The sequence below is a fragment of the Pteropus medius genome, unplaced genomic scaffold, assembly GCF_902729225.1.
Source record: "Pteropus medius unplaced genomic scaffold, Ma_sr-lr_union100, whole genome shotgun sequence".
NCBI lineage: Eukaryota > Metazoa > Chordata > Mammalia > Chiroptera > Pteropodidae > Pteropus > Pteropus medius.
Window position 1 is genome coordinate 6218377 of NW_024349224.1, and position 70873 is coordinate 6289249.

Sequence of the window (70873 nt, forward strand, 5' to 3'; positions counted from 1 at the left end):
AAACGGGGGGCTGCCCTTTAAATGCCTGCATGTAATACTGAAAATTGAACTCAGCTCTTTCAGGAGGAAAAGAGAAAACAGTGAGCCCCTTAGGTGTTTCTCCCGCATTAATCAGCTATTGACCTGGCCGCGTGGGACTGCAGGAGGCGGGAAGTCAAGGGAAGGGACGAGGCTGCTCCCAGGGAACCAGCCACATCGGCCCAAGGATGCCCAGAGCCCAGAGGGTGAACCTCCAGCTCCCTCCCCACGCCGACCCAAGAATCTCCATTAATTAGATCCCACCAGTCGCCCCAGGTCCCAAGCGGAAGCAGCCCCTCCACTACCCTCGTCTCCAGCTGAGGTCAGCCCTGCCCTGGCCTGAGGTGATCGGCACCCCACGATGGGGACTCGGAGTCCTCTGTAGCCGAGCCCCGACGTGGCACTGGCTCCCCAACTCCACCCGGCCGGTGGAGCCTGGTTTCAGACTAAACTCAAATCTGAGGACAGCTGAACTTTTCCCAGGGATTTTTAATCCAAGAGATGGGGTCAAAGTGACACACTCGCACAGGGAGAAAAAGCAGGTGCACGGGGAGTCGATTTGGGAAAAGCATGCAGGCGCAAAACCGCGCCGCACGCAAAAGCTTCATCACTTAGCCTTCCTTCAATGTTCCCAGCGTACACAGCGCTCCGGAGGCTTGCGGCACACGCCCTCTCCACGCGGCCCAGGGCGAGGGGAGTGCAGGGAGAGGGTGCCCAGAACACACGCTGGGCGCGCACATTAGCGCTGAGCAGACGCGCACCAGGAGCCACGGCCCGACGTAAGCCCAGGGCCCGTGGGGCAGCATTGCACAAGAGCCGCGAGCCGCAAGTCACCAGACCTCTACCTGCCCCTTCCTCCCCCAGCCCCACGGTGTGCGCTCGCCTCCTCCGGGGCGGGGTGGGGTTGGGGGTGGGGATGGGACGCCACTGCCGCCTCTGATCTTCCCCGCCGAGGCCCATCTCTACCTATCCCTCCCAGGCCTGAAGTCCCCGGGCTGAGGGCGGCCCTGCGATCCCTCAGCTTCTTGCAGACGCCGCGGCGCACGCTTCCACCGCTCCCTCCCCCCCGCGCTCGGGTTACAGGTTAATGAAATGCTCGTTTTCCTCAGTCATTTGTTTTGTTTTCCTGCAAAGTTCTGATAAGTAGCTAACCAACGAAGCTTGTAATTACAATCTTACAGAAACCGGGCCGATCTGTATATAAATCTCACCATCCAATTACAAGATGTAATAATTTTGCACTCAAGCTGGTAATGAGGTCTAATACTCGTGCATGCGATAATCCCCTCTGGATGCTGGCTTGATCAGATGTTGGCTTTGTAATTAGACGGGCAGAAAATCATTATTTCATGTTCAAATAGAAAATGAGGTTGGTGGGAAGTTAATTTCTCTCCGCTCTGTGAAGCGTAGACAAGAATTTAATGATTTAATTACAGTTGTAAGCCCTTTCCATGAGACTTAAATTGAGCTGAGAATATTTTTTTTCCCCTTCTCTCTCTCTCCCTCTCTCTCTCTTCTGCATTCTCTCTCTCCGCTATTAGCAGCCATGGATGCCCGAGTGCGTGGCCTGGCGTCCCGCACCGGGAGGGATTTGCGTCTGGTCAGGAATCCGGACCCCAAGTATCCCAGGAGACGCCGGCTGGCGGCCTCCAGAGCCGCCCTGGAACTGGCTGCTGTTCCCCACCATCTGCCAGGGCCTTGGAGTCCCCCCGTGGGTCCCGAGGAGCAACGGGGAATCTGGGACAAACTTTGTCAACTTTGCTGTCGGCGAAGGAGGGGCCGGGGGAATGGCCGCTCCGCGACGCACAAGGCCGGTCCTCACCCAGGCCCCCGTACCACGAGCCAGCCTGGCCACCGGAGGAGGGGTGCGAGGCCGCGGCGGGCCGCCGGGTCCCCCGCTCCGCCCCTGCGCCGCCCCCACCTGGCCCGCGGCCCTGCGTCCCTGAGCAGCCCGAGGAGCGAAGCGCCCAGAACGGGCAGGATGGAAGCGCGCCCCTCAGCGCGAGTGATCTCCTTTTTCTTTACCTTTCCAGGATCGTCGCTTTCCCACCTGAGCGGTTTCGCTCCCCCCGCCCCCCACTGTCTTCCTCTGCGCGCCAGTCTGTCTCCCCCGCTTTCTCTGTATCCGATTCTGGGGCATTCATTTTTCCTTTTTCTTCTACTCCCTTCTTTGTTTTATTTGATTTTTCCTCTGGACCACTTTTCAGCTCATCTGTCTCCCTTTCGCTCCCTCCTTGTCCGCTTATTTTATGTCTCTTTCTCCCCTCTTCCCGCCTCTGGGACCGTGTCCCCTCTCCCCGCATCCGCATTTCTCGTCCTTTCTTTCCTCTCTCATCCCATCCTCTCCCGGTTCCGTCTGCCCCGCCTTGGCCTCGTCCCTCCGGTTCTTGCTGGCTGGACTTTGTCCCTTCGCTTCCTCTCGGGGACCTGCCCCTCTCCCCCGTGGATCTGCCTCCCCCACGGCAACCCCTCCTCATCCCTCTTGGCAGATGAATATTTCGCCTTATTGGACTCTCGGAGGCCAGAGCCGGGTGACCGGCTCGGCCAGCCTAGCACAGTTTCTTCATGCATATTGAGGAGATGGTAATGAGCGCGTTTGCATTGTTGCACGGAAATACTGCATTTCCTGCCGCAGTTCGGTGCTGGAGAGGGTGGCAGGGGGCCCAGGAGAGCTCCGTAATGGGCACCAGGCCTCGTGGCCGCAGCTGGCCCCCAAGGGGTTCCGTGGTGCTGGAGGCCAGGGGAGGAAGTGACCTTGTCGAGCTCAGGGTCTGGCCTCCGCCTCCTCAGGCTTCTCCACAAAGGCCGGCCTGGCTCCAGTCATTAAAGCCTCGTTATGGGATCCCCGCCTCGCTCGCCACCGCGCCTTGGCTCCCCCATCCCATGGGCCTCTGAGCCCCCTCCGCTTGTGTTCCCGGGCCTGTGATGGAGCGCCACCAGGAAATTAGTGCCTGACACCGTCGTCTAACGGCAATAAATTGTTTGTGATACTGAGTGACACGGTCGCGGGATCAAACGCAGCTGCGCCGTATACCCTGCTCCCCTCCCTCCTCCTTAATCTTCTAAGGTACGTTGGCATCGCCTGGTCAGGGAAGCTGGCTCGCAGGCCCCCGGCTGTGAGAACCCCCTTGAGCTTGAGATCAGCCAGACAGAGCCGACCGGCAGGACTTCATCATTCAAGAGGAGCCCATTCCTCCCTGAGAAGTCCCCAGAGCTCAGGAGACAGGACCCAGGCACATCTCTCAAAGGGGTGACAGTTTATGGAGTCAGGAGCTTCCGGGGCCAAACAGTTAGGCTCAGAGGGAACCAGTGTGCTCCTTGCTGGAAAGTCGGTAGGGCATGGAACCCGGCTGGAGACGCAGCCGAGGGGAAGCCTCTGGATGTTGGACATTTGCACCGTTCGCCGTGTTCATCCCCCGAGTTCTCTTCCGGCTGCACGCTAGGAGCTGAGAGCTCTTGGTTCAAGACCGGAAACGTCAGGATCTGGCCTGGTCGGGCCCCGTGTCCTGTCGAGTCTCCCAAACTTGAAGCCCTCTGTTACCCCCTCAAATATTGTTTGCTTAACGTTTTCCCTTAAACTGACTCATTTTTAAGTATTCGAATATATGGTTTTGGAACGAACACTTGATACGACTACTGTAAATTGAAAAGTAGTTATTACTCACCATAAAAGGAAATTGTAAAAGATAAAAACAACTAAAACCAAGCGATGTTAATACATTTTAGGCATGTTGCTTGCTTGGGAATAACTTCTAGCGGTCTGTGTGTGTGTGTGTGTGTGTGTGTGTGTAAGTGTGTCTAGACTAGCAGGTGTTGGAAGTGTTAAACACTGAATTTTTCTCAGAAGAAATGGGAGAATTGAAAAGGGAATGTTTCTTCTTATTCAATAACGTTAATCAACTGTCTCCGCACCACCTACAATCACATCGAGGATGCTAAAAGCTGCACTGGTTTACGGATTACTAATGTCGTGCTCTGTTGAAGAGTATGTTAAAACTTTAAGCTAAAACATAACGTGTTGCATTGTTCTTACTTACCAAATAATTGTGTTAAGCAGTTAAAAGAACATCGCGTTTAATTCTCACAATAGACCTACGAGGGAGATGCCCCGGGGTAGCCAGGTATGGCTGTACAGGATGCTCACAGAGCACGGGCCTCCAGCTGAGGGGCGAAGAGGGTTTGAAATCCACTCTTCTGTGTGCATCGAGTTGTGTGCCTTGGCCTAGGGCTGTGCTGGAGGAAAAGTACCTTTCTCTAATTTGTTTAAAGTTGGGGTATGACCTAGCTCTGATCTTAGAGATGGGGAAAACGAGGCTTAGAGAGCGTGGCAAAGCCCAGACTGGACCCCCATCTGATATATTCTTAACTCTGACTTCTTTGGGGGGAAGATCAGGGTCTTTGGGGGTTTGAAGAGGTGTTGCTGGGGGTTTGGGAGGGGGATACCGGAAGACGAGCCCCTGGTTTGAGTGAAGAAAAAGGCCAACCAGGCTGCTGGGCTTTCCCTTCCCCCTTAATCTTCACACTTCACGCAAATATTGGGAGAGGACTTGAGCAAAACTACAGCTGAGGCCAAGGGCCAGCGATGCCTGCTAAGGGCCAGGTCGGGGGCTGGGGGAGAAGGGAATCCAGCGCGCTTCAGCCTCATTGTGCGTGCTGGACCTGTTTCTTGTCTTTTTTGGTTCATTCTGCCTATGTGAGTTTATAGATCAGAGCTCTGCCTTCTTCCCATCAACGCTCTTTGGAAAGTTCAGATTCTTAGAGTCAAAATGAACGGATTGCATTGCACCAGGGGTTGCAAATCAGGGGTCAACTCTAGCCACAGGCACTTTGAGGTGGGGGGGAGTGGGTAGGAGCCAAAAGACTAAGCTCAGAGCGGGTCATGATAGGGCCAAAATGCGCCTTGGGTAAGTGTTTGAGTACTGACTAGATTTTTATGCATACAGACAGGGCCGGTTGCATGGGCGTGTCACCTGTGCACAGCGTCCCGTGCTTAGAAGCACCCCGCACTTGATTTGATGCTCGGCAGTTGCCAATTCTTGACATTCTTGAATAACTTTTGAACAAGGGGCCCACATTTTCATTTTGCCCGGAGCCCTGAAGATTATGTAACTGAGCTTCACACACAGGGGTGGATGAGGCCTAAGACTGTCCCCGGGAGCCTTGCAGGCCTGCTGGGCGGCCGATGGGCCCACCGTAACTACATTACAGAGCTTTACGCATTCTGGGACAGCGTTGGGCCTTTGTACACGCTCTCCTGCATCTCGGTTGGGTCCAAGCCCCCATGAAGACGTGCTCGAAGCTGCAAAGGAAACCAGCAAAAGCCATGGAAACCCAGAGAGGAAAACCAGCTGGGAAACCAGGTCCCATGATGCATCTGTTAAGGGAATGATACTCGGATTCATTTTCTACAAGAAGAATAAGGTCTTGGATTCTGAAATATTTTTGAAACCTTTGGAAAATCCCACTTTAATCACTGATGACAGTTTGACATTTTTCCAGCTGCCTGGAAGCAGTAGACAAGTCGAGCCGCTCGGCAGGGCACAGGCTGGCATGCTGGGATGTGTGTGGGTTCTAACCTCTCTCCCCCTCCCTAGCTCCTTGCGGCTTTGAGGAAAAAGGGAGGAAAATAAAAAAGCACAAACCAGGCTCTTGCAGTATTCGTACCAGCCTGTGCCAGCCACATTCGGACTTTACTCCTGAAAGTGAAATCTTAATTGGGTAACTCATCTTTTTCGTCTCCTCAGATCTATGGACTACCTACTTCTGTCTGGCATATGACTCTAGTAGGTTTGCTGTGCTTCCTTTTTTAGAGCCACCTCTTGGTCAGAAGGACTGTTTTACTGGTGCATGGGGTGCTGGGGACAACCTTTTGTTTCCTTACATGTGTCTTTCATGTGCAATCAAGACATGGGTGTGGATGATGATCCAGGTTCCATGTTCACCCGGCTTATTGGTTAAGGGTATGTGCTCAAACCCCAGCTTTGTCTCTTGCTCGCTGGGGGACCCTGGAAAAGTTACGTGTCCTCTCTGTGCCTCAGGTCCCCCATCTGTAAAATGGCTGTGAAAATTAAATGACTTAATACATGTAACTGCTTAGAACAGATAATTAAGTGCTTACGTGTATAATTATGTATTTAATGTATTTTAAAAATACATATTTCCCATTTTTTATTCTGTATAGATAAACTGCTACCTCCTTTAGCATATTCCTATCCATAAAAGGTAACACATATGTAACACCCACTACCACCAGGTGCGTGTTTAAGCCCTTCACATGCCCAAAGTCACACAGCTGGTTAGTGGCAGAGTCAAGATTCACATTCAGGCCTCTCGATCCTGAGTTACACCCTGCTCTCCGCACTGTGATCTGCTAACATACACGACTCACGTGCTGCTGGGTATTTCAGGTTTCTCCTTTCCAGTAAAAATTTTAACTTCTTTTTGAAGAAGAATATACATACACCAAATGCATGGCTCATAAGTGTAGAACTCATTTATTTTCACACAGTAAAGACACCCACGTGACCAGCATCCACATCCAGAAACAGCAGGTGACAGTCCCTCGGGATCCCCTGAGTCCCTTTCCAGTCACTCCATCACCCCCAGATGCACCCACTAGCCCGACTTCCAAAAGCGTAGATTAGTTTTGCCTGTTTTTGTACTTTTTATGAAAACAGAATTATGCACTGTGTATTCTTTAATTTCTGGCACCTTTTGTTCAATGTTACTTTTGTAAGGTCTGTGTCGCGGCTTGTGGTTGTAGATTGTTCATTTTCATAACTACATCGCGTTCCACGTGCAGTTTATCTGCCAACTCTACCGCTGTCGGGCACTTGCATAGTTGTCATGAATGATGCTGCTAGGAACATTCTCGCAGATGCCTTTCGGTGGACATAGGGATGCCCTTCTGTTGGATGTGTATGTAGGCCTGGGGACCTGGCCATACATATGTTCAGCTTAGTAGATGCTGCCAGTTTGCCAAAGTGTTTTCAGGACACTGCGTGGTGGTGTTGGAGGTGTATGAAAGTGGGGGTTGGACATTTTTTAAGCGATTTCCTTTTCTGACCATTGACTGGAAATAAAACATGACATCTGGACCTAGCGGCAGGCAGAGTCATCAAGACACGCCAAGGGGCTTATTTACGGGGTTTTGTTAAACATCCCACCTTTCTTAAATTTCTGCAGGATATCCTCTTCCTGTAAAATGGGCCAAAAGGGCAAACCATGCTGGTTTCGCGATGTCACTGACGGAGCTGACAGGCAAAGGAGCCAGAGGGGCCGATGCCGGAACCGGTCCCAGGGAGGGCACGAGCCTGGCCCTGCGTCGCTCACGCCCCTCTGGATCTGCTGTGTGTGATTGGATGGTTTAGCTGCTCATCATCAAACACTGAGCGCTCCCAGCATGTGTGGCCAGCCACATGCTGGACACCAGGGACACAGTGGCATTCAGAGCTGGCTGGATGCCTGCCCTCTCTGAGCTTACATTCTCCTGAGGGTCTCAGATAGAAACACGAACATGAACAATTTTAAGCAAGTATTTTCAGAGCAGGGTAAGAACATGGAAAGAATAAAACAGGGAGATGGGAAAGCAAGTCGCTGGGGAGGGACATGGCCCTGGAGACAGCCCAGGAAAAGCCGGTTTGAGGACCGTCATTCACTGGATTAGAAATATCTGCTGAGCAGGGGCAGCCTGATGGGTGTGAGACCAGTGCGCTTGCTTTGAATCTTAACAATTTTTGAACAAGGGGTCCTGTTTTTATTTTGCCCTGGGCCTCGCGCTTCGTGTAATCAGTCCTGTCAGCTTGCTGAAGTCGCCATTTCTCCAGGGTGGAGAGCAAAGACACTTCATGCACAGCGCCCCCAAGAGCTAACCCCGAGGGTGTCCTCGGTTTCTTCCCTGCACCCTCATTTCTCGGCATCGTACAGACTCTGAACCTGACTCTGAAGCTTCGGTGAGCGCAGCTCGGGGGCCAAATGGAGTAGCCGCTTTTGATGTGGGCTTCTCCTGGCTTAGAAACCCCGAGTTCCTGCCCCTAGAGGCCCCTGGGTGATTAATGACAATGGGGGCTTTCTCCATTGTGCGAGCCAGAAGGAAGGAAGGAAGAACATTTTAAAAGCAGAGGGTGTCCAAGTGCTGGGCCCTTGGACTTCGGGCCCCTGGGAGGGAAGTTTAACCCTTTGGCAGAAGGCCTGCTGGAACAGCTTCGGAGAGCCGGATGGGCCGGTGACCTGGGTCGGGCCGTCGGGCTCTGACCCAGGGTCATCTCCATCGCACTTCGATGATCCAGCCACGGCATCAAGTCCAGCCGAGTCCCCGAGAGCTGCTGAGGACTTGAGACTCTGGCAGATCCCAAATCCTGTATTTGTCCACCAGTATGTTTCCAACATCCTAGCAAACCCAGTGTCCCCACAGGGCCCGGGGCAATGGCAGACGGGGCCCCTCCGGGTCTGAGAGGGACCCTATTTCTATCGTCATGAGCTCCTCAATCATTCCAGAGAGTGAGGAAGCGCCAAATAAGGTTTCAAAAGATTGCGGTTCCGTTAGACATTTGCCACCAACAAATGAATGCATGTAACAAACACACACAGAATATCATACTCTGTGTGTGCGTGCACACGTGTGTGTGTACACATGCCCCCGGAAAGTCCTCATGAATGAGTTCGTTGATGTAAATTGTTGTAGGAAGCTGAGGGTCACCCTGGGTACCCCAGGGAGCGCTGTCCCCCTGAGAAGCATGACAAGCACGGGGCACCCCTTGTTGTTCGCAGCAGCATGGACATGGCACCCCGGCCGTCAGATCGCTCGTAGGGAAGGATGCGTTTCTGGGGCCATCGAAGTCATTTGCTTATGACCTGAAATGGCAAGAATGCCATCGGAGTGGGTTGCTCAGAGAGGTTTCTAGATTCCTGCGAGGGAGAAAGCAACGCCCCATCATGACCTGTCTGCCTGTCTCCCGCGTCGTTCCCCGAGACTTGCTTTTTGCCTCCCAAGGGGGCCAGGGCTGACGGAAGGCGAAGGCGCAGTTAGCATCGGGCACTGGCTTTTCTTCCTGTTGGCACGAGGCCTGGAGGAAGAGGTGCTCCGTGGGCGAGGATGAGGGAGAGTATTTCATAATTCATCTATGACTGGTCGCCCGGAGTGGGTGTTGTTCCCACGGGCAGAAGGCATGTGCCTAATTGCTCTTCTGAGGAACAGCCCTCCCAGGCGAGCCACACCTACTCTGTGCCAGAGAAAGAACGTGGTGCCCAATGGTCGGAACCCCAGAGGGACAGGAAGAGGACCGGGGAGTGGTGACGTTTAGAGTGAGGGCTTTGGATTCAGACAGACCTGGGTCCTCACTCTGTCCCTCACTCGCTGGGTGACATTCAAATATGTTGTCACAAATGGCAATATTTCATCTTTTTATGGATGAGTAGTATTCCACTGCATATATGTACCATAGCTTCTCTCTCCAGTCATCCATCGAAGGACACTTGGGTTGGTTCTATGTCTTGGCTGTTGTGGATAATGCTACAGTGAACATCGGGGTACATATATCTTCACGAATACGCATTTTCAAATTTTTGGGGTAGATGACCTGAAGAAGCAGTTAATGATGATGATGATGATGATGATGATGATGATGAAAGAGTCCAACATAATATTCCCAACTCTGTTCGTCACCTCCGGCCTACGTCGCCTTTCCTCTTCCTCCTTTCCACATGTCACATGTCACGGCCTCTCTACCAGATGTCCCTGGAATTCCTGCTCTGGCCAAAGAACAAGCTAGAGGTTTGGAGAACACGTGAGCTCCGCGCTCCAAGTCCTTCCTCATTCTTTGCAGTGGGACACACGTGGAGACCGATGATGAAATCAACAGGTGGAAGACTGGGCCAACAAAGGGATCTGGATTCAGGTCCCGGATCCTCTTTCTGTTCGCACATGACTTTGTATAAACTGAAACTCTTTGAAAATTCAGTTTCCTTGTAGGCAAAACAGGGAAGTAAGGTGCTTACTTCAAAGAGAGGTTAGGGTCAAACGAGTGATTTACAGGCTCTCCCAGGGCCTGACACGGAGTAAAGTCACGAGTGTTTGCTTCATCGTCACCATCCTGAAATGTTTTTCACCGACATGAAAAAAATATGTTGCCTTTCTTCTGCCCAAGGAAAGAGGTGACAAGACTCAGTTTCTCTGGAGTCCCTTTGTCGCTAATCTGGGGACCGTGATTGGCCCAGTTAGAACTCCATCTCTCCCTTACATCCTGAACTTGTGGCGTGGTGGCATTGGCAGTCACCAACGACACTGGGCCACGGACCTCCTGCTGGGAGTGGCCATGCATAGCCAAGACCTGTCCTCCCTCCATCCTCCGGAGCCAGTGGAAGGGCTGGGCACAGCCAGTGGCTCTTTAAAATTGATTAACTTTAAAGTCTGGGAGAAAAGTCCCATTTGATTATTGTCTATGTGTTGTTGGGGAAAAGAAGAAATCTCGTGTGTTTTGGCCGCTGCCCCATTGGTTTGCGTGTGTGTTGCTGGAGAGACCCGACTCTTTCCTTCTTTGCCACAAAGCACCCACATTCTCTTTAGGGTCCTAACGATGAGCAAAACCATTGTGTCAGATGGAGCACACGGTGATGACTTATGGATAGGGTTTTGTTTTTTTTTTTCTCTTTTTCTAGTTGAAGTGCTGGGATTATTTTGCCTAAAGTTGTGAGATCGTCTCGTAGGCCAGGAGGTGGGGAGACCGAGCACCGGCAGAAATCCCTTCCTCTGCAGTAGGCTTGATTGGAATTCTGAGAAGTAAAGACAATTTGGAACTCAGAGGGAAGCGGTGGGCTAACCGGCAAATTAAGTTTTTTTTTCCTCCCTCTCTTTCTCTCACTCTTTTGGCTTAATTTTTCTCCCTGTCTTTCTGAGATTCCTTGTCCCATTTCTCTCTGCCAAGCTATTTCTAGTTTCTGCCCCCAAACCCAGGTGAAACCTCTAACTCTTCAGGAAACTCTGATTATTTCTGATTAACACCTTGTCTTAGTCTGGACTCCCCCAAAAGCAGATCCTAGGGCAAAGGCCAATGTGTAGGTAGTTGACTTGGGACAACCCTGTGGAGCAGGAGCACAGGATGGCGTGGGGTGTAGGGGGTGGCAGGCGAAGCAGGAAGGGCAATGGAGCCGACACAGGGCTGCGTTATAAAACCCATATCAGCACCATCGCCCCGCCCCCGCCCCGGGGGGAGTGAAAGGGGGATTTTCTCTCATCCGTTTCCACTTCTGCTGGTCAAGGGCGGCCCCTGGTATTTTGGGGGTGTACATGCCTGGTGAATGCTGTGTAAGTTCCCACAGACCCAAGAAACCCCACAGTATCAAAGATGCCCCAGGGCAGGAAGCGAAGAGAATATGGCAGAGTCTTGACCTTGCAAGGGGCTATCTGCCTGTCACTGCCAGAACCTGCTTGAGGCCCAGGTGGAGCTGACCTCCACAGCAGTGGCTAGACCAGGAGGAGCCAAGATGTGCCCCACACCGACCTTGGAGGCTCAAAGGTCGGACGGACACCCAGGAATGTAATTCGGCATGTAAATAGCGCTTAAAGCTTAAGAGAATTCGACAAGGGCCTGAGTTCAAATACCTGCTTCAATGATTGCTGAAGTGACATCTATCGGGTGCCTTAATTCTGTTCTCTAATTTTGCTCCTGCCCTGCTCGTACCCTAAACACAGGCTCAGCCTGTTGGGTACAAGCGACAGGCCAGATCACTGTCAAGACCATGACAGATAGCATGCACCTTACAGATGGGCTACGGGGGTTAGATCAGATCAGGTGTGTAAGGCACCTGGTACATAATAATTGCTACCCAAACAGGGTCACTGGCTTTCTCAGCTATATTATTATTGCTGTTGTTTTGGAGTTCTGGGTATTGTGGAGCAGTGATAGAAAGGGTTAAAGACAAGTGGAAATGTCTTTCTATTTTATCAGGAGGATATATGTTTAGTTGGATGTGCCATGTGTTTTCTGGGTCCCTAGCATGAGCTCCGCACCGCGTGGGACACAGTAGAATGCAGGAGAGGGACGCTGTAGCGGAGGCTGTTGGTATCCCACCCACGTCCCCACCGTCTGCCCCAGGGGCCACCTGTGGCCCGTGTGGACCATTTCGTGGACAATGGCTTCCTGCCTGGAGCACTAGCCTCTGCTGCCTGAGGGCTCTGTTTGGTTGAAGGAGAATGCTCAGTCTCTGGGTGGAATGTGCTGGAATATCGCTAACACCTCGAGGAGCAGCAGCCACCCACCTGAGGCAGGAAGTGGTGGAGACATGCCCGGCTCCCTTACCCCCTCCCCCCCCCGCCCCCCGCCCCGGGGAGCAGCTCTCAGGTGTGCCCTGCACACTCTCAGCTCATCCCAGGTGACACTGAGCCCTGATCACCCAGCTTTTCTGGGCTTCCGTCCCTCTCTGTCTTACTCTCCTCTCTCACTGTGCTTCCTGGGGTCATGACCTCACCCAGAATACTTAAAACATCATTTTAAGATTTTGTTCTGATTGGAGAAGTAATTCTTGCTCGTCATGAAAAATCCTGACGTCACAAAAATGCGCGGCATAGAAAACCATAGTTCTTGCAGGTGCCAGGCCCCTGCCCCTGCAGCTGTAACTATTCTTGACGTGTTCGTGAACACTTATCTGTGCTTCAACAAAGATGGCTATTCGTATGATAAAAAAAAATGGAATCATGTTCTGTAACTTTTCCTCATGTAATATATATTTCCCAAAGCGGTCCCTATAAAACTACCCCAATCTTTTTGGTAGCCGCCTTATCCATCAGTAAGAGAGTAGCCAGTACTTTACATACCTAAGACCCTATTGATGAACTCTGGGTTATATCTGGTATTTCGCTTCTATAAACAATGTGCAGTAAACCTGTTTACAACGATTCTGTGCGTCCGGGTACCAGCATTCTCACGGGCTGAGTTCTTAGAAGTAGGATTGCTGGTTCAGGGAGAACATAAATTTAAAACACTAATAGACACTGTCCAGTTGTGCTCCAAAGCGATTTTACCGATTTATGCTCACGAGGTTTTCTGTCCCTGGCTGGGAGGTTGGTGTGGTCTTAGGGCTGACGTGAGCCAGAGAGAGGAAGGGGTCGGGGGTCAGGCTCGGCCACCCCAAATAAGTACCTGCCACCCCTTCCTTACTATCAGGCTCACAGACTCCTACCCTCCTGAAGCTGGACTAGAATCTCATCTCTTTCCTCTTTTGGGGGGACCCTGGAGAGTGGGGAGTAGAGCATTTCAACGTCTGGAAAAGCATAGGGAGGCTTGGAATATTTTTGTGTTTCTGGTCTATGTGTTTCTGTCTAATCAGCAGGGAAAACAGTGCCTGGAGGCAGACCCGAATCCCACACCTGCCATGTCCAGAGTGTACAACTTTGGGTCAGTCACTGAAGCCTCCAGATTGGTTTTTCTCACTTGAAGAATGGAGACCAGAAGACTTTGCTGACGCGGTTGCGAGATCGGATTAAGCTTAACCTAACTGCTGGAATAGGAAGCCTCGGTCTCAATGGCTTAACACGATGGACATTTACTTCTCATGGGATGCTCCGAATGAGTGTTTCTGGTTGGTGGACGGTCTTCTTCAAGTGGTGGGTCAGGCACCTTCCATCTTCGGCTCTTCACACAGCTTCCAGGTTCCCGCACTTGTGCGTATCCAGTAGACGAGGAGAAATGAGCATAGAGGGTTGCCCGTGGGACAGGGTATAGGCCAGGCCTGGAAAGGGTGCACGCCAGGCCTGCCTGTGTTCCACTGGTTGGAACTCTGGCAGCCACGAAGAGGCACCTTCTGGATCTCTGGGCGTGGGGAGCATAAATGATGGACAGCGCAGCCGCCATCCTTCATGTTTACCATGACATTCACGTGGAGGGAGGTATGCTAAGCAGAGCAGAGGTCTTCAGCCAGGCCCGTTCTGGCAAGACCAGGACTCGTCCAACGGGTAACTCTAGCTGGAGACTCCCCCCTTGGCCTGGCAGAAGCTTTCTTGGAAGTGCGATGTAGTCTGAGACTCTTCCTACTCAATCTTCCTTTCTCCCCCACTTTATTCCCATAAGAGTCAGTTCCTCATGTGGCCTGAAGGCTCTCCCTGCTTTCTTTATCTCTTCCCTCCAATAAAACCCTTGCAGGCGTAATCCCATCTTGGAAGCTACTCCTGAGCCAACCTGAGCAATTTAATGCACATGGCTACACTTAACTGCAAGGGAGTCTGGGAAATGTAGTTTATCCATGTGTCCAGGAGAAAAAAGAAGTGCATCTGGGGAACAGTGAGCTAATCTCTGGTACAGATATTATGGGGATTAAGGTCATATGTAAAGCCTTCGGCTCTGTGCCTGACACACGGCAATGCAGTCAGTGGCTTTTCTTGTCACTATTGCCATTCGTATGGATGCGGTGTGTCTCCTTCTCGTCACCACTGGCTTGGCCCAGCAAGTGGTCTGGGACTGGGTGGGGTTCCTTCAAATCAGAGCAGAGAAAGTCATAGGCACGTGTCCCAAGATGGAGGTGATCAGCCGGAGAGGAGCCACCTCTGGGGACATCTGGCAACAGCCAACTCACCCTCGAAAGTCACTCACACGGCAGATGAGAGTGGGTACCATGGTGTGACAGGACCGGCTTAGCCAACTCGGGCCCTGGGGAGATGCCCGCACATCCCGCGGGAGCATCCTCGGCCATCCCCAGCATCGCCCCTCCCGCCTGCTTCCCGGGGCCGCCCCTGCCTTAAAGAGTTCCCTAAATGCTGATAATTGCTGCATTACACTTCAGTTTACTATTTTCTCTGGGTGCAGGTATGCGGAGGATATGAGGCCTCGCTGCATTTACATACAAATTGAAGATTTTTATTAATCAGTCCAGTACCAGGGAATCCAACGGCAACAGTCCATCAGGCCCTTAAATACATTTGGCGACATTTTTACCATGCATTAGCATGATAGGGCAAGGCGAATATAATGTACCAATGATTGCTTTTCTATTGAAAGCACAAACGGTTTCATTTTTCCTGTCATCTCAAATAAGTGTTAAAGAGGGTTTGGAGGCTGTTGTGTCCGTGCCTTATGCTCGGGACTTACAAACACTGATGAGCGCATTAAATAACCATTAGCGTCTCGGCCTGGGCCGCGGTACCGTCCCTCCTCTTCAGAATTTATTCTTTGATTTAAAGTGAAGGCAATCTGTAGCTGCTTTCATAAAGTCCTGCGGCCCCTCCATGCTCCCTCCAACAAAATGCATTACAACAGTAATTTTATGACTGTTAAAATAACTGTCGTTAACAAGCACTTAATTAAAATGTACAATAAATAGCCGAGTGCAGCCTTATCTGCTCTCCGAAGCGGCCGCGGCCCGAGACCGCAATGCCCAGGCCTGCTGTTGCCCAGCTTGTTTGCAGATTAATTGCTTTTCAAGCTGGCAGGAGCTGCCTCTTCAGCAGCCAGATCGTAAATGACCAGATAGGGACTTTATCAATCAAGCGAGTGCGTCTGTGACTGCTGGTGGACGAGCAAGAAGGCCGGGAGCAGGCGGAGGGCATGCCTTGGGTAGGTGGCATTACTGACTGGTGGGGCGGGGGACGGTGCGGAGTGGGCAACCACGGAGGTGGCAGAATCTGGGTGATGGAGAAAACCTGGATGGGGAGCCCCCGGTGCACTGGGTCACTGCAGGACGCCTCTGAACAGCTCTGGCATGATGACGATAATAATGATAATAATGATGATGATAATAATAATAATAATAATAATAATGATAGTTTTGATAATAATAGTAATAACTAGCACTTCTCGTGTTACCAGGACTTTATTTTTATCAACTTATTCAATTCTCACCACGACTTTTATTAAGTAGTCGTTTTCAGGCTTCTCATTTGTAGAGGAGGAAACGGAATCTCGAGAGGTCAAGTGACTGTCCCAAGGTCACACTGTGTTCGTTCCTAAGTGCCTCGGCTGGATTCCATGCCCAGGCAGGATTGCTTTGTGGGTGACACACCAGACTTCTAGAGTCACTGGGGTCATCACGAGCCTATCGAGTGCCTGGAGCTGTGCTAAGCTGTTCACATTTATTACTTCCTGTGAGTGTGCATTGCGGTAATAAGGACACGTTTGTAAGTTGCCTACTGTGTGTCAGGCCTGTGCCAGACGCTCGAGGGACAGTGGTGAGCCTCAGGGACCTGTCCCTGCCCTTATTCAGCTGACAGCCTGTGGGAAAGACAGCTGTTGAGCAGGTAATGGAACCGCAGAGGACAGTTCCTTAAAAACGGGGTGTGCGTGTACGTGTGTGTGTGTACACGCGCGTGTGTGTGTGCATGCGTGTGTGTGCGTGTGTGTGACTGGAGTCAAGGCAAGCTTCCAGGAGGAAGTGACTTTTAAGCTGAGGCAGAAATGGAGCGGGGACCAACCAGGGGAAAGGCAGGGGACTAAGTGTTCCGGGCAAGGGGACAGCGTTCGTGAGGGTCCACAAGAGAGTGGGCACACGGAAGAGCACCGTGCTGTTCTGAGCAACCAACGGAAGTTCGGGGTGGCTGGCCTTCAGAGTGGCATGTGTGAGTGGCAAGGGGTGAAGCTCAGGAAGCCACAGGTGCTGGGAAAGGGGGTCCTTTGACCCCAGGGGGGTAAGCGGGGCACCGATTTTTATTTTCGAAGGGGCCTTATCTGGAGAAGCGTCTTGTCAGCAACTTCGTAGGCATCATTATTCTCTTTTTCGCAGCTAAAGAGACAGAGGCATATAGAGGGAGGGTTAATGGACTTGCCCGAGGTCCCTGGGCCAGAGGCACCTGAGGGCAGATCACGTGGGTCGGAGGCCAGCTTCCCACACAGACTCCCAGAGCTCAGCCACCTCTGCCCGGTTCCCTCCACATGGCTCTTGTCACAGCCCAGGCTGGAGAGCACTTTGGGTTTTGGGTGGTGAAAATGATTATCTTAAAAATGTAAATTATCTTCTTCCGGAAGTCCATTTGGCTATGGATCCTCCCCATTCCCCAGGCAGGGGGGTGAATGTGGGAGGTAAATCTGGGAATGATGGGTAGAGATGCTTTATGTCTCAGGATAAAACATAAGAGCCAACCAATTGGCTGAAGCAACACAACCATTTAATCGTATTCCGCAGTGAGAGGCCTGGAGAGGGGCAGCTTCCGTGCTGGCGAGGAATTCGGCCCCGCGCAGAGGACTGGGCTCTTTATGTCCCTTTCTGCTCTTCTCCATACCTGGCCTTGCATTCTGAGACCTTCGTAAAATGGTCATGAAGGTGGGAAAGGGAGGGGCTTTTCTGAAAACAGGCAGCATCCTTCCCCTTATGTGTCATTGGTCAAGTCTAAGTCACATGACCATCTCTAGCTGCAAAGTATGCTGGGAGAGCACCTGTCTAGCAGCCTGCCCGTCGTGAGTGCTGGGCACATGGCCACCATGAACAAGCAAAGTCTCCCGGCAAGCCAGAAAGGGCAGACATCGCTGTCTGCCATGGTGCCTGGAAATTACTGTATGTCAGGAATTGGGCTAAGGCGCTTTGCATGGATTCCCTCAAGGGGCCCGAGAAAGGAGTGGGGGACTCTGGCTTGGACTGAGGTCTGTCTGACTCCGGAGCTCCTGATGTCAACCTCCAGGCCATGATTATGTGGCTACCAGGGGATAAAGGAGGCTCCTTCAGATCCCCAGACACCTATGGGCAGAGAGCCTCACGCCGCGTCTGTGGCCAGGCCCACTAGACCTTCAGACATCAACCCGCCTCTTGGTTCTTTCTCCCGTGGGCCAGTTCATCCATCCCATTGTCCTCGACCACCTGGCAGGGAGCACCTGTCTCTCAACGCCTCACAGGGACCTGATTTGGGGTGAAATATAGATCTTAGAGTCATTTCAAAGAGTCAGTTGCATTACAGTAAGGAAAGCTCCTCTCACCCCCCAAAAGGATGAATAGAAGGCAATGGTAGATTTTTAACATAAGAAAGCGATCAAACTCTTTTTGAGATGTTTGTGCGTGTGTGGTCTCTGTGGCCGGCGTACAGCATCCCTCTCACACTGCGGAGGGCCCTGGTAATAAAGCGAACACAGGCAGCTGAAGGGTACCTGGCTGCGTCCGCAGCCTGCAAATGCACGGGGCTCCTACTAATTTGCAAGCTTTATTCATGTGGCTCCTTCCCAGCCTCACAAATGAGTGGAGACCAGCCAAAGGACTGATCTGGAAACCAGTGCAGACACAGATGCCGCTGTCGGGGGCGGGGGAGGAGAAGGAGACGCTTGGCTTGGCATCTCAGAAGATATTTAATGGAGGTCTCTACCTGGCTGTTATTTAAACAAACACAAAAAGATGAAGGTGAAGAGTCCAGGGAAAATGCTGGGAACCATCGCAAACAGGGGAGCTCAGCTGGGAGGGAGGTGCTCTGTGTTTGTGTCAAATCTATTTGCATCAGAATCCTGCAGAGACAGAAAGGCCCAAATGCAGAGTGAGTATGCACAGCCATTTGCCGGTGCAAAAGCCTGGGGAGGAGCAGGGTGGGCCACCAAGGGGCGTGAGAGGGGCGCAGCCCCCGGTGGCCAGCATCTCCTGTGTGCATTCATTAAAGGACCAGCTTGGTGGCCCGGTGGAGGAGAGGACGCGTTACTTATGCACCAGGCAGAGCCTTCCCCAGGCACGCACCGTCAGATTGATTATGATTCCCCTGTTTGGAGTCCTGTGGCTGAGCGTGTGTTGTGTGTACTGGAGCAGCCGCTCTGCTGACGGTCCCCGTCACTTTTCACCTCCTCTGGCTTGGTGTCTCCCGAGAAGGCTCGCCCATGGACATCAGCATGGCGGGGCGGGAACGGCAGAGGTTTATAGTTGGATCGAAAAGTCCCACTGTGGACCTTGTATCGCTCTGGGCAGGTTGCTGTCTTGATGACCTGCAGTTTCTTCTTTGGGAAAATGGGTATCATTTTTCACGGCACTGTTAGAAGCGTTAAGGACGTCATGGGGCAGTGACCGTCCTCTCCCCTTTGCTCTCTCGCGTGTTAGACTCAGATTTTGTTGTGTTTTTCGCCAAAAAGCCACAGATCTGAAAGAGAAACCTAGGGCTCCCTGACGCAGCGTTTGCAACATGTGGGGTGAAGGCCAAGGGTCAAGGCCATGGGCAGAGAGGCACTGAGTGGCATTCCGAGTAGAATTTCATGGAGGGAAATGTGCTGCCTTTTCGACCCTCTCCCAATCATAATTAAATCAGGAAGAAAAAAAAAAAAGAGTCTCAGTTTGGTCTTGATATGCCCTCACCATCGCCCGACTTTTTTCGATCTCCTCTTAAAACGAAGGGAGACCACAGAGAAAATAGAATGGTGGTTGCCAGAGGCTAGGAGAAGTGGGGGGCGGGAAGTCATTGGAGGGGTTTGGAGTTTCAGCGAGGGAAGACGAAGGAAGTCCTGGGGACGGATGGTGGTGACAGCGCCACCAAACACACGAGTACACGTCATGCCGCGGAGCTGCGCGCGTAAAAATGGCTAACGTGGTGAATTTCTTGTTATGTGTATTTTATGACAATAAAGACAACAGGAAACAAAAACAAGGGGCAGGCTTCCGGAAGAGGTCGTGGTAGGCAACAGCGTCCAAGTAGACTTTCATCACGGTATTTCATTTTATTTCATTTCATTTCATTTTATTTCATTTTTTTTTTAAATTAAGTCTATTGGGGTAACATCGGTTAATGCAATTATATAATTTTCAGGTGTACATTATAATTTGACATCTGTATATTCTATCGTGTGTTTACCACCCAAAGTCCATTTTCCTTCAGCTACCATATATTTGACCCCTTTTACCCACTTCACCCTCCCCCTTTCCCCTATGTTTGACCCCCATTTACACTCCACCTTCCCCTCCTCCCCCCACCCCCCTACCTCTGGTAACCACTAGTCTATAGTCCGTGCCCATGAATCTCCGTTTGTTCGTCCTGATCATTTGTTGCTTTTAGGTTTATATCCCACATATAAATGATATCATGTGATTTTAATCACATTATTTTAAAAAGTCAGATTGACTCTTCAGGTCATCTTTTATGAGGACAAAGAATGCTACATTTCCATTTCTAAATATCCACTTGGTAACCAAGTTTCCTCTTGCAAGTCATTGAACCAGGCAAGGAAAAACAGTAGGGAAATAATAATACGTGGATGGGGAACATCGTGAAGCCAGACTCGGAATGTCTAAAGTTGGGGAGTCGGTTTCTGGGGGTACCTAAAGCCTGGAGAACCAGTGCTGGGCTGCCGCACACAGGGGCTCTCTGCAACCACCCCGCCATCTCCTATTTCCCTCACCCCCCACCTTCTTTGCCGTAGACTGCCTTCACTTTCCACTGCTCCAGCCAGAAATTCTTTGTCATGACTGATGAGATGGCTGAGTAAACTCCTATCTGGCCCAGTCCGAGGCCTCTGGGGCAGTTGCTTTGTCCTGAGGTCACCCCATGGTGGCTCTCGGCTTTGGGGACAGATCCCAAGCATCCTGGTAGCAAAACGACAGGCTTCTTGGGTGACAAATGGACGGTGTCTTCCAGGGTTCTGATTGTAACTAAGGACTACCTGGAACAGGGGTTCTCAAACCTGGGCTGCCATTCAGAACCCTCCAGGCCCCACTCCCAGGCCAATCAAATCAGAACCCCTGGAGGGGAAAGCCCAGACACCCCAGGTTTTCAAAGTTTCTCAGGTGGTTCTAATGTGTGACAGGTCGCACACCGCAGATTAGAGCCAAAGTCCCATTGCCTGTTAAGTGCTTCCTACCTTTCTGCCTGGAATGGCCTTTTCTCTCTCTCAACAAATTCCAGAACGTGTTTTAAGACTCGGCCGAAGTGTCGCCATTTCCGGGAAGGCCTCCCTGATCTTTCAGGCTGAGCTATCCCGAGAGCGACACTTACCACACTGCTTTATAATCCCCCAAATTTCGGACAGTCCCCTCCTCGAGGTGAGGCGCTGCTCAGAGGCGGGGGCTCTGCCTTCTTCGCTGTCACCTCTCACGGCCTGGCCCGTGAGTAGTCAGTACGTGTCCCATCAGGAACAAATGGAAGGCACGAGCACAGGGAACACGTCAGCCCTAAGAAACATATTCACTCGGGCAGCCAGGCAGGCTTCCTTCGAGGTCACGGAGGGGTTCTCAGGCCTGCCCCGCTTTGGGCTGTGATGGCTGCAGCCCAGACTCGTATTCGATATGTGACTTCTGCCTGTTGGGGCCCCTGGTTTGGCCACGGTAGCCTTCTCTCCCCTGTTTTAAGGCTGCCTCCCAAATGTCACTTCCTCAGCAGAGTGATGTTCCTGGAGTCCCTCTCCCCACCCCTCGCCACAGAGCTACGTCTCATTTTTTATTCTTAATTGTAGCATGTTCTTTGTTACTTCACAGTGCTACCTTGGTTTTGAATGATATATTTATCTCCCTTGTAGGATCCTTCGAGTCACATCAGCCACCCCGACGCCTAGTTGGGGACCATGCCCGTTTGGCTGTTTCTAGCAGCTCTCAGCACATAGCAAGTCCTCAATAAGTATTGATTAAATGAAGACGTAGGTGTTGCATTATCCTCATAGACAACTTTGCCTCAGAAAGCAGGCCAGCTCCCATGGGGAAGCCATGTCTGCCTCATCAGCATCTTTTGGGTTTTGTCCTCGCCTCTCCCCACCCCCAACCTCTCTCTCAGTGTCATTCACTCTCTGGATGGAGGGAGCCGGACCTCCAATGTCACGCCCAGGGGGTGCTCTGGGGCTGGGGAAACAGCGGTCAGTCGAGGCCAGTGGGGCAGCCTGCCTGTGAGCCAAGGACGCCCATGTGAGAACTAAGACAGCGGCTGTGCCTGCCGCCTCCACCAGGCACCGCCCCGCGCCGTGACCGGTGGTGTGTGGATTCTTGAAGGTGTCCCGAGCCCACTGTGTGCAGGTTACTGCTGGGCTCACACTAGCCACAGTCTCTTGATGCGCAGACTTTCCTTAGGCAAGCGCTTCCCTGGCCACACAAATAAGGAATGAGTGTGGGAGCCCAAACCCTGGGGAGGCCGCCTGTATCTTCAGAGGACACAAGGGACACTAGCCTTCTCTCTGTTATCCCCATCTGAGGCAGAGCTGAGCTCCTCAGTGGGTCAAAAGTGACCCAGGGGAAGAGCCGGGTTCCTGCCCCCTGCCCCCAGAAGCTGAGGAGGACTTGGGGCGGAGAGGGAGGTGGATGATGGGGCACCCACGTCTTTGTGTGCCAATTTTCCATAGATGGCAGTTTTTAGGAGATTGCCACCTCCCCCTGCCTCTGGATTTGCAGCCTTTTGAAGCAGTTACTGGTCCATTGATGCTTGGCTAGTCGGGACCAAATTAAAAAGGCTAATGGTCTGGCACTGACCAGACTGTCATATCAGACATGACTTCCTTCTGGCTTCCACAAGCTTCCAGGCTTTTTTTCTCATGTAGGGAAGGGGTTCTGCAATGTGGCTCTTCTTTGGCACCAGCTGTCATGGCCCGTGACTGTCATGGCAGGAAGGAGGGGTCTTGGGGTCTAGCCTGGCTGATGGCAGGATGCCAGGGGACCTTGAGAGAATGGATATGGGGAGAGAAGACTTATGGCCTCCCTCCCCATTACGAAGGCTGAAAAAAGCATCGAAACTGACTTGCAAACTGTCTGTCATTAGCAAATCTCTGGGAATTCGTTACATTTTGAAAGGTAGAACTTGAAATTTATTTGTGGAACAGACTTAGTGGGTGAAGGAGACCAGATGGTGGTGAGACAGTGGGTCCGTCTGCCACAGACAGGCTGGCAGTGGAGTTTATCCCGGCCCTGTCTGTCCCCACCCCAATTCGTTACCACAGAAGCAACGGGGCATTTCAACTTCAACCCGGTCTAATGAAGGATCCTATTTGGGTGTTTTTCTCTGCAGCTACGTTTTGTCTCTAATTTTAACATTCGGATCCGGTTCCAGTCAGATTGGGAAGCTCTGGCAGCTCACCTGCAGAAAGAACATGCTATTCCTGTTGAAATCGAGTAACAGGACTCTGCGGTTTCCGAGAACCCGCCCCCCTCCTCCTCACGCGCTCCCGCATGCAACCCTGAAAGACGGCCAGGGTGTTGGGGACCCAAGTGTGCCTTCTTTCTCACGTGACCGGTCCACTTATAAAAGTCAGGAGGGGCTAGGTTATCATGGGATAAGAAATAGTCCCCAAGGTCATAGGTCACCATCTTCTGGGATTCATAGCTCGTGTCAACATGGCTTGGTGTGGATGATAGTGGCGAGGGGACACGGGGCCACCGCTCCCTGTGGTTTGTCACTCAGACTCACGCTGAGGGAGGCGCCCCTCTTAGGCCACGGGCGTCTCCACACAAAGTCTCCGTGTGCTTCACGCCTAAGGAAGAGACGGCCGGATGGCGGAGCCTGCTCACGCCTCACTGGCCATGACCAGTCCTAGAGGAATTTCAATCTCTCTCTACGTCCCCATGTCTGGAGGTGGAGGAGAAGTGGACCTTGGTGGCAGGAATGATGTCTGCAGCCCCACTGAAGTCCCCTGGCATTTTGCTCTTATCTGTGTGGTTGTCTTGCAAGCCCAGATGCTTTTAACCTGCTTGGGACACCCTCCTCCCAAAACGGGCTTCTTAAAGGGCCCTCTTTGAAGAGCTGGAGGATCTGGTCTTGGATCTTCCATAGACACAGGGCTGTACAGTGGTTCAGAGCCACCTCCTTGGTTTGAATCCGGCCTGAGCAAATGCTCTAACGTTTCTGATCGTCGGTTTCTCATCTGTAGAATGAAGACAATGACAGTATCTATCTCCAAGGCTTATCGTCAGTAATAAATTGTCCATATACGTAATATGCTTAAGATAGTTGCCTGGCACACAGTCAGCTTTCTATAAGCCTTGTTTTAATTAATTCTGTCACCTGTGGCATTGAACACCTGTTATGAATCAGGCTGCAAGGTGAAGAGAGAATTATGTCACAAGCCAGCTTCGGCTCTGGGATGGGGCGTTGGGGACAGCGAGATGCTGCATTTCGGCTAGGCTGCTGCTGTTCTTTGTGGTTCTTTCCTATCTGCTGGCTCCCCTGAACCTTACGGAATGGAACTCCATGGCCTAATGAGGATGTGTCCTCACCCTCATGTGCCTTCTCGAGTGAGGCCTAGGGGGGCCTGGGCCCGAGGCCAAAGGCAGAGCAGAAAGGACGCTCACCTCAAGACTTCCTATCTTCCCCGGTGATGCTTCCCAGAGCAGCCAGGCTCACAGAGGCAGGAAGGCAGAGCTGGGCTGGGGTGGGAATCCTTTCTCTGCTGCTAGCTGGGTGACCCGGGCAAGTAAAACCTCAGTTTCCTAATCTGCAAAATAGAGGTTACAGTATCTGTCATTTGAGGTGGTGACAGGATCTATCGTGAAGGTTCGATGACAGGATGCTAGGAGCATACTTCACATCAGGCTCGGGGAAGGTGCTCGATACACTCTTACTATTCCCGGTGACAAGTGTGGAGAAGAAATAGGCCCCAATGAATTAACCAGGGGCTGGTTCCTGCAGGCCCTGTGATGATCAAGGGGGAGTCGAAGCCACCCCAAGGACCGAGGCGCCCCTCAAAGGTTTTCATCACAGTGTGACACCGTGAGGTCTGTGCTTTGGAAAAATCCCTCAGGCTTCATTCTATATGGGAGAAAGGTGATGGTGGAAAACCGTTCCGAAAATGTCCTGGATTAGGGTGATATCAGTGGGTGACAGAGAAAAATGGATTCATCACATATTTAGCAAACAGTATAAAATTGATGACAAATACGTGTATAGCATTAACTATGTACCAGGTGTCGCTCTAAACATCATACGCTATTTATTCATTTAACCCTTACAGCTCTATGCGGCGTGTTCTACCACCGACCCCACTCGAAAAAGTTAATTGATTGTTTATTTTTCAGTTTTATTGGGATATAACTGACACACATCACTGTATAAGTTTAAGGCGTACGGCATGGTGGTTTGATGAACATATATTGTGAAATGGTTGCTGCAAAAAGATTAGGTAGCATTCCTCATAGATACAATAGAAAAAGATAGCAAAAAAAGATAGCAATAAAAAAAGAAAGCAAAAAAAAAAAAAAGAGGAAAATGTTTTCCTCATGATGAGAACTCTCCAGGCTTGACACCGTACGTCAGTGGTAACCGCAGTCCCCATTACGTCCTGTACATCACGTCCCTAGTTCTTATTTATCTTGTGACCAGAAGTTTGCTTCTTTACCTTTCTCCAATTTTCCTGTCCACCGCCCCGCCCCCCAATCTGATCCCTTTTTCTATGAGTTTGGGCGTATTGTTTGTTTGTTTTTGTTTTCAGATTCCATGTGTAAGTAAGATCATGTATTTGTCCTTGACTTATTTCACTTAGCATAATGCCCTCAAGGTCCATCCATCTTGTTGCAAAATGGCAGGATTTCCTTTTTTTTTTTTTATGGCTGAATAATATTTCATTACACACACACACACACCACGGCTTCTTTTTCCACTCCTCCATCAATGGACACTCACGTCAACCCTGTTTTTCGATGAAGAAACTGAGGCACCAAAAGGTTAAACAACTTGCCCAAGGTCACACACCTAGGTCAGAGTAGGAAATAGGATCTAAAGCCAGGAGGTCTGGTTTCAATGTCCTCTTAACAACGGGGCTTTGATTTGGTGGTCGATTGGGTGTGAGGAGTATATCAGTTAACCTTGAAATAATGGCCACTGAACCCCCAGTGGGATGCACCATGAAACATTCGTTCATGCTCATGAGTTTCTGGGTTGGCTGTGCAGTTCTGCTGCTCCGAGCTCCTTGGTGGGGCTCACTCACTGGTCTGGTGGGGCGCGCTCACTGGTCTGGGGTTAGCCGTGCCCGCAGGTGGCTTTGCTTCGATGGGGTCTCTCACACTCAGAGGTGTCAGGTAGGCTTGGTGCTGTTCTCCCACGTCCCACCCTCCAGGAGGTCAGCCCAGGCGTGTTCTTGTACAAGTGCAAGGGGGCGAGTGGCCAAAGCCGGCCCTAAGGCCAGCCCAGGGTCAAGGGCTGGGGAAATGGATTCCACTTCTTGACGAATCAAGGGCATGGTCCAGGAAAAGTGAGAAATTGGGGCCATTTTGGTTATCAGTTTACAGTGGGGAGCGAGTCATAGCTCCCAGAATTTTCGCTTGGGTGGCTAAGTGAATGCTTTTACAAGTCGCTGAGAGGGTGAAGCGGAGGAAGATGGGAGAAGATGAGGGAGCCGAGGCTTGGGGAGACCAGACTTCTCGCCGCAGGTTGCACAGCTAGTGCGTCCGGGTCCAGACTCCAGCTGCTCAGAACCGAAAATGATCCTGGTGGCCAGAGAGGCGCGGTGGTGTGGGCTACCCGTGACCTCGCTGTGTGCAGTTATTTGGAAATGCTATTCACAGTTTTGTTCTGAGAATCTGGGTTTTCTGCCAGCTCTGTTCTGGGAAGCCTGGGTTTCCTTTTGTATTTGAAGAGAACTTTCCATGTTGATAATGTCCCCCAAATGGCTTCCTTCATCACACGATAGGAATGGAACAGCCTGTTTTTACCCCCTGGGAATAATTCCGTATTGTTTCTCCAGGTGCTGGCCTCCGGGGCTTCGAGCACAGTCTTTCTCTAGGACTCCCAGCTGCCACCATCTGTCCCCACCCAGCCCATCCCTCCGACATGGAACTGGGTCAGGCTGAAGTTGTACCCTCTTTTAGTACAACATTGAATGATACTCACCCCGCCACCCCCGCTCCACACCACTGAAGGGTGCTTGAATGGGGGTGTCTAAGTGGAGGCCCTCATAGAGCCTGGCTTTTCTGAAGTCACCAGCACCTGAGTCCTCAGGGCCCGTTCCTGACACCTGCCAGGCTGCCATATTAATCCCTCCCAGTCCCGGGAACCGGCTCCCCTTCTGAAGCGGTGCTCACCCACCTGCCAGACTCACCGCCTTCCTGTTTTAGCATCCTTGGCCTCAGCAGGCATTAGCACAGCCCGGGTCCAAACCCGAGCTTCACACCCCTTCCCCACTGTTGCCTTGTCCCCCGACCCCCAGACTCTGACTCCTCCCTCACTGTGCCATCCTGGGGGGCTGGAGGGCTGTGCGTGTTCCTGTGGCGTAGTCATTCTCCTGGGAATGTCACTGCTGCAGGCCAGGGGAGACCCCAGACGACCGCGGCTCAGTCTGAATTCTAACCGGTATAGATTAGCACGTCAGTTCTCATAGTGGAAATAGCCCGTGCTCAGTGAGAGCGTGTGCGTGAAGCCTTATGCGGATGCACTTGCCGCCCTGCCCGTGTTCATTTTTCCCTTCCTCCTCTGCAGGGGGAGGCTGTGGTTACCAATGAGGGACTTGGGAGCTAGGCCAGAATTTGGGGCAAGTGACGGCTTCATCTCTTTTAAGCCTTGGTTTTCCCCTCTATAAAATGGGGCTAATGTGTACCCCTCGTAGGGTGGTTGAAGGGGTTAGAGGCGATATATGTAAAAGGCCTGGTGGCGGGGGCCTCTCGTACGTGGTGGCTGAGCTTTTCAGTGTTGCTGCTGTTCGTGAGCCCAGGTCTCTGCGGCTGCCCTGGGCCCTGCCGCCTTCACCCCCAGCCCGACTTCTTCTGTCCAAGGACCCTGCGGGAAGCTATGTACCCCACTGATATAGGGAAGAGGGACACAAGCCTCGTGACTCACTCTGACGAGTGGGCCTGAGAGCTGGGGATGGGCATTGATGAGTTTCCGCCCTCTCTGTAGAAATGGTTTATCAGCTGGCAATGGGGCAATTGTGGCCGGACATGGAACCCCTGTGTCTGGGGACTAGCAACACCGAGGAGAACTGGCCGTGTCACAGGGTTGCTCGTTGGCATCATCCAGGCCTCTTCTGGCCAGGAAGCTGGCGGTGGGCCAGGTGGTTCCCCCCGACACCCGTACCCCTTCTTTTTTCCTTCCCACCCTTTGCCTGGGGGAGCTTATTGGTCCCGTTGACTTAGATCACCATTTCCTCATAAAACCCCAAGTTTACCTCCATCGAGCTATATTGCCTATTAAATTGTGGTCCCGAGGTGAGATCCAATTCTGCAAAAAACATGTAGCCACAAGCCTTTTGCTGCCAGTTTATTATCTGTGCCGGGTTCCCTGGGGCCAGCGCGGGTGTGGGTTGGGGTGATGCCTGGCTCCGCACATTCGGAAGCAGGGGGAATTTTCCATTCTCTGCCCACTTTGCCCCGCCCGCCTGAGCTCCTTCTCCTTGGGGAGACGGGTCTGCTAATTCATCTTGAAATGTTTAGGCTTCGGATGCTTAACGGGTCTGCTTTTTGACTTTCTAAACAGATGAGTGAGTGTGAAAAACAAGTCAACAAATAAACTCAAACCTCCACCAGAAGACGGTGATACAAAGCAAACGGCTGCCAGCCTTACTGAAGCGAGAACATCCCCAGTGTCACCTAGTATGAGGCAAATTCCACACACTGCCTTGCAGCTAGACAACTCAGAACTGGGGCTGGTGTCAGACCGAAATGAGATCATGGTTCCTCCGCTTCTGGCTGTGCAGCCTGGGGGAAGTGACTGACTGTGTCACGATGACCTCATCTGTAAAATGGGGGTTACTAATGGTGCCTGTCCCATAGGGTCACATTGCAGATAACGTCGGATAATACACACAAAGCATTTAGAATAATGCCTCACATATCGTGTGCCTAATAAATGTCAACCGTGACAGTTATAATATAATAGTTACAGTTTTAATACAGTTATGAATAGAGCTTGAAGGGCTCTGTGGCCTCGGACGGGCTATCTAAAATCGTCATGCCTCAGTTTCCTCGCCTGTAAACAAGGGAACGATCAAATCCATCCCATGGGGGTAGTTATAAAAATTATAATTAAAAATTATAAAAATTTATAAAAATAACTAGCCAGTGGTTAGCACTTAGCAGGGTCTCAATAAAATCAGTTTCTTTCCTTCCACTTAGGCAGAATCCAAGCAACTGATAAATTAAAAGAACAAGGTTAGTTCTTTAAGAAAAAAAAGTCATAGCATAACGGATATAGAGCACACATCTCTTAAAGGTAAAGCTCAACGAAATTCTACAACTATAGCCATGAGCCAGACCAGACGGAGGACATTTCCAACACGACCGACTCTTCCTCATGCCCCTTCCCCGTAAACCCTATCCTTTCCGTGAAGGTAACTATCATCCTGATTTCTAATGCTACAGTTTAGTTTTGCCTGTTCGTGAACTTCATATAAATGGAATAATAGAGTATATCCCCTTTCGCGTCTGACATCTTCAGTTCAATACAGTGTCTTCGGGTCCATCCTCGTTATGGTACATTTCCATTAATAAGCCTTGGTTCATATCCAATTTTAAGCTATTCATGAAGAAAGCTTCTCTGAGCATTCTCAGTTTGCCTCTGTGAGTGACTTGCTAATGTTCGGCAAAGTGGAAGACACTCGTATACTATGGCATTGACGTTCCCTTTCGAGATCTATACTTTGGAGAAACGCGTGCACAGTCCGCAGAGAGATGGGTGCAAGAATGTTCACTGCAGCCCCATTTGTAAAGTGAAAAGTTAGAAAGAACCCAGATATTTCTTAATAGGAGAATGGGTAAATAAATTGTGGTATAATGACATGACAAAATGTGATACGGTCTTAAAAAATGAACAAAATAGTGTTACAATGTAATGACATGGGAATCCGGAAAACAATGTAAAGATGAAAAGTAAGTCTGGAAGGCCGCATATACTATGATACAATTCCTATAAAGAGTAACATTAAGTAAAACAACATTACATATTGTTTGTGGATACAAGTACATGTAGTGGAACAATAAAAAATATAGAAATGATAATTTCTGGGCAAAGGTTACCTTTGGGGATGGAGGGAGGAACTAATACAAGGAAGACAGATAGGAACTTTCAATTTTGTCTGTAATATATTATTTCCTAAGCTGGATGGTGCATTCTTTAACATGTAGTACATTAATCTCTGCAATACTTATTATCTAAAAGTAAGATTTATCCATCTATCCATCTGGAAGGCTCTATATAAAAATGTTGATGGTGGTTCTTTCTGAGGAGCAAGATTATTGGGGAGAGTGGATTTTATTTTCTATGGTGTGTATTTCTGTATCGTTTGAATTTTTAATAACACATATTGCTTTAAGAATCATAAAAGAAAAACAGAAGAAGAAAAAGGAAAGCTCGTAATCCATGCATCCGGGACCATTCTGAGCAAGCCCCACCAGGAAACCAGGTGAGATTCCTTTGTCGGAGTGGAGATAATTCCTCCTAGAAGAGTCGGTGAGGTGGGTAAGAAGAGAGGCCTCAGATGCTATGGGCGGGCGGGGTCGTCTTAGGTCTTGGAGTGACCTTGAGCTCAGCAGGAAGACAGGAAGATGGGGATAAGAAGAGGAAACAGGTGGACCGTTGGCACTTGGATTCATCCTGTAATCCTCAGACATTTCCCCCATTATCACCCAGCCTTGGTCACAGCAGATTATTCCAGGACGAAGCCACTTCTGAAATGAAAACTCTTAAAATGCAGAGACAGACCGATAAACTCCTCCTGGGTTATGGTCCATTCACTTGGAGCCAAATGGATTGCTCGTTAATACCTTTTCCCCATTTGCCTTATGACCAATTAGCAACCATTAAGACCCGACTCATCCTGGCGTGAAGCTCTTCCCTAGCAGCGGCTGCTGCTGCAGTCAGAGAATTGGGGACTCAGGGTGAATTTCCTCCCCGTCTTCCCGGTGCCCCAAAGCTCATTCCCCAGATTAAGACTGGGGGAGGCATTGTGTTCTGGGCAATGGCACTGTCTGATCCTATGAGGGAATTCACTGAAGTTGAGGAAAGGTGGGGGCAGGTGTCCACCCAGACCTGCATTCTCCTTCCCATGGCAGAGGCCATCTTGGGAAAATGCTTCAAGTAACCCATAGCAGGCCGATGTCACAGACTGTGTAGCTAAGATTTGAATGCAGTTTTTTTCTTCCTTCCCTCCTTTCTTCCCTCCCTCTTTCCCTTCCTTTTTTCCTTTCCTCCTTCTTTCCTTCCTTCCCTCCCTCTCCCCCTCCCCTTTTCTTCCTTTATTTCTCATACATTAATTTAACATATGAATAACATATATTAAATTCCCTCTGTGCACCAGACAATATGCTGAATGCCAGGGTATTTTCTGACGCCATGAGATGAATCGTCCCTGTTTGACAGTTAGGGCAACTGAGGCACATGCAGAGAGAGATTAAGTGACTTGCTCAAGGTCATATCATGAGAAAGTGGCAGAGCTGAGGTGAGAACTCAAAGTCTGCTTTTCACTGTGAGTCTGAGAGAAGCGTATTCTAACAACTATGAGGTTTTCGAACTGTCAATATAAGAGTGAGTATAATGACCACTTGAGGAGTATTGCTTCCCATACAGCAGTTAAGACAGCAACACTTCACAAAGTGACAGAGTTTCAGTCCTTCTGTGAGTGTTTATTGAGCACCTGCTGAGTGCCAGGCACTGTCCGAGGTGCTGAGGATTTGGCAGTGGCTCAAAATGACACGTCTCCATTTCCTGGAGTGTACATTTTAGGGGAATGATGGAAAATAATGAAATAAACAGTTCTATAAACGAGATATTATGTAAGAGAAGCATAGGAGATGTATAGACAAATAAAACTGGGTAACATGACAGAGACTGAAGCGGTGGGTACGGGCGGCCTCTCCAGAGTCCCGAGAATTGAGATGAGCAGACTCTGGCAAGACTTTAGGGGGAAAGCATTGGTAAAGTTGGGAGCAAGGCAGGGATCAGACATAGATGGCCTGGTGGGTCATGGTCATGAGTTCGAGTTTATTCTGCCTGCAGTGGGAAGGAGCGAGAGGGTTTTAGGCAGGGTCATGAGGTGATCTTGCTCTGATTTTGGTAAGATCCTGCTGGCTGCCATGTGGATAACAGCAATAGATTATTTCAAAATTGCTGAAGCATGTGTGGGAAGGTAAGCAGGCTGCTGGGAGTGATGGAGCGTGCAGGGGTATACCTTGGAGGGCTGCCTGGAACAGGAGGGCTGGGGCCACAATTTGGAAAGCCGTACGCTTCTGGGAGAGACAGGGGTGGCTGGAGCGTGGAGGTGGTCCAGCCTCTGAGCCACTGGGGATAGATGGATGCCAAGAAGGACTGAAAATCACAAGGGTGGGGATCTCAGGTCCATTAAGCAGCATTTCTGCTCCCAGGCCGTACCCTGGAGCCTTTGTGGCTCTTGCAGGATAGGAATTTTGATGCTTTCCTATGCAGTCGGTATTTTTATCCTCATTTGTGCCAGTACTTTATGTGCAGTGACAGCAGTCCGAAGAGGTAGACAGTGTCTCCCAACGGTGAAGGGTGGAGCTCTGGGGCCAGATGGTCTGAGTTCAAGTCCTAGTCCCATCGGCTGTAGAACCTTGGTCCATTACCTAACCTCTCTATGCCTCAGATTCTCCCATTTTTATCATATATCTGTCAGTTAGGATCCTTTTGGCTGCAAATAAGAGCAAATACTAGCTTAACCAATTGAGAAGTTTATTCTCTCACGTAACTGGAAGGTGCCGGCCCAGTGACATCTTTCCATCTCTCCGCTCGTTCTTGCCCATGTTAATTTCATTCTCAGACTAGTCGCTGCAGCTTCCAGCATCACATCCAGATGCGACATCTCTGGGGAAGGGGAGGGACCATCTCTTCTTAGAGCAAGGAAACCTTTCTCAGAAGACCCGACAGTCTTCCCTTTACACCTCATTGGCTGTAATCAGGTCCCATGCTTATTCATGATCCTATATAAGCAAGGGGAATGGAATTGCTAAGCCGGGTTCAAATTAAACACAGCGGGGTGAGGGGCAAGGGTGGGGTTTGGGTGATGTCAAGTCCACCTCTGAGACCACCACCCTACATCAAAGGGTTGTTGTAGAGATCCGTGTCTGAGGCTTTGAAGTGGTGCATGGCACAGAGTAAGTGTTCAATAAATCTTATGATAATGAAGGAGGAGGAGGAATATAGTCATCTTTTCAAGACCCAGAGAACTCAGTGGCCACGACGTCAAAACCAGTGCTCTTTTTACTTCCTGTTCTGAGCTAGATTTCCATGAAAAGGATTGGGGAGGGGAGGCGGAGTTGGTTTGAAGGATCAAGGATAGTTTGCACCGAAATGTTTGCTTTCCCGAGGCTAGGGCCTTGGTCTCCCCAGCCTCCTCCCCAGCCCCAGCACCCCACAGCTCTAAGATGGACGGTCATCAACCTCAGGCAACGCTCCCCCGGACAGCTCCCTGCCGTCATTCCCAGAATCCCAGCCACCCAAGGCAGCATGGAATCCCTGAGGCCCCTCGGTCCCTCGGCACTCAGGTCCGGACGCCTGTCTCCTGTAAGCCATCTTACTCAACTCTGAAGAATTTCCGGCCAATTCTGAGAGAGCCTCTGTGCCGTGAGCCGGTTCTCTGTTCTGCTATGAGCAAAACATGAGCTATGAGGCCTTGGGCAAATCATATCACCTCTTTTAGGAATAAGAAAACTGAGCCTCAGTTTTCTTATCAGTAAAATGGGATCATTAATCTTTGCTTCAGGGGCCGGCTCTGAAGACGAAATGAGATCATATAGATAGATGAAATGCAGGGTCCAGCATGCAAGAGTTTCCTGGCTGTGATTCACTGACTTTATTGGGCCGAAATGCACGTAACACAAAGTTAGCCATTTTATACTTAAAATTCAGTGTCCCTTAATACACGAGTGCTACGTAACCGTCACCTCCATTTAGTTCCAAAAATGTTTTCGTCACCCCAAAAGGAATCTCTATATCCGTTGAGTAGTCGCTCCCTAGCTCCCACCCCTACCCCAGTCCCAGCAACCACTAATCTGCTTTCTATCTCTATGGATTTACCGATTCTGGATATTTTATTTGAGTTGAATCATGCACCATGTGGCCTTTGTGTCTAAATTCTCTCCCTTAGCCTACTATTCCGAGATTCCTCAGGGTTGTGGCGTGTATGGGCACTTCATTCCTTTTTGCAGCTGAATAGCATTCCATGTTATAGACAGACCACATTAGAGAGATCTGTTGGTCCATCGATGGACGTTTGTGTTGTTTACAACATCTAGCTGTCGTGAAAAATGCTGCTGTGAGCATGTATGTGCCTGCTCTGGTTCGACTCCCTGTTTTCAAGTCTTCTCGGTCTAGATCCAGGGCTGGAATGCTGAGTCCTGTGGCGATTCTGTGCTTCAGCAGCTGGGGAGCCACCGAACTGTTTTAGGGGCTGCACCAGTTTATGGTCCCATCAGCAGTGTATGATGGTTCCGGTTTCTTTACGTGTTATTTCCCATTTTGGGGTTACAGCCATCCTCGTGGGTATGAAGTGTGGTCTTAGGATCGACTCATTTTTTTCAGCAGTGGAGTGGCATGAAAGGAGATGGTTTTCGGGTGTCCACGTTCCTGAGGCCAGTGGGGACCCCCGTTGCGCCTGCCTTTTCTTGTTCCTGGGTTGGGGAGAGGGCAGGCTTTAACCTCCCTGAGGGAAGCCGGGGGTTGGGGTGGAAAGCTTCTGGATCTCTTCTCAGCTGTTGCTGAGTTCCTGCTTTGGCGAGTGAAGATAGCTGGGCCAGACCTGCGACGGTGGGCCTCGCCATGGTCACCCTGAAAGAGGCCGCCTCCGCTGAGGCCATCGTCTCCTGCGTCAGCCTGTCCCCAGAGCACCAGGGAGGCTGCCCCACCTGCCTCGGGGCTTCCGCTCCGTTCTGGGTTTCTACGCCGGGGAACCAAGCCCAGCCCCTTCCACCAGTGCAAGCCTGGGGCCCAGCCCAGCTCCTGGTCCTTGGGCTGTTCCCTGTGTGTGAAAAGGGGGGACTTCTCGTCCTGCCCTTGGACTCCACTCTGCTCTGGGTGGGGACTGGTTTTGGATTTAGTGGCCCCCAGCCCTTCCCTGGCCCTCAGCCACTGCCATCACACCTTGCAGGACCTGGAAGACGGTGTCTAATTAAGGAGGCTCAGCAGCGCCTAGGACACCTGCCTGGGCTCTGGTGGCCCATGCGCGGAGGGTTTGTGCTTTTTCAGCATGTGGCCCAGACTTGTGGAGCTTTGAGATTGTCTGTGACTTTCTGGGCCCTTGAACAAGACAAACGCCATCCAATCTGGGTTTTCTGAAACGCACTGGCCTACACTAGCTCTGAGCCACCCATGGTCCCTTTTCACCAGGACACGTCCCAGCACGACAGTGGTTCGGTCCCCTCCCCCAAGTCAGCTCCTCCACCTCCTTTATTAATAACCTCTCCCCACCCCCCTTCTCACCCCAGACAGGACTCAAGCCACCTAAATTCCTGTGGGAGGAGTGCTAGGCGGAGGAGAAGGGAGGGGGAGGCCCCAGGCATGTACGCTTTGTTTCATAATGTCTGGGACCGGCACTCCCGGCTCCTCCAGGCCTCCCCATTTCAGATGTGGGTCCATGGCTCTCTGATCTTCTCTTCTGGGTGGTAGAATCTATCAGCATGAGGTCCTCAGCCCCACCAACTGAGGTCACAAACATATCTTGCCTTTAATCAGTCCCGGTGTCTCTCTTTAAAAGCAACGACACCCCCTCTCAAAACTCGGTTTTAAAAAAATGACGTGTTCATCGCAATAGTAGTATCTTCTAGGAAATGGACAAGCAAAAACAACCAAAAATTCAATAAGAGAAAAATACCTATACTTCTACGATCCAGAGTTAACCATTTTTCACATAATAATGACAGCAAGAATCATCACCTCGTTGAACATTTATTTTATATCAGACATGGTGCTAAACACTTTACGCAGACAATCTTATTTGATCTTCACGACAGCCCTGTGAAGTAGGTATTTTCTGCATTTGACAGATCAAGAAACTGAGACATAGACAAAGAGGTGATATAACTTGTCCGAGGAGGCGCAGCTTGTAAGATTCAAACATCAGACTCCTCTGCCGGTCTATCTGCCTGCACAGCACGCCCCCCTGACCCACCTCCCGAACGCTTTTCAAGTAAATATTTTTATATAACACATTTTAATGGCGGTAACTAGCGATGGCTTTGTAACCTGCTTTTGCCCTTCACTGAACAATGGGCAATTAACATGTTCCCTGTGTCACTTTGTTGTCTTGCACAATATTATTTTAAATGGCTGCCTAGAATCTTGTCCTGTGCTTGTTCCAAGGTTTGTTTAACTAATCCCCTTCTGTTGTGCATGTAGGTTGTTTCTAAAGTTTTTGTTATCATAAACAACACTGCCAAAGAATAGACCTGTGCTAATTTTCTTGCCCACTCACTGTTCACTATAATTTCCTTGCAGATAAATTCAGGGAGAGGGTGGGAGGGAGGAGACACGCCTTTTGTTTTTCAAATGCCTGTAACATCTCTGGATCAATTACACATAATTTGTGAATACAAGTTGTGCCATTGACAGAGGGAAGGTTGACACCTTCCTCTACTTGTCGGGCTTTGCGCAACCTAGAATTAGATGATTGTAAACAAGCCTTGTAATAGCCTCAGATTATCTGCGGCTATTGTCAGGTCATGTAGAGGTGGTAATTTATTAAACCGATTTTTCAAATGTGTCCAGGTGCATTTGGGGGGAAATGAGAACCGGGAGGTGTTCTCGGGAGCGGAGATGAGGTATGGCGTTTGGGGGAGCCGGTGGCCACGTGTCCGGGGGCTGGCTCTTCCCGCATTCCAGCACCCCTCTATCTGATGGAAAGCTGGAGGAACAGCCCGGGAGAGGGCTGCCCCGGGGCTGCTTGGGGGAGGAGATGGGGCAGCGGAGCCGGAGGCCGCGCAGGCATGTGGAGGTAACAAGTCGTGCCCTGTTCCTACAGGGCGGTGAGGACCATTTCAACATGGTTATTATTGTGCTTCGGCTGCCAAGAAACACCAGCTGGTCATGGTGAAACGCCCCGGGAGAATTTCTTCAGGGAAGCTGTTCCCCAGCTAAACGGCGTCTCATCCCGCGAACGAGGCGAAGAAAGTGAGTTTTCTCTGTGTGTAAGGAACGCCCTGCCTCCTGCCGTCCCCCAAGGCACCCCTTACCCACCTGGTCACATTTTTTTCAGACATCACTTGTTGGACCACATTACATGGCTTCCAGGCCACCTGCTCTCTGAGCAGACGGGGGAGGCCGTGGGGTGGGGACTTAATGGGTACACGCACCAATTTAGCTGGGGCGGAACCAGTTTGCGCTTCAATCGAGTGTTGGATGAGATGAGTGGCCCAGTGTGGGCAGGGCACGTGGAGTCACAGAGACGGTCTCCGCCTGTAGGGGCTCACCTTCGAGAGGGGCAACAAACTCCAAGGCCTGAAGGAGGGAGCCTCCCTTTGGCAGAGGTCAGCCTGCTGGGTGACATCCCGTCGGCTTCTGTGGGTGAGGACTGAGCAAGCAGAAGCTCGGTGGGGGTGGTGACATGGGGTCCAGGAGGGAAGGCCCTTTCACCGCCTCACAATTCTGGCAAGTTTCTGGGCTTCTGGGTCTTTCTCGACCCCACACCTTTCCCCTCCCCGCCCTTCCCCCCACTCCCCTAACTCTGTGGCAAACACACAGTCATTTTTTAAGAGTCAGCATAACATCATTTCTCTAGGTCCCACTTACCAAGCCCTCGCTCTGTACCAGACACCCCCCTCAACCCTCCACAGAGCCTCGCGAGCTAGATACCTCTCTCCTCTCTACGTTACAGATGGGTAAACCCAGGCTGGGAGAGCTGAAGCCATTTGCCCCAGGTCACTCCATTATACAAGTCGCTATTAAAATCTAGGTTTGTGTGACATCAAAGTTTCACCTCTCGACAGCAACAGGGCGCCTCCCTGCACGTAGTTTGTTCCTCGCTAACCTCTGACCGTCATTCCAGAGCGTCCACGGTTGTTGTGTCATTGTTCTTTTTTTAACGTCTATTTGTCCTGCCGGAGGGGGTCCGGAGCTCGGCATCTGCCTCAGGGCCCGGCCGCGGTAGATACTTCATAAGTGTTTGTGGGAAGAACGTGTCTTCAAATTGTAATAGCTCAGCTGGAAGTCTGGGAATCTGTGTCTGGCATCTCTGTCTTCTGGAAGCTTGTTCTGGACCACCCAGAAAACAGAGTAAAACCCAGGGGACAGGCAACCTCTCGGAAGAACTGAGTGAACACCAGGGGTTTTTTCTTGTTGCTGTTCTTCCTTTCGGTTTCTGTGGCCTTCTGGAACATGAACGTGCTTGTCACTTGTGATCGTTCCTGATCTCCACGCCTGCCCCAGGAGGGGTGTAAACCAGATGGAAAGAGTGGCTATCTTATAAATGAGGCCCTGGAGGGCTGGCACTTCGTTTCCCAGTGGGAAGTTTCGCAGGAGCTAATGGACTTGGGGAGGACATAGGGTTACCCTGCCCTGCAACCCGGCACCATCCCTGGGGGCCGGAGGTGCCAGCAGGCACTGACCAGGTGAAACGTTTCTCTGTCGGATGCTCCGTGGTGGCCTGGAGGGAACAGCAGAGTTAGGGGTTACTATCTTAGCTGTCATGAGGCTGGAGTCCTTTGCTTCTGGGTGCATCCTTTCTCCCGATCGGGCTGAACCCCATCTGGGAGCAGCAGTCTTGGTCTTGGGGCCTACGGGGGTCCCTGTTGCTTCATTTTGACGTTATCGTTTCCTGGGTTCAGAAACACCCCATGCCAGTATGGCACTCCCCTGTGTTGAGCCTGGATCTTGTTAGATTCTGGGGTCTACTGTACCCAAGGAAAATGGGCGGTCATTAGAATCGTCCTCCTGACCCAACCCTTCCCACGACACCAGGTGTCAGAGCCTTTACAGGGCGGGGGGTCAGGCTCCAGCCTGAAGGTTGAGGAGTGGGGGCCCCTGGAGCCTTTGAGAGGGCGTGAGCGGGAGCTCGGAACCCTTAATCTTGGGAACACCAGAATTGGGCTTTTTTTCTAGCTCCCACGACAGCTAGAGAGTAAAAACCAAAGATGAGGTGTCTCACGGGAAAAGAAAACCGGCTACTTATAGACACGAGTGGCTTCCAGGGAGGGCGGCTCTTGATAACGGGCTCCTGAAGAGGTGCCCAGGCTGAAGGCCCTCTGACATTTCTCTCTCAGCTTTTCTGCACGAAAGAAAATTCTACCCGGCCACTCGCTTCTTTAACTACGGTGGGATTCACTGGAATAATTTTAAAAAGAGAAGAAACTGGTGCTAAACTCCCTGGCGTCTCTTCCACACAGGTGTGCCGGCTCTGATGGGGGCAAGGGGCACGAGACAGGTCCCCTCCAGCCTTGGTGGCTGCCCCTCGTTCCTCTTCACTTTCTTGGGATCACACCGTCGGGCAAAGCTGGCTGGTGACAGGACGCGGCTGAGGCCTCCATTCCAGTGTCCTTCCCAAGGACATGCGCAGTGTCCACCAAGGCTGCCTTGTCAGGCAGTGAACTCAGGGCAGAGGAGAGTGGGGGGCGAGGGAGGCGTTGGCTGCCAGCAGCAAGTCCTTGGCAGCGGGGCCGGCAGGAGGCCGGCAGAGCTTAGCATGCAGCTCCTGTCCTCTCAAGGAAAACTTGTAGTCTGGGCTGGTGCCACCGAAGACAGGAAGCAAACGGGTCAGCGGCTGCTTCTCCAGCTAAATGCTCATTTTCTTACTGCAGTTGGGTCTAGGGAGGGCTTTTTTTTTTTTTCAGATATAATTCACATATCATCACAAAATTCACCCTTTTAAAATGTACAATTCCGTGGTTTCTAGTATACTTACAAGGTTGTGCAACCATCACCACGATCTAATTTCATCATCCCCAAAGAATTTTCATCAGCCCCAAAAGAAACCCCATGCCCATTAGCAGTCATTTTCTGCTCCCTCCTCTGCTCAGCCTCTGTCAACCGCTAATCTACTTTCTGTCTCGATGGATTTGTCTATTCTGGATGTTTCATATAAATAGAATAGTGCAGTATGTGGCCTTTTGTGTCTGGCTTCTTTTACTTACCAGTGTTTTCCAGGTTCATCCATGTTGTAGCTGTGCTTCACGCCTGGCTATAGCTGACTATTCCCTGTGTGGACACACCACATTTAGTGTATGCCGTTTATCCATTCATCAGTTGATGGACATTTGGATTGTTTCTACTTTTTGCCCTTATGAATCATGATGCTATGAGCGTTTATGTAAAAGTTTTTGTGTGACACATGTTTTCAGTTCTCTTGGGTCTATACCTGCGAGTGAAATTTCTGGGTCGCATGATAACTCTACGTTTAACCTTTCGAGTAATTTCCAGACCGTTTCCAAAATGGTTGCGCCATTGCACATCGCCACCAGCGATGTACGAGGGTTCCGCTTTCTCTAACACTGGTACTGACATCTTTTTCATTCTAGTCATTCCAGTGGATGTGAAGCGGAGGGCTGGGGATTTGCAGTGTTTGTGATTAGGATGACCTGAGTGCAAACTTGGGTGGGGGAGATGGAATTGAAATGTTGGGTGGATTTCTAGGAGATTTGAGGACGTAGCTCATACAAAGGTTAGGAAAACTGCGTGGTAACAGCCAGTGTGGTTTACTACTGGCTTGTAGCCCCAGCACCCAGAGTACAGCCAATACATAGTAGGCACTCAAAACTGAATGTTGAATAAATGAATGACTGACTTAATGAATGCAAGTCCCAGTCCCTGGGGACCCAGTGAGCACGGAGGGACTAGGATATGGACCACTTATCCTGTTTATGACAAGAAAGAACCACTTCCCTTAGTGTCATGTCCTTAGTGTTTTCACGGATGGAGGAAGACGCAACTATCCTCTTTCTTGTAAACAAGGCAAGGAGGCTGGTGAGGAGTGAGGGGCGGGAAGGGGCCAGGGCTTGTACGATAGAGCAACGGGCTGCGAATGACGGCTCAAAGTGACCCCGAGGACAGCAGTTCCAGAAAGTCATTAGCACCCACGAGCTGTTCTCTTGTTGTGCTGGACTGCTCAAATCTGTTTCCGTGGGAATGTTCATCCTCAGAGCTCTTCTCCGTTGTCTCGAAATGTCTCTGCAGAGACTGCTCTGATCGCTGATTTCTGTGGTGAGGGAGCAGGCGGCCATTCTATGGCGGGGTCTCCTCCCAGCATGAGCTAGCTGGCTATTCCTAGTGACGCTATGTGGGTGTAGGAGGAGAGGACTTGTCGAAAGCCTGTGGGTGCTGTGCCTCCTGAGGCTCTGCACTGATGAGGGGAAAGGTGCCAAAAAGGTCACTTTCTGCATGATTGGCAGAAAAATTAGTGTCATAATAATGATACTTAAGAGTTATCAAGTATTTTATACGTGCCAGAATCTGCTCAGAGTGCTTCGTGTAATTTGGTTATCACCGTTGGTTGTCTCTCTGGAGGTCACCTTCCTTCTTATTCCTGTTAATAGAGAACCAGGGAGTAAAGCGAGATAGGCAAAGCCAGTCATAGGTACCTCATTCCCTTTTCCCACTAATCTTCCCAGGATCCTTTGCAGCTAGGGGTGCTCATGTTCTGGCCAATGAAACGTAAGAGGAAGTGGTCATGTGATTGAGTTCTGGCCAATGAGATGTAAGGAGAAATGTGCTGGGTAAGTGCCGCTCTTAGAAAAGAGATGTGAGAATGGAAGCCTCTGCTCTGAGGGTTCTGCTCTTAGCGTTACTGCGGCAGCCCTGGGACCATAAGAGAAAAGAAAGCTAAGTGGATTGCAGAGCCACTGAGCCAACCCGGGAACTGTCCACTCCTGATGTCTTTTATTTGAGAAAAAAAATGTCACTCTTTGTTTAAGGAAAAATAAATGAAATATTCTGTTCCTTTAGCCAAGAATCACAATAGACATATTTTATCTGATTAATCCTCATAATTATCCTAAAGGGGAGATACGCTTATTGCCATATTACAGACGAGAGAGTTGATGTTCAGAGAGAATAAGATACTTTCCCAAAATCACGCAGCAGGAAAAAAATGGGTGAGTTGGAATTTTAACTGAAGTCCATCTACCTCCAAAGCTTTTGTTCCAAACCTCTGTCCACTCTGAACATGAGCAATTGGCAGAAAGGGAAAATGCATCTTTACCTTACTCACTCCAAAATGTGCCCAATGTGCCCTTGGTTTCTCAGGCTGCTAGTTTTTTCCTTCCCTCATATCAAAATCTTTGGGTCCTTCCGTGAAGCAGGCCACCACCGTCTGGTAGGAAGGGACAGTATGTGAGAGAGCACGCGGGGCTCAGAATAAAAGGCTTGGGCTCAAATCCCAGCTCTGCCACTTATTAACTGCGTGATCTTGGGTTGGTGGCCTGACCTCTGTGAGCCTTGATTCTTCATTTGTAAAATCTATGCAAATTCACTTGGACAGTAAAACCAGGTCAAGCATCATGAGCCAAAAAGGGCATTTGCTGGAAAATCCAAGGTGTAGACCTAGCTTTAGTCTTAGAGGTAGAGTGTTGGTAGAAAGAGAAAACATGGCACCGTCTTTCCAGCTTCATCTCCCCAGGTGGCTGCTTTTTCTCCTTCCCCACTGCGTGGGTCATATTGTGCCCCTTTCTCTGCTCCATGGAAAGAACATGCCTGTTTCCTGGGGGCACTGGCAATAGTTCTATAATGAATGCCAGTGTCTCTGATTGGCCCAGCTTCATCACATGACCTCTTTTGGAGCTGGAGGTAAAGTTAGTCTCATCAAAACCTTCCTCAGTTTTGGTTCTTCATGGAAAGCGGCGGGGGCGGGGGGGGGCGGGGTGGTCCTGTATGCAGAAGTGGGGAATCGATGCTAGGCAGGAAAAACCCTAAAGATGTCCCTTCCCACACTTCAGGATCAGTTTTGAGCCTTTGATGAGATAGATCCATTCTGTGCAGGCACCCAGGACAGTAATTGATCCTGTAAACACTTAGTAAATGCTAGCCGGCCTCTTTCCAGGACTTGGCTCTGTCTTCCCTAAGGCCCCTGGCCTGTCCCTGTATGTCAGTGGGTACCGACAGGGGGAAGAGGCTCATCTCTGCTATGCAAACCCTATCCATCACCCCAGCCTTTGTCTCTGCACCCAACATGACAATTACCATGTGGTTTGCGATGAGACTCTAATCCTATTACTCATTCATCAACCAGCGGATGAGAACAGGCGCTGGATCGAACACTGCCAAGGAAGCCGGGAGAAGCCTTCTCCACCACTGTGAAACTAGGCTTAGCTCAGGCACAATAGGTGTGTAATTTAAGGTTTTGTTGAGCCAAAATCCAATCACATACTTGACTGGTAGATCACAGAGACTCACGGGCTAAAAGAATGAGATAATTCCACCTCACACAAACACTGGGATTTGGCTTTGACTTAATGACAAATGTGTGACCAACCTTATACTGTTTCATTCTCTCCCTCTTTTTTCTTTTGTTTCAATGTATTAACACCTCCTTCCTTCTGTACCCTCCTCTGTACCATCCAGAGATGGGATGAGACTCAGCAAAGTCTTAGAGCCAGGAAACGAAGGTCCATAAGCAGAAGGAGGCCTTTTAAATGGCGATGATCGGTTGAGATGTACTCGTATTCATTTTACTCAGTTAATCGAATGACCACAGGAAGCGAGAGATGGCTTCTAAGGATGGATTGATTCTAATTTCTAGCGGTCTTGGTTCTTCTGTTCCAGGAGTGACTGAGAATGAGAAAGGACAGCAGGCAGGAGAGATACCCGGTCATACTCAAGAACTGTTCCCTTTATTCATTCAATGCTTTAAAAAAATTTTTTTTTGTCTAGGAAAGATCATGTGAGCGGGGAAGGGTTATAAGAAGAAATATAGAATATAGTTTTTGACTCTTGTTAAGTGATGTTATAGCTGCTTACATAATTAGAGATAATAGTATAAAAGAGTTCACTCAACTTAAATCTATTCTCTCCGCAGATACTTATTAAATGGCTACCACGTGCCATGTACTTCAATAGTGTGAGTTGATGCTCTGGTGAATAAAGGCATTAAACAGATAGGCAACGAGTAGTCTGTAACAAGGAAAAATGGAGAGTTCTGTTCTGGAAGCGATCAGGGTGCAGTGGTAGAGAATTAAACGGGGGGCGATTGTTAGCGAAGACCTCTCTGGGAAGCGGACATTTGAATTGAGACCTGAAAGATGAAGAAAAGCCATTTATGCCGGATCTGGGGGAAGAGCTCTGGTGTCCATGGCCAGGCCACTCGTGGGAGGGAGCTCCATGGGCCGGAAGGCCGTTCGTGTGCGTTGTGTCTCAGGGCGAGTCCTCCATCCTTCCGAGTCTCTGACTTTTCACCTGCTCTGCTAATGTTGTGAAGTCTCTGTGAGGTCCCACTGTGTTCGCAGTGGGCCACTTTAAAAAGCGACAAGTGGAATGTAAATGCAAGACAGGTTGTTAGGTTCATGTTTCTTCTTCTGTTGGGCATTCTGGGTGTGGTTATATAGGGAGCGTTGTCCCCAGACATGGAAGTGGCTTGGGACTGGTCTGCTGAAAAGTTTCTATTAAATTTCTTTCTTGGAGCATCCACATATGTCTGCCCTTGGCTGGCATTTTTCAGATAAATGTTTTCTATTGATGGAGAGCTTAACAGAGCTTTCAAATGAGAATCCTGAAGCAGTAGCCTCTAGGAGTAATTTGAGATGAACTTGACCTGCATCATTCTTTCTTTTGCCCACATGGAGTTGATTTTGTGGCGAATACCAATTTAACATGAACTAAGTGTCAGGTACTGTGCCAAATGCTAATGTTATCTCATTGACTCTTTACTAAAAAAACTTATTTTTAAGACAAGGAAACCAAGACTCTCAGAGGTTAGATGACTTATTTCAAGTTATGTATTTAAGACAACAGCAGAGCTGAAATTTGAATATTTCTCTACTGTTATTACTGTTACACGCTCACTATGTGCCCTGACTGTCTTGGTATTGAGAAGTCAGTTGTTATTCTAGTTGCTGTTCCTTAGTAGGTAATATTTGTTTTATTTCAAGATGCTTTTAAAACCTTCTCTTTGTCTTTGGTGTTCTTTCACTGAGGTATATGTAGGTAAGGATGTTTATTTATTCTGCTTGGGATTCCTGAATGTGAGGTGTTATACACCGTTCGTGTCTCCCCAAATTCATATGTTGAAAACCTACTATTCAACATGAAGGTATTTGGGGTGGGGCCTTTGGGAGGTGATTAGGTCATGAGGGCAGAGCCCTCACAAATGCAATTAATGCCTCCCAAAAGAGGCCCCAGAGAGGTTCCCTCATCCTTTCTGTCCTTTCTGAAGACTCAGTGAGAAGGTGACCATCTATGAAGCAGGAAGAGACAAGAGCTTTCTCACCAGACACCCAGTCTGCCGGCAACTTGATCTTGGACTTCCCGGCCTCCAGAACTTTGAGACATAAATATTCGTTGTTTATTAGCCACCCAATCTCTGGTATTTTGTTATAACAGCCCGAATAGGTGAAGTTGTAAAGATCGGTGACTTCTATCCATTCTGGAAAATTCTCAACCGGTTTTATTCAAATATTGCCTCTCCTCTAATTTCGTATCCCCTCTTTCTAAAACTCAGATTAGATGTATGCTAACCCTTTTCTGCTATTCTTCCTATTTTTTTAACTTCTCTTCCAAATTTCCCACCTCTCTTTCTCACTGTCCTGCAGTCTGAGTGACTCCTTCAGACCTGCTGTCCAGTTCACTGATTTCCTGTCAGCAGCGCCTAATTTACTTAAGCCGTCCATTTTCTCTTTGAAATTGAAGTATAACTTCTAGGTAGGGAAGCGCAGAAGTCATAGGTCATTTCTGACTTTTCGTAAAATGGAATCACGCAATGTGTACCCTCTGCATCTGATTTCTTTTCCTCAATAGTATGTTTTTGAGATCCATCAACGTATTATCTACTTCTAAAGGTTTCGTTTAGTTCTCTAAACATATTAAACACGCTTGCTTTTATATTCTGTTTCTGTTTATTCAAATATCTGCAGACTTTGCAGGTCTCATTCTCATGGTGATTTGTTTCCCTGTGATTTTCGTGGGTTTTGCTTATAAAGCCATGTTCTCTGGCCCTTTATCTGCAGGAATGTGTCGAGGCCTAGTTTATTAGGCATTATTACTCTAAAGAAAATTTGCATTTGCTTCTGCCAGGCTTCCTGATTAGCTACTAACATGGGACCACTTTAAAAGAAGCAGGTGGCATAGAGTTTTTTTGTGCCCTATGTATAGGTATGGCGGAAGGATGCTGACTCCAAACCCGAGTGAGGCCCGTGACTAGGAGCTCACAGGGGAGACAGGCATCCAGCCCAAGTGGGATGGGGAGTTGTTGCTGTTGTTTTTGGTAAGAGCTTTATTGAGATATGGGATGATATTTTTTAAATCTTAATTCACTCACTGAGGGAGGTCACTTTTCTGGGATCATCAATATAATCAGCTACCTTGCTTAGGCCCCAAACCTTGTCTTCACTTCTCCACACATTAGAGACACTTTAAAGCAAAGGCTGAAGTGTACCAGGTGTTAGCAGCCGTTCCTCAGGCAAACAGTAGGTCACGCTTCTTTACTCTCTGCTTTTAACCATTCTCACTGTTTCTAGATTTTGAGAATTTCATTTTTTTTTTTCCTGACAGCTCATTAATACATTTTTTAAGAAACCACCTCCTTAAAAAATATTTTATTCAACTTTTTTGGTGTATGTGTGTTACATAGCAGGAGGTTTTCTCCTAAACATCTATTCGGCCATAATGCTGGACCAGGTAAGCGAGCTCTTTATATGCAGTATCTCACTTATTCCTGAAAGCAGCCGCCTGGGATCAGTAACCGGGAGTATCCCCATTTTATAGATGAGGAAACTCATGCACTGCTGCCCCTCTGGTACCCGGCAGAGGCAGGATTTGAATCCAGGTCTGAGTGACTCTAGTGCTCACATCCATAATAACTGTACTTGCCGAAGTCGGTGCCTAGGATGACTTAGGGTTCACCGGGGCCTCTGGGCCGGCAGAGCGAACACATCATTGAGAGGAACCGGTCAGTCACCAGAGGTGATGCCTGCAGGGACAGCCAAGCTTTGGCTGTAGCATCCAGGAGGGACATAGGGGTAGACAGTCTTGTTGGCTTCTTTGGGGGTTGTGGATGGCCAAATAGCAAAGTGGCATTTGCCGAATTGAGACTCTTCGGATATTATACATATGCCAGTTGTGACTTAGGAATTATCCCAGGGGAAGGAAACCTGGCCGGTGAAACCTTTCAGGCCATTAGGCCACTACGAGGGGAAGTTCTTTGAGGGTGGCTCCGTAACTAGTTTTCGAGTCACCCAGGGAACGCTTGCCCGGTGGGCCTCCCCTGCTCTGAGGGTCCTACGACCATCTTCTTTTCTGTCCCAGCCCCGGTCCCCAACCTGGTCTGGTTTGTGGGCCCCAGGGGGCGGTCTGCTCTAGCCTTCTCCTGGGCTCAGATCTGGACTCCTGGGTTCCGGTCCTGGGCGAACAGGGGTGACGTCAGCGTCTTGGGGCGCCTTCGTCTCCCCTGCACCTGTCCCGGCTGCTGGGGAGAAGCGCTCCAGACTCTGAGTCCTTCGAGCTGCTGCCGTTTCCTTCCAAGGAAGGTCAAGTGCATGCCAGTCGGGGAAGAGATACAGAGTCAGAAACATAGAAATGAGTCCGGTTGAGCACGTGCTGTGCGCCGAGCCCTTGTTTCACAGTCACGGGCAGGAGTCACGTTATTGTGATGTGCTTTTTCTGGTTTTGAGTGCCATGAGCGTTCACTTGTATTTTACATCATTTTTTCTTGCACCATGTCTGGAGACTTACACAGGGCGGGCGGTGCAGCCTGCCGGGCCAGCCTGGCCTCTGGAGTCAGCTGGGCCTGGGCTCGAGTCCCAGCTTTACTACTATACGTCTCTCTGAGTCTCAGTTTCCCTACCTGCAAAATGGGGCTAATAATACCTACCCCAGATAGCCGGCCGGAGTGCGACAGACACCTGGGAGGTCACCTGTGGGCAGTTCCCATACTTGCCATTGGCTTAGTGTCTCTGCCTGAGTGTTCTCATCGCCTGTGAGGGGACAGTCCTGAGAGTTAAAGCCTCAAGGGACACCACCAACCAGTGAGGCGTGGAGTTGGGGTTAAGCTTCTTGGCCTCTCGGGGGGACCATTTTGTGGCATCTTCTACACAGTCCTTCGAAGGATGCCCAGGAAGACTGAGACTTGGTCGCCCACACTGGTGACCAGCTGACGAACACACTCTTTATAGCCTTCCCTCCCCTCCTGGTCTCACTCCCCGCCCCCTCACAGTGCTCCCCGAAACACGTGTGTGCGTTCTCGCTCGATCAGGCTCGATCAGGCTAGGTCCCCACCGCGTATCGCCCCGGCGAGGCTCCCCGCTCTGTCCTGAGATGTAATGTCATTTAGGAATAACGGATCTTGGGCTTTTGGGGTCTAAGCCATGTGATAGGGGGAGCGCACCGGTGGCTTGTTGTTTTTAAATAGTGGAAGTCTTTGTCTGGTGACATCATCCTGTGTGCCACAATGAAGCTGCCAGCTGGATGGCACTGCGTTCTTGACCCGTACATCTTGCTCTGGGAAAGGCTTTTAACATTTTTTCTACTGAAACGTGAAAACCTGCAGCCAGCCTGCCGGTGCCCCCAGATGGCAGGTGTTGGCAAGCGTGAGTGGGTGGCAGGCCCTTTGCTCCCCATCGGCACAGACAACCAAATTGGGCAGTGGCTCTGTGACCCGCCCCAGAAATGGTTGGAGATGCTTCTAGCTCAGGGAGCTGGGGTCAGGACTTTTGGCCATTGGTCTGTGGCTGGGCAGCACGAGTCTGTTCTGCATAGCTGGGGCTTGGTACAGAGTGGCCTTGTCTTCTCTGTCATTTCCCACCAGCTCTTTTGAGCACGAGAACCTTGAGAAGAGGGTATTTTCTCTACTCCCATTTCATAGATGAGGACACTGAGGCTCGGAGCAGGAAGTCGACTTGCCGCGCGGCTTCCGGCGGGGCAGTGAACAGCATCCACACGAAGCTAGATTGCTCCCAGTCAAGGGCAGGGATGGAAGCCTTGGGGTGCAGCTGGCACGGCCTCGGGCGCAAGCACGGGGCTTCCTGGGGGGCGCGCTGCTCTATCCAGTCCCTTGGAGAGGCAGCCAGGGTCTCAGGAGCTGGGAGTCAAGGCAGCGGCTGGATGGGCTTCTCAGGGAATGGTGGGGCAGGGAAGCCAACACAGGGGGGCGTCGTGCCCCCTTTCTGAGTATTTCTTTCAAAGCTGGGGAATTCCTCACGCAGGAATCTGTTCCCAGCTGCGTGAGGCTGTGCAGGCAGCCTGGGATTTTCTGTACCCCAGCCAGCTGAGGGGAGGGTCCTGAGGGAGAGGGCATTCCACATCTAAAAGGCATCAGGGCGCCCCCACCTGCCCCCACGCAGGGGCCGTGCGCCCGTCTGTGGGGCCAGATAGAATCACCTGGGATCCTCATGCCAGAACCTGACGCCTGGAGGACAGGTCTTGACAATGGAGCGAGTCTTCAAAGTGAGTGGAGACAATGCTGAAATGAGAAATTCATCAGCGGTGTGATGTTTCATTGTTGAGTCTTCGTCATCGGATTCGTCATCACCATCAGCATCGTCGTCGTCATGCCAACGTTCTTTGGGCATTACGTGCCAGATGCCGCTCTCGTGTTTAGCCGACATCAGCGCATTTTAAAGCTCACAAGCTCCCTGTGAGGTCACATGGGGCTGCTGGCTGCGCAGCACCTGTGTGTGAATTAGAAAAATGCGTTCCTTTAGAAAAATGCGTTCCTTCCTTGGAGGATGTGATCCCGCCACGTCCTCTTGTTTGCCACGTAGATAGCAGCTGGGTTGCAGCCTCCACTGGCCCCTGGGTTGGGCACCTCTGTGCAGCCCACAAACTGCACAACTGGTGACCACGGGTAGCCTGTCCTCATGATCCCCATTTCACAGATGAAGAAACTGAGACGAGGGAGGTATCTTGTCAGATCAGGATTAGAAGCTGCTTGAGTCCCAAGCCATGGGGATTCATGACACCACCTTTTATAACCAGGCACCCTTGGGTGCATTGATGGGGAGAGGAAAAAGTTCCTCTATAAAGATGCCTTTCATCAAAACCTTGTAATTACCAGACTTGTGTAAAAAAGAAGATAATTTGCTACAGTTTTAAAGTCATCAGTGGATGCGGGGGTGAAAAAAAAACCCGAAAAACGCCAAACGTGTAAATACTCTTAGCTACTCTCCAACTTCGTTGAATTTAGCTGATGTTTTGGTGTTGACTTTCCCAGCTATCAGCTTAACTATATAAATCCAGTTGACGTGTCTTTATTCAGATAAAACTCTAATACTGCCAGTGTAGCAAATTAGATGCAAATGCCCCCTTTTTATTTTAAGTATACTTAAAGCTGCCTTTCCAATGCAAATTTTATAAGAAATCTCAAGCAGCTAGGACAGACATCTTAGCTGTCAGCAGGCGAGTGCTTTCATTTTGGTCTCAGGCAAGGGAGCTGCCTGCGTTTTTTCTTTCTGCCCCTGCAGACTGAGATAATTAAAACTACAGAGAAATAGTTTTAAATATACATGATACACAGAGTTCTTTAAATTATGGGATAATGCATAAATTCACCCATTACCATATTTGATAGTGGTCTCGCTGACCGAAGTGGGGGGAGGGCCGTGGCGGTGGGGTAATAATTTCCTCGATACAACCCTCTTCTCTTCTGGTCAGTAGCCCTCACAGACCTCTATCAGATCACCTGGGGGCCCGGCGAGTTCTTGGATAATGGTTCTAAAAGAGTTGTGAACACGCTTATTAAAAAAAGGGAATGCTATTTTTTTTTTTTAAGAAATAAAATGCTAATATAATTTTTTTTTTTTCCTCCCCAGCAGTTCTCAGTCTCTTTGGGATACATATCCATTTCGGCTTTGATTTGTTGAGCTCCCTGAATGAGTTTATCCAAACAATGTGAATTTACTCAGATCTCTCTCAAATCCCACATCTCTTGTGGTTGATAAAGCTGACTTTAGCTAAGAAGGGCTGGATCAGTGCGATTTGAAATTCACATTGAAAATAATAAGGGCTTTGCTGGAAATAATCGGCACAGTCAAACACTGTCAGGAGGAAACAGTGGATGATTGGGGGGAAATTTGGTCAGGCCGTGCCCCGCCCTCACCTGCTCTTGCCAGAATCAAGGTAGAGAAATCGGGGGCGGGGACGCGGGGAAAGGTGAGCAAGGCTTTGCTTAGACACACACTTCGGCTTTGCAGGTGACAGGGATGATAATTCTACAGATCTTTGCGCATCAGTTTTATTTTTTTATGACAAGAAAATGGCAGCCATCCCTTTAGGGGTGATGGTCATCTCGTGGGCATTTGGGGTGGCAGCGATCGTGGCCGGCACAATGCCCGACACCAGCTGGAATCCCAATTCTCTCCCTTTCTCCGCCCCGCATCTATCTCTATCATCGCCATCTCTATCATCGCCATCTCCATCATCTCCATCTCTAACTATCCAACTCCAGCCTTGTCTCCATCTGCATCTGCATCTTTCTCTCTCTCTCTCTCCCCTCCTGTCTCCCTCTCTCTTCCCTCAATTCTTTGTTGAGCACTTACTACATGCCTGGTACAGGGCTAAATGTCTTCTCATTTCCTCCTCACGGCCCCAGGAGGCAGCACAATTATATCTATTTTACAGGTGCCATCGATATATGATGATGTGGAGCTATGGGGGGGGCATGGCATGGCGCACCCATGTCCTGAGATGCAGGGGGCCCACGGGTCCTGTGTGTCACTGATGAGCCTTTATTCTTTTTCCACTCAGCTGCCAGACTGAGACCAGCATCTTAAGAAAGCGATGTTGGGACCTTGGTTCCTAAGAGACTCTAAAGGAAGACTTTTTCCTAGAACATGTTCACAAGTGAAATTGAACGGAGGGCTTGGGGTGTGCAGGCAGAGGCCAGCACTCTGGGGCACAGAGTAGAGTGGCGGGTGGGGATTTCCCTTGGTGAACGCTATCTGAGTAGATCAAGGCTTCTCGACCTTGGCATATGGACATTTGGGGCCAGATTGTTGTTCGTCGTGTTGGGGTGAGGGAGTGGAGTATGGGACGGTCCCGTGCACTCCAGGGTCTTCAGTGTCAACCCAGGCCTCTCCGTGCTAGACATTGACAGCGCTTTGTCCTCAGTCGTGGCAGTCCCCTGACATTGCCGAATGTTCCTTGCGGGGCAACATCAGCCCAGGTGGTGTACCAGGCAGAGAACCACTGCTGTAGATAGAGGCGGATCCTTCAGAGCCCAGATTCCTCATGTCCCTTCCAAGGTAGGTCGCATGTAGGTTTCATCCCCACTTCCGTTATCCTTTGTCTCAGAGGACCCCGCTTTCGCACGCCCTCCTAAGCAGCTAAGCCACCTTCCTCGAAGCAGGTGGATAAGAAGAGCTTTGCCACCAAAACCTCATTTCTAATTAGAATGATCACATCCCCTTGTCTCCTCCATAAGGGCGGCCGGATCGGACCTGGGCTGCCTCGATCTATACAGTTCCAGTTCAGCCTTGATGAATGGCTGTTCCAATTGCTTCTGCCCTGCCTCCGTGTGTGTGTGTGTGTGTGTGTGTGTGTGTGTGTGTGTGTGTGTGTGTGTGTTGGGGAGAGCACAATGGCCAGGCTGGGGCTGGGGAGAATTAATTCTTCTGAGTCCTTGTCCCCGGGCTGCCTCACAGGCCAGGTCGGCCCCACTGACCCGGCGGAGGCTGCCGAGCTTGGAGCTGACCTCTGTCTCCCCTCCGCTTGGGGCTTCCTCCCCCGCTTCCACTCTCAACCTGGGCCACCTCTTCTGACCCTACGGGCTCGGTATTTCCTAACCAACACCGCTAATAGCCAATGATCACCGAAGGGCAGTTTAAATTCTATTTAGACTTAAAAAAAAAAAAGAAAGAAAGGAAGAAAGAAAGAATGAAAAGCAAAACTTCAAAAGCTGTTTCCTGCAAGCTGAGCGGAAGCCAAGCACAGCCATTATCAGCAGAAACCGGATCGATATTTCAGCACCGTCCCCTGGCTGGGTTTTCGAGGAACTTTTATTATGATTGCGGTTAAGCTGTTCTAAAGTGGGGCATCATTTATAAAACAAACGGATCCCTTCCAAATAGGTTATTTTCCTGGTTAATGACTGATCGTCTGCCCTGGGGTCTGTCTGTGTTGAGATTCCAGATGGGAACAGGCACTACCAGCCCAATTATCTTTATTAAGTGTTTTTCCTCCCCCTTTCTGAAAAATGAAATGGCAGCCCGCTCCAGCGTCTCCTCCTTCCCCTCGCTCTCACCCCTGTGCCATTTCCTGCCATCGCCTCATTATGGACAAGTATGTCCTTTAAGACACGGAGAGTAATGAGGCGGTTTTATGAGACTAATACATTTAAAATTTGAACACTGGAGCGCGAATCTTTAATTGTACAATTATACATTCATTTAGCACACACTCTCTCGCGCTTTCTCTTTCCTGCTTTAAAAGATAACAAACCACAGGTGACTAAAAGTGTGTGAAAAGGCAGAATTTATGTCGTTCTTTAGGGTACTAAATCATGCAAGAATAGAAATTGTTTCTCTCCTGACAGATTTCTTCAGCAAAATTAGTTATTGCTTCAGAGAAAATGTTGGATTTTTTTTTTTTGAGTGGGGAAGGACAGGAGAGGGTTAAATCGTACCTCGTCATGAACTTGTAACTTCTGTCCCCCATTTCTACAGATAGAGCGTATAGCTAGAAAGCATTTTGAGAATTAGAAGAAACTTGCTGTTATGTGGCTGGTGAGAGAGAGAGAGAGAGAGAGAGAGAGAGAAGAGAGTGGAGAAGACAGGCCACCCCATATATCCTGTTCAACAAAAGCCCCCTGTCCCACACTGACAGACTTTACGGGTAGTAATAAATAAGGCTGAATTATTGATGATGAGAACTGCTAATATTATTATGACCTCAATTAAGTGCTTTTTTCAGACACATTAGCAACAAAGGGTCTTCCCTCTCCCGGTTGCTGTTTTTCTCCCCCAGGCCCCACTTTACATTAAAATCTAATTGATCAAATCTACTTGCCATTCGCACAAGAGCGATCACCCTAATGGGTCATCTATCAGCAGGGGCCCCGCATCAGGCTATTAACACCTTTTGTTGCTGGCCCCAGTTCGGAACCAGAAAGGAGGGGCCTCCAGTCTGGAAGGATCGCGTGTGAGGTCTGAGTGTGCACCTTTTAATTGCTTCTTTAACACCCTCGCAAGACACATAAGACCGTTCTTGCTTCCGAGGAAGCCCCGCCAGGACTCCGGGAATTACCAAGAAGGCACCCCCCTTACTGGGACAGAAGGTGTTGTGGGGGGAGCTCGGCCGGCTCCACTTCTGCTCAGGGCACCTCGCCGTCTCTCCCTCTCTGCTGGCCTTCGTGTGGCCTGCTCCAGAGAGCCTCGACGTCCTGTCTTGACGGAACCTGGTACTCAGGGGTAGATGCGAAGGCGCGGGAAGCGTGTGGGCAAGCCCTCAGTGAAGGTGGAGACCGGAGCCGAGTTGAAACAGAGACACGTCCCTGCTGGGGAGAGCCGTTTCTGACTTCTTGGCCCGTGGTCGGCCATGGAAGATTCGTGGATGGCCCACGAGCCCCCCGAACTGTGTGTAATGTTGTGTTAACGTGTATTTTCCCAGGAGAGGATTAGTGCTTTCATCGAATTCCCAAATTTGTCTACTACCCCGAAGTGGGTTAGAAACGTCTTCTCAGGAGCTGTTTCCATGGGGGGCGACTTCTTTCGGTCTGACCCTCGTTTAGGGTTTTGCATCTCTGGCTTTGGGGAACTCAGTGAAGCCACTGAAGTGAACTTTGCTCATGGGATGCTGTCCGATGTGGGTCTCTCTCTCTCTCTCTCTCTGTCTCCTCTGCTTCTCATCAACCTTCTGCATTCCCAAGTGCCTGTGAGAATGGGGTTCTAGGTTAGTCTGACTTGTGCAGTGCCGCCCACTGGGTGTTGGAAGGTACGAGAACGTAGGACGTCTCCTGTGTTAGTTGCATTGCTATTGTTCCAGATAAGATATGACAGGAACTCTCCTTGGGTGACATTACAAAGCTTGGGGTACTATTCGAGGCCATCTTTTTGGCTCATGCGACTCCACCTACCCATCATGAAAACAGCTTTCTCATTTTTTCCTTGTCAGGAAAGGGCTGGCAGCAGCCAAGGATGTCCCTGCTCGTCCCTCATCTCAGAGCTCTGTCTTGGCTCAGCTGGACCCTGTGCCAGGCAGCCAGGCAGGGGTCTGTCTGCCCACCACTCCTTCAGCAAATGGGGGTGGGCGAGAGCTGCGGGGTGGCGAGGCATTCTGTCACGAAGCACAGGACATTATTTGGCATTGCAGAGTGGCTTCTCAGCCCGTGTTGTCTTAATTCAAGTTGTCATTCATAGACCGGAAGAAAATGAAAATCAATAAATGGCGAAAATGGGCTTTAAAGGCCAACTAAAGTCGCAGGGGAGTTAGGAACACAGCCTCAGTGGGCTGTATTTTCCTACTTAGAATGGCTGGATGTGGGGCCTGTGTTTAAGAGAAAAAGAGGAGGAGAAAGTGAGTGAATTTCTTTTAAAGATCTACAGAGTGTCCATTGGATAAGACCTTGCATCAGGGGGCGGGGGGACCACCATTCGTTTAAGCCACAGAGATAAATGAGAAAGATGATAGTTGTGATGGATCTATGTTTCACCCCATGGCCTCAGCAGGTGTGTTTCGAGTCGTCTGTTTGTTGATGGCTGTGTTGACTTCTTGCCTATGTGCTTCTCTGAGCCACGGTCTTCTCAACCAGAAGGTGGAATTAGAAGAGGTGCAGTGATTTTTGACCTGCCCCTTGGTGAGAAACCGCGGCAGATATGCCTTTGCAGGCGTCAGGAAGGAAGTCGAAGTCGGGGGTTGAGGGCTTTGGGCCTCGTGCCGTGAGAGCCGCTCTGGGCTCCTGCAAAAGGTTTCATCCGAAGTTAAAATGTTGCAGCAGAGACAAAAGTTTGGGGGGAAAAGATCACTGGAAGAGAGGATTTCTAAATTTCCTTTTTCTCACTTCTGAGGGGCTGCAAACATCTGTTGCATGCCTACAGGTCACTGCTGAAAACCCAGCGTGGTCCAATTTCCCCTTCTGCCTGTGACTGGCATAGAATGGGCAGGAGAGAGGGTGCCAGGCCCAGGTGGGCCATGGGTTCTGCTTCCGACTTTTCCTGGAAACACCGGAAGAGCCCTCTGTCACACATGGGACGTCGCGGCCTGGTGAGCCTCCATTTCTGTGCATCGTGGGCTGGATCGTCAGGGACAGAGCAAGAGGAGGCACGTGTTGGACCAGGAATAATTTCAAACCAAGAGACAACAGCAGCGAAAACATGGCGACACCACCTTAATGGCGATGAGACCCTGCTAATCCGGTGCCTGGGACAAGGTGACGTCATCATTTCCTGTGCCTCTTTTGAAGAAACCAGAGTTTCCGTAGATCGGCGCCAAAGGGTGGCCCGGAGGGGGCCTGGAGGAGAGGCTTCAGCTGCAACCCCCACCCCAGCCACTGGTTGCTCCCAAAGCCACTTCGGGCAGATGCCCTAGCGCCCTCTTCCAGTGAATCTGTCACTGCTCACGTTTAGAAATTCTAGGGTCTCTGAGAGACACAGGCATTTGCCCAGCCCCAATATAGAAAACCATTAAAGATTAAAAAAGAAAAAAAAAAAATCACTGGCGAGAGGGGTGTCAGAAATATGGACGTGAGGTGACTTGTATCAGAACATGCGAAACGCGCCAGCGTGCTGGGGAAGCCTTTCTAAGATGCTCAGCTCTGAAAACTTGACTGGGAGCTAGACGGCTGGATTGGACGGGAAGCTGGTTTATGAGGCCAGAATGTACCTACCGTGGGTCAGGCAGGGACGGTGCCACACGCACACACATCGCACCGTTGGTGTCTAGGGATCGGGGGCTGCCGTGTCCACTTGGCTTCAGGGCACACACGCACACTGGCCAGGTCAGCGGCCTGGCGCCTTAGGCTGATCCGACAGTCGGGCCCCATTTCTCGAGCGGCAAGTCAGCTTCATTAGGTCTTGTGAAAAGGGGAGCCCGTCACGCACCCGCCATAACAGCTTCTAACGTTTACTGAGCGCTTGCTCTGGGCCGCACACCACTGGAAGCAATTGGTATGTTCTGGCGGGTTCGATTCTCTCAACGACCCAGGTGACGCCCATGTTTCGCGGGTGAGGTGATCTCAGCTCGAAGCGGTGAAGGTGGCAGAGGCTGGGTTTGACTCCGACTCGAGTCGGGGTGTGCGACCCCAAGGCTGTTTTGCCTTTGAGGCCACACACCTCCTTTAAAGGAAGAGAGAGAGAGGAGCCTGGTGTCTTTGATCGTGGCCATTGTCAGCGCCCCTTTCTGGGGATCCTTGAGAAATACACCCCAAGAACAGGCCGAGGCTTCAGCCCCAGCAGACCCCAGCTCAGTGTCCACTGAGAAGGGCCGGCCGAGGTCCCTGTGGCAGGCCTTCCCAGGTGGGGACAGGTAAAGGTGCAGGGATCTGCGACCCTCTAAAACCCCCCTCCCGGGACCTGGTCCCCGAGATGTCTACGACCTGACGTAGCTGCAGGTGATGGAGAGAAAAGACAGTGAGGACCCGTGCCCTTCCCTTCCCGAGGTGAGGGTCTTTATTCCCAACACACACCTGTGGGGAAGAGCCCGGCCCCATAGCCGGTACGCCGATGGCCGAGCTCCATTTTCAAGGTGGCAGTGACGATAGCCGAACACATCAGGAAGATGCAGAGACCTCGCTGGGTAATTCTTAATTTTTCGAGCCGTGGAGCCCTATTTATTTTATGTGACAGTCTCTTCCTTCCCCCTACCGTGACGGAATGTTCCGTGGCGTATGTTATGATCTTTAATTAAAGGGAACTTAATTTGCTTTCGAGGCATCCTTTGTTCGCTAGAGACACCCTAGGGTGTTTTAAAACCAGGTTTGGAATCGCTGCCATCGAAGCCTGGAGTCTAAGGCGGCTTCGCTGCTGTGGACAGAGGCCGGTTGCCTGGATATGGGGGTGGGGGTGTCTGTCCCTCTCCCATCTCCCCCAAATCCTCACTTCGGTTTAGAAGCTGGAGCTTCTCCAGGCCCTCCCCACTTGCCGCCGGATTTGTTTGCCCACCTTCCAGAGAACACAGACCCCGTAGGCCGCGGGAATGGACCATCGGCCAAAATTATGTTTGAGAAGGGGATGGACCATTTAGATGACAAATGGCCTTCGAGACCCTGTCAGAGAGTCCAGGCGGGGGAGACTATTAGCTGTCACAGGGAGGCAGCCGCATCTGCGATGGCAGAGCCGGGCGGTGGGTCCCCACTGCTGTGTTTACTGCTCCTTAATGTGGTATTGTTTACTCACAATTAAACCCTTTACCATTAATTTAACTTTCAGATGCTGAAATTGGTCACACAGCCTCGAGTCTCGAGGCCCGGACAGATGTGTTCTGTACACTTGTTTAAACACGGCGCTCATTAGGCGGTAATGCATGTATAGCAAGTTGATTACACCACAAAGCAGGGCGCTTTATCATGGGGGCCTCTCGGGCGGCCCGGGAGGGGCCGTCAGCTGCCGCTGTCACTCTCCCCCCCTCGGATCCTGAGTGACGGGGCCGGCCGCCACCTCCTCGCGGCCTGCTCGGAAGTACACAGCTTCCCGTCAGAGCCGCCGAGCTGCCTGGGAGGAGGTATTAATTGTTGTCAGCCTCCATTTCACACCCCAGATAACAAACGAGCACCAACCCCGGCAGTGTTTAAGGAAGATAAACAAGTCGCGGAGCCCCTGCAATTAAACACTCTTGCATATTTTAACAGAGACGCTTCCTGTAAGAGAAGCAGGGCCGCCCTGAGCAAGGGGACCCGAGTGGCCCTTCTGCCCTGTGACCGGGAGGCTGCCGGCCCCCGGAGCGCAGAAGCGGGCCCCGCGCTCGCAGTACAGTGCCTCTCGGTCAATCGCGCTTCTTCATCTCGAGTCGGGCGAGTAGAGGAGAATCTCTTTGATTTTAGGGAGCCGAGGGTAGTGGTTAAAGCAAAGGATTCTGAAGCTGGACTACCCAGGAGTAAGTTCCGGACCTGCTCTAGAAGCGGTGTGACTGTGGCCGAGTAGCTTCCGCGAGCCTCAGTTTCCCCATCTGTAAATTAGGAAGAATTAGACCGCACGCCTCCCGCCGGATGAGGGGTAAGGGAGGCAGACGCTGGGGCGCGGCGCGTGGCCCCCGGCAGTGAGAAAACGTCAGTTATCGATCACAGTCTACGTAGCAGGTTTTACTTCTTGCTTTTAATAAACAAAGTTCCTCAGCCGTAGATGGTTGGGAGCAGGAATTGTAGGACGTCCCTAAGGTGAGCGGTGTGACACCAACGTTGGATGGCCGTGCTCCTTTCCCGCACGGTCCCGAGAAGGTGGGGGGCGGGTGGGGGGACTCAAACCAGAAGCTGTCGGTGGCGGTTTCGACTCTGGGCAGCTTTAGGAAGCCTAGGAATGGGATAGTCCGCCACCTTCCAGATATTTCCAGATATTTCCGCGCTGACGTCTGTCAGGACGAATCTGCCCAGTAACCCCATTTGCTTCTGCTCCGCCCCGCTCCTCCCCGCCCCCCGTGTCCACCTGGCTCTGCAGGACGTCTTAAATCCACCGCCCATGGTCGCGTGTCCCTCGGCTCTCTGTCCCGGGGTGCCCAGCTTTTGTTCAGACCCTGACGCTTAGACCGTGACGAGAAACTGAGAGAGCTGGGCCGGGGGCTCTGCGCCCCTCCACTGTGTCGTGCGAGTCCGAGCCAGCTCCTTCTCCCTCTCACGGGGCCTTCGCACGTGCTGTTCCCTGTGCCCACACCACCCTGCCTCGTGCCGACACCCTCCCCGCATCCCAGCCCAGGCTACCGCTCGTCCTTGTGCAGCCCGGCAGGTGGGGCCAGGTCCCTCTGTTCTACGTCCTGAGAGCTCCTTGTTTTCCCTCTGTGGCGTCTCTCAGATCCCTCGTGATCTGAGTCACTGTTTAACTCCAAGTCCCCGTGAAGGTGGGGGCTGGGTCTGTCTTGTCCCCACCAAGCCCTGACACCTAGGACGCAACTCGTAAGTTTCCGGAAGGTGTTCGTTACCCCACAGTGAGCCACCGGAAGGAACCAGACCGTCTTCCTCGGGGATCCGGGGAGAGGGCAAGTCCTTCCTCCTCGGGGCACTCAGACGAGTGCTACTCCTGGGTCTCGGCTCCGCTCCTGGAGAAGACGGCGGGCTCCCCATCAGCGCGGTGCTGCCGGGGCCGCCGCCAGGGCCCGCGAGTCCCTTTTTCCTTCGACTCGCCGACACCACCAGCTGCTGGAGGAGCCGCAATGATTTGTCCTCGGACAATGCGAAGGATGTGGCTCTGCCTTGTGGGTGCATCTTAGGGAGGCGGGACCCTCATTTGCTGGTCCCCACAGCTGCTTCCTGTGGGCTCTGTGGCTGCCCGTGTGCGGCCTTCTCATCCGATCGCGTTACCCTTAATAGCCGTCGCCTGGGCGGGAGAGGGACGCCACATTCGGTGTCCTGCGTGTGATCCTGACGATGCATCTGGCCCGCCGCTCCCCCGGGACCCGGCTTCCAGCTCCTCCAAATCCATTTATATTCCCGCTCAGACCTTTGGGATCAAAATTCCTGACCCTTTGGCGCAAAGCAAAAACACCTTTCGAGAACAATGGAAGAGGGAGGTGGAATTCTCTGAGCTTTCATTTCTCTTCATGGTTGAACTTCGATGACTCAAGTCATTGGCAGTCAATCTATTTAGCCGACTGGTCCCGCCGACTGCCAGGAGGTCAGGATCGCCGCGTTGGCCCCTCCACGGGCAGCATGTGGTCCCAGCTGCTTGTGCCTTGGTGGGAATGGGATCTGGGGGGTCTGTGTGGTCTGGAAGCTATGTTGGGGGACCCTTCTGCGTTCCGCCAAGATGCTACTTCTCTGGACATGCTTTTGTTTGCTGTTTGTTTGTATTGGGTGGGATTAGCTCTGCTTATATATTAATAACCTAGAGCGCTCTCTCTCAGTAATTAGATGTTGTCTTCCAGATGTTTAAAAGAAACCTTTAATATTTTAAGCTGCTTGGAGGCCTCTCGGCACTTTATTAAAATGGTTGGAATTTGAAGTGGGAGTGGGTGGTGTCACTTTCTCTGCATTCCCTTGCTGGTCTCAGACCCCGGAGCCCAGGGTACCGTGAAAGGAGCCCAGGCATTTATTGTGGTGGCCCCTGTTTGGGAACAATTGGGGCAGCCACCCATTCAATGGGTGGTGGAGGGGACCTCACGGCACTGCTGGCCCCTGTCAACCGTCAGAGCAGCTCATTGATTTCTTTGAAGCACTTGAGTGAATCTCTCAGAAGTTTCTCTTCCCCGAATCCCACACAATCGCCTGTTCTCTCTTTATTAGGCGCTTTGAGAGACAGCCTGGTCTACACCTGCCTTTGAAGGGGCCCCCACCACGGTTTTAATGACCTCCATCCGTCAAAGGAAAAGTTCAGAGTTCATTCTTTTGTCTAAGTCCCAGCAACGGAGGAGTCGAGGGTGCTGGCTGGTCCGGCCTCTTTAAATCACCCGCCTGAAAACTTTCCCTGTGACCCCACTCATGTCAAAACAGCGAGCTGGCCGCTCTGGCCATTGTCATCGGAATAAGGGCTAAGTGATGCTGCTTGGTCATTACGTGTGCCCTGATTGGCAATCAGGGTACAATAGGGGGTCATTAAAGGCCATAAAACTGCCAAAGCTCTGAAAAGGGGACTTTGAATGGAGCCAGAGGGCTCTGGGAGCCTGCCTTCAAGGAGAGGGGGCTTGAGCGGAGCTCAAGGGGAAAAGTCAGAGCCGTCTGAATTAAGAGGTTTCTCCCCGGTGACACCCGCAAAACTGATCTCCTGATGTCAGCTTCCCAGGATGCGGGTTCTTCCATTCTCAAATGAGAGTCACTTGGAGCAACAACACAATAAACGAAGCCCAGAGGGATAAGTCTTTCTGTAAAGAGATGAACGCTCTTCGTAAATATGTAATTGTTTGTGAGTTAAAGAGTAATGTCCATGTGTGTATATACATAGCTCTCTGCAATGAAAGAGGCAGCTCTTGCTGAGTGCTCACTTTATTCCAGGGCCTGTTCTTGGCACTTTGCAGGTGGTCACTTGGGTGAGCCCCACATCAATCCGTGGAGGAGGGTTACAGCTGTGATCGTCATTCTCGTAAAGCTTCCCCAGTATCACCAGTCTTGGAAAGGAACTATCAAAAATAGAAGGATGGTCCTTCTTCTTACTGAGTTGCTGCTACCTGCCTGCTGTTTGCAGTATCTCATTTAATTCTCATGTCAAAACTGTGTAGTCAATCCTTGGATCATTCCCGTTTTGTAAGGATTAACAACATGGAAGCTGAAGGGCGGAGAGGGGTGATATGGATGGTGTGCAGGCACCGCTCAGCCTCAGGGGGTGCCAAACACGTCAGTGTCATCGAGAGTGTCACCTCGGCTCTGGGGCAACATCATGGTCCGACGTGACTTGCCTCGGCTTGGCCAGCTCGACTGCCTAGGCTCTCAACCCTGTGTCCAGTGTGGTGCGGGAATCCTGGGTTAGGCTGCAGGAGATGTGGTTCCCAGACTCTGCCCTGCTGTGCAGCCTTGGGCGAATCATTTCACCTCTCTGGGCCTCAGTCTTCTTAGCTGAAACATGGAAGGGGGGCGGTGAGACCTGGGCGAGCTCTGAGCTTCTCAAGCTAGGCGCTTCTCTGCCTTGGGAATAAAACCAGGGAATACGTGTGGGCCATATTTGAGATCATCTGTTTTATTCCAAGGTATGTAATTAAAAACATTATTTTCCTGTCTTCTCAGAAATATATTCTGCAGTAGAATGCAAAATGCCCGTGGACTTTTCAGATTAAAAAGGAGCCTGGGGATAGCATGAAGCCCTTTCAAGCATGGGCAGCTAACAGGATCCTCTTGGTTTGGGACATGGAGCCCCCAAACACTATGGGGACGATCAAGTGAGCTCATAGCTGAAGACATGCTCCACAAGCTAGGAATGCAGGTGCAAACACAAGGGTGAGCCCACGTTGAGATGACTGGAGGTTCCCCAGGCTGCAGTTCCAAGTTCCAGCTCCAGCTACGGGGTAGAAGCCTGGGGACCCTGAGCAGGACATCCCAGTAGATCCCAGCTCCTTACTGTCCTCACCTGTGAGAGGACAATAAGCCCAGCACCCAGGGCCTAGGGTGGTGAGGATTAAATGAGGCAACTCATGCAAGGCACGCAGAACAGGGGTTTACGTCCACAATAAACTCCTCGTGAAAATCAGACATCATTAGCATTATGACCGGGCTTTACTTCTGCAAATAAAACTCTTCCTGCAAAGAACTGGACTCACCCATAGTCCCTACGAACTCTGATCTCTGATTCGGAAAGAAGAAAGAATAAAAGAAAGGAAAAGAGGAAGAGAGAGAAATAACGTGTATTTTGATGTTGTCTTTCCCTTTATCAAGGTTCTCGTAGAATGAATTTTCCCTTTTCTACTTGCAATTTTAAAGCCATTGAGATTCTATTTCACGTTCTAGCCCTTGGCCGAGGGTTATTTAGATTCTCTCTGCCCATCTGTCTCTCTTGGAATCCAGCTTTCTCCCTCTGCATCTCTGGAGTCCTCCCTTCCTCCCTCCCTTTCTCTCTTGGTTGGTGAGTGGGAGATTTTCTCTGAGTCTCTGAGGCAGGCTTCCCCTTGCTGGAGGGGGTGGCCTTTCATGTGACAGAGGGGAGATACATTCTGTGAAGAAGCCGTTGTCATGGCGGGTGAGAACCTGACGCCTCCACCAGTGGCTGCTACTTTTTGTCCTGCCCTCCACTTGAAAGGCTCATTTCCACACACTCCCTTGTCCCAGGAAACTTCTGGAATGTGAAGGAGCCACCCTAGACCCCATTCTCTTGTCCGGTTTAAGCCAGGTGCGCCCACGTAGGTGGAGATTCCCCGTGATGCCCTCCCTCCCTCCGGGAATTTCCCAGAGCACGTTTGTCTCCCTCTGTGAGACAAGCAGGATGTCCTGCCCTCCAGTGCAAGTCACGGATGCCCAGAAACGACACCATTTAAAACGCCATCAATCTCGCATCCTGTTCCCGTGAAGAAGTGGTCTCGGGACCAGGCATGGGCATGAGCTTAAGTTTGCACGATTCCAGCAAAACCTCTGGAAAAAAAGACCCATTGTGTCCCTGCTCGGGTCATCCAGAAACAGACTGGAGTTTGCCAGTTGGCTCCTAGTCCATTCAAAGTCCGCTCAGATCTGTAGATGCTAGCCTGTGCTGGCCACATGCTTGCCCTGTGACCTTGGGCCATTCCCTTTCCTTGGCTGGGCCCTAGTTTCTTCACTTGCAAAATGAGAAAGTTGAACTTGATCCTTCCTAAGGCCTCTTCTAGCGCCAGCTTTCGATTTCAAACATTCCTTCATTTATTCAATGCATGTTTACTTGGTACCTACTATGTGTCAAGCATCGCAGGCACTGGAAATTTAGCAGTGACGAAGGATAACATTATTTCGGTTTTCATGGTGCTAAGAAAATCTGAAAGGCTGGAAGGTTGTCGGGGGACAAGGAGGAAGGAAGAAGGAGGACCAGTGAGGGGGAGTTTTGGGGGGACATGTCAGGTCCATCATAAGATGGACCCACCAACCGAGGAGCTAGCCCAGTGAGATGAAAGTCTGCACAAGGAGCGGGGTCCCCCCTCCCTAGAAGTGTTCAACAATGCGAGACCGTGCAAGCCTTCCCTCCCTGGGAGGCTGAGCACGAGCTGGCCAGGGGAAGGGCATGGAGGGGCTGTCTCAGGCACAAGGAAAGGGAGGTGCAGAAGCTGGAAGGCCGAAGCTCCACCCGGCGGGGGCTGGGCACACGCTGTCAGGTTGACCCAGGGGCGGTGGGGATCCACCGAAGAGCTTCAAGCTGGGCAGCGGCATGCTTAGAAATTTTAGGAAAGTCATGTCGACTGCAGAGAGGTGCCTGGGTAGGAGCGAGAAAGCCTAGAGCAGGAAGGCCAGTCTTTAGGAGGCTGATAAATAGCCAGGGAGAGAGATGGCACCCTCTGAGCCAAGGTAGCATCTGCGCAGGAGGAGAGAGGGGACAGGTACTAGACATCAAGAAGAGGTGGGCTCCAGGGAGCTGGGCGACTGACCGACTGGCCGTGGGGTCAAGGAAGAGTGTGGAGTCAAGATGACGCTTGAGACCAAATTTCACAAGGGCTGTGAACCAATTTTGACTCTGAATCGGGTAACTTTGGGAGTCAGCTACAGGGAAGTGGTGTCTTCTTTTTAAGGGAAAGAGCGCCAGCGGGTGATAAAAGTATTTACCAACTGATGTGAGGCATGGGAACCAGCCCATCAAAGCAGCCTATGCATCGGTCAGCGTGGCTGTCATCACAAAACACCGCAGACAGTGGGGCGGGGCTTAAACCACAGACATTTGTTTTCTCACAGCTCTGGAGGCCAGATGTCCAAGATCCAGGTGTCAGCAGGGTTGGTTTTGGGTGAGGCTTCTGTCTTTGGCTTGCAGATGGCACCTTCTCACTGCGACCTCACGTGGTGGCCTTTCCTCTGTGTGCGTGCGTGGAGAGAGCTCTCTGGTGACTGTCCCTCTTCTTATAAGGACACCAGTCCTATTGGATCAGGGCCCCACCCTTATGACCTCATGGAGCCTTAATTACCTCTTGAAAGGCTCTACCTCCTAATATTGTCATATGAAGAGTTAGGACGTCAGCATATGAATGGGTGTGTGTGGGAGGGTTGGGGGGGTATCACAGTTCCACCCACAACAACCTGCATGTCCCCTGGACTGCCAGGTATTAACCCTTTAGTTGCAGGGCCGTAAGGACATCTGAAGGTCCTTGGGGAAGGGTGGGGGTGTCCAGGCAGTGGGCCTAGGTGCTCAGAGACCAAGGCCACGTACCTACTGGCATGGAAGTATTTTAATTTCTAACAACTGGCAAGGCTTCGCCTGCACAGCTCGGACGAACGCCAGCCCTGCGTGGCCGCGTGGACCAGGGTGGAACAGAGAGTGTGGAGTTGTGCCAAGCCACCGGGAGCAGGAGACGTCAGAGCAAAAACATCAACTGGAATTATCACTGTTAGGAGAGGCCTTTAAAATGCAGATTCAATGCCTGCTTTTAAGAGTCCTCGAGGGGAGCATGGTCCAGGGCTGCCTTTTCAAAGAGTAACTGGGCTATTTTTTTCCCTCAGACTCAATACCCATCTCGATGCGCATAAAGGGAGTAGCCTCATCGACCATCATTACTAACCGGAGGGAGGCCCTTCTCTCTCGCTGGCTCTCTCATAAGCCCAGCCTTATCTAGAGGGACCTCTGTCCCCAGAGCTGTAAAACAAGCTCTTTTCCGAAGCTAACGGTGCACACGAGTGTCAAATTATGTATAATGATTTTGTAATGTGAACTAATGCCACCAGGGACCTCGTGGAAAGTAGCACTTTCATTAAACTTACCCAGCAACAGGGTCTGAATACGAATTTAGAGGCAGGCGGCGGTCAGCGGCGAGGCACGTCATCTGGAGCGTCCGCCGGCTGCTCCCACACGCGAGGGCTCGCGGTGCATGTGGCCGTGGGACACAGTGAGAGCGATGTGTGGCCTCCCGTCTGTCTCCTCGCCCTGGGTCTTCGCCAGTCGATGGGGGCTGCCCACCCCCTCTCTGTTTCAGACGTGTTCGCATCTCCAAGGAAGTTCCATCCACCTTCTGCCGGATCAGAGAGGGCGCCCGGCTATGGCTTCCAAATTAATGAGGCCGCCAATTACATTCATCTGCTCTGAGGAAGGGTACCCAGCAATGACCCCCAGCATCTCAGAGTCTCCCCCACCTCCTTCGTGTTTCAGAAGAAGGAGCTAATTATAAGAAAGTCACATCCAAGAAGGACAAATGGAAGAGACCTCAGGAGAAAATCACAAGGAATGTCGCTTCTCCCCACCAAAGGTCTGGTCCGTGGACCCCACTTCGGAAGGCTGCCTCGCCTCCTCCGTGACCCGATAGAGCCACACGCTGCCTGTGTCCGGGCCACCGCCACCGAGAGATGAGAGAAAGACATTACCAATCACGACTAACTCACGCCATTTTTTCAACTCTGCTAATCTTAATTGAATCAATCTCCCAGCCTCGCTCGACAGTGAAAGATTGCTCAACTCTGGGAGGCCAGGCTGGACACGACTCCTAGAAGAGAAAAAAATCTCCCTTAATCATTAATTTGTCCATTCGCTCCCATTTGGCCCCATTCTTCACTGTCTTGGCGGGGCACCCCCCACAACCTTCCTCCCTTCGTAATCATCCCTAAGTGTTCTTCCCAATCCGCTCACGTGACGAGAAACCAATTTGCTGGAAGAGGATCTGGCAGAGCAGCCCCCGCGACCCTCCCTCTCTTTGGTGCTCTTTCTCTCCCTTCTTGCTATGAAGTCTACTTTGGCTTTAATTAAGTTCAATGAGGTCTCTGCTACGATTTTCTCGACACTCCGGTAAACAGCTTTGGAGCAGACTTTCCCCAGGAGTTGAAACTACTGGGCAGCAAATCGCTCGTAAGGAAATCATGGCGAAGAATGCTATAATCCTAGGACGCATCTTGATCCTAGTGAGGTCATAGAATGGATTTCAACACGGAACTGCAATATCCTCGATTTGCCACGAATGGAAAAGGACTTATAGCCTCTGAATTTAAGACGAAGTTTTCAGAAACCGCTCTTTCCCCCAATTATCCAGAGCCCTCAGCCTCTAGGTGTAACTGTGATTGCACCTTTTTTTAACATGAGTCCGGTGGTTAGTGAGAAATAGACATGAGGTCAAGTTGAGAGTAAAGTAGAATAAGGGAATTTGTCATCATCGCCATCGCTTCTGGCTTGGACTGTTGCAATAGTATGCTAACTGGCCTTCATTGCCATCGCTTCTGGCTTGGACTGTTGCAATAGTATGCTAACTGGCCTTCATTGCCATCGCTTCTGGCTTGGACTGTTGCAATAGTATGCTAACTGGCCCCCTGGCTTCTATCCTCATCTGCCAACACTTCGCCCTCCAACGAGACAGTGATACTTATAAAACACAGGGCACGTCATTTCACTCCGCTGCTCAGATTTTCTTGAGTTTCCCAGCTCACCCAGCATAAAAGCCCGAATCCTTCCATAGGCCTGGCTTCCAGTAACTTCTTTGATCTCATCTGGCATCTCTCTCTCTCGCGCTCATTTCCACCCCAGCCCCTTTGGTCTCCCTGAGGTTCCTCGATGACGGCAACGTTGCTCCCACCTCCAGCCTTTGCACTCAGTGGATGTTCTCGCCTCTCTTATCTGCTTGGTTCTTTCTTTGACTTCACTAGGGTCTCTAATTAAATGTCCACTTATCGAGGAGACATTTCCTGACCATCCTGTCTAATCAAGCACCCCTGTCACTCTCTACTTTATTTTTCTCTATGCAATTATTTTTATCTGATCTATTTTTTTTTTGAAATTTCTGTCTCCCCCGTTAGATAGGAAACGCCACAAGAAGCTGTGCCTACCAATAGTAGATATTCGTTAAATATTTGTTTAATAAATGACTGTCATAAGATTCACTGAGAAGGCCTTTGGTGACTTGGGACTCTTGAAGGCAAATTTTCATGATTTCAAAATTCATGAAATTAAAATGTTTCACATTGATCTTGAATTTCCCAATATCAAAGATGAGAAAAGCCCACAAAGGACTCTTTGTATTAATAATAATCATTAGTGGTGTTTGAAGCTAGGCAAAACACAGTAGTAGTCACACGGAACCTCCAATTCCACACTATCCTGGCCGGAGATTAAGAATCTTCTACTGGACGGTGTATTTTTGTGGTTATTTGAGCCCAAGTTCTTAACCCAGGTGGGTCGCCAGTCACCGGTGGATTTATTGTAGCCTTGTGGTTGCTCCCTGGCCCATACAGGCCTCCTCCTCTAGGCTCCTCTGCGTGTAAGTGCCAGGTGGCAAAGCAAACAAACCACACCGTTCTTGTCTCCTGCCTCGCCATAAATCGGTCCCCAGCCCCACTCACGGGGCTGGCGTGCAGTCTGATTTATGCGGTTCGTGAGATTTATAGTTTAGTCATTTAACATAAAGAAATCAAACCTCTCAAACATGAGTCCTTACACATAAATTCCAGAGCTGGCAAGTGTTTGGAAACTTTTGCTTTCTTTCGATGATGTTGACCGTGCCTGCATTATCTGAGGGACCACACCAGGTAGCAGTCTGCTCTACTGAAATTTCAGTCCAGTGCGGCCAGCATCATGCTTTGTGCAATGGATACTGAGTAACGGTCATTTGATTTGCTGTTCAAATTAGAATCTGCGCCGAGGGCGGTGGAGGGTAACTTCCACGCAGCCCCACAAGGTACCTCTGCCCCGCCTCGGTGGGGGAGGTGCAGTTTTCACCTGGAAATGGCTGATACCATCAGCAGGCACTGTACCTTCATTGGTTGCCCTAGAGAACTTGGTGGACAGGGGGTTCTAGAAAGTTCCCTGCTTTAGAAGTAAAGAAATAAATGTAGCTTTGTGTGAGCGTGCCATTTTTAGGCCTTATTTCCTAATCTATAAAATATGGGAATAAACTAGAGAGCTAATGGCTGTGATCACCCTTCACGCTCTATTTTATGATTCTATGCTCTAGAAGGAAAGAAACACTCCCTAGTTTTTCTTCGTGTTTTCACAGGATTTGGTGCAAGGAGAGATGCCCATATGTTTGTTGAATCGAGTTTGATTTTTTGACTCCGGAGGTTTGGAGTGATTGTGGGTGGAGGTGGGGAAGAAACTTCTGTTAAGTTTTGAGAGATTTAACAAAAATCCTCAATGGCTTATGAAAATGAAAATAATCCTTTAGTTGATTTAGTTTGTATAGACCACTTAAGAAATACCTGAGGATTTCAGCCTCAAGACTATTTAGACTGAAAAATAAATCTAAGCCACTTTTCCTTTGCCTAAAATTTAGTAACTACGTGTGACATTTGGCTTTTAAAAATTTCTTATTTATTTCTTTAGGGCTGATAATTGTCATTTTGAAAGTAGCTGGGTGTCTGTGTGTTTTCCGCCACTCAAAGAATGATAAATCTCACCATATGCATGCTTATATGGAATATATATATATTTTTCCTGTGTAGGTGACAGTTTTAGGTTCCTTCTAAGCAGTGATAAAAAACTCACAGTTAATGTATGATCATTTTGCCTTTCATTATAATGCAGAATTTCTCCATGCAAAATCAGGCCAAGAAATGAGCCTAAACCCAGGGGCAAAATTCATTCATTATGCATGTGCGTTATTCCCCCAAATATTGATAATACTTTTCATAATAATTATTTTACATACATTAGCTCTTGCCGCTATATTAGTATTAAAGATACCTTTATTAATCTTGAATATTTTGCTGAATAATAAATAGGATCTCAGAGGCTCGAGTTAAAAGCTGCTCTTAGCTAGAATGCTGTAAATCAGTTGTTTTATGAATAAAATTGGCTTCCATATTTTTTTTCCTCAGGATTGCTTATTTAAATAATTCTCCCATTTATTGAATGTGTGTGCAGTTTTTTTATTTTTTATTTATTTATTTTTTTACTAGAGACACGTTCCCCTGCTGCTGCCCTCCCTCCCTCCTGGGTCTCTCTCCCTGTTGGAGAAAAATGCAAAATCACATAAACCGTCTAAACCCTCACAGTCTGAAAGGGCAAAGACTCTGCATTATTTAGCAGGCAATAGGCATTCCTGTCCCAGTGCAGCCCTCTCGAAGCTTCCTTGCTTCCTTATTAACAGGGATAATGATTATAATAAATATCCTTTATTGAGTGCTAACTATGTGCAAGGCCTTGAAAGTATCAGCTCACTGAATGACCACCCTGTTAGTTGAAAACTGTCATTTCCCCCATTATATATACGGTGAAACTTAGGCTTAGAGGGGAAGAGGCCACACAGCTGGGTAGGGATTGATTCAGGATTTCCACTCTGGTTCATCTGACTCCAGAGTCCATGCAAAGCTGTCTCTGAGATTAAAATTCAGAGACGGGCGTTCGTGTGTTACTGAAGGAAAAGACCAGGCCACAGTGTCAGGCC

The 70873-nt window shown here is 50.3% G+C and overlaps 1 protein-coding gene and 1 long non-coding RNA gene across 3 annotated transcripts in view; one reads left to right on the forward strand and one right to left on the reverse strand.

The window, feature by feature from the left end:
* Positions 1-4347, forward strand: part of LOC120617280 (vegetative cell wall protein gp1-like) — a 6425-nt gene extending 2078 nt beyond the window's left edge. Inside the window, exons 1-3 of one of the 2 annotated variants that reach the window (XR_005656852.1) lie at positions 1-797; positions 998-1101; positions 1560-2397. The exon at positions 1-797 is cut by the window's left edge and continues 868 nt beyond it. Coding sequence is in view for 1 of the 2 variants with exons in the window: in XM_039880900.1 (XP_039736834.1) it covers positions 1560-2398; positions 2455-2594 (979 nt within the window). In the remaining variant the exon portion in view is untranslated. Of the gene's footprint in view, positions 798-997; positions 1102-1559; positions 2399-2454 lie in introns of those variants that run through there. The other variant, XM_039880900.1, reaches the window with a different exon arrangement.
* A 26259-nt stretch (positions 4348-30606) lies between these two features.
* On the reverse strand, positions 30607-57324 carry LOC120617281 (uncharacterized). The gene is made up of 4 exons (XR_005656853.1): positions 56676-57324; positions 49238-49527; positions 32618-32622; positions 30607-30617 (listed from the first exon to the last, which is right to left on the reverse strand). It is a non-coding gene; the product is annotated as an uncharacterized LOC120617281 (long non-coding RNA).
* Between the last annotated feature and the right edge of the window lie 13549 nt (positions 57325-70873).